Source organism: Hylobates moloch, unplaced genomic scaffold (assembly GCF_009828535.3).
Source record: "Hylobates moloch isolate HMO894 unplaced genomic scaffold, HMol_V3 SCAFFOLD_2, whole genome shotgun sequence".
In the NCBI taxonomy this organism is placed as follows: domain Eukaryota; kingdom Metazoa; phylum Chordata; class Mammalia; order Primates; family Hylobatidae; genus Hylobates; species Hylobates moloch.
In genome coordinates, this window is record NW_026652277.1 from 147,472,477 (window position 1) to 147,544,565 (window position 72,089).

General features: G+C 37.5%; 1 protein-coding gene across 1 annotated transcript; it reads right to left on the reverse strand.

Annotated features, from left to right (window-relative positions):
* Window positions 1–924: 924 nt before the first annotated feature.
* On the reverse strand, window positions 925–28,855 carry TMEM244 (transmembrane protein 244). The gene is made up of 5 exons (XM_032158919.1): window positions 28,696–28,855; window positions 15,741–15,826; window positions 13,220–13,293; window positions 3,132–3,257; window positions 925–1,067 (listed from the first exon to the last, which is right to left on the reverse strand). The coding sequence occupies exons 1-5, from the start codon at window positions 28,726–28,728 to the stop codon at window positions 1,000–1,002; spliced, it is 387 nt and encodes a 128-aa protein (XP_032014810.1). The 5' UTR covers window positions 28,729–28,855; the 3' UTR covers window positions 925–999.
* Window positions 28,856–72,089: the final 43,234 nt, after the last annotated feature.

The window sequence follows — 72,089 nt, forward strand, 5'->3', positions numbered from 1 at the left end:
ACCTGTAACTCATACTATTTCTGAGTCTACCCAGTTGGCCTGTTTTTACAGTAGAATCTTTGATGCACCTACAGGCATATAATCAAGTGTGTATGTAGACTCCATTAAATGTGCAAAATTTGTCCCTAAAACACTTTTTAAAGAAAGTTATATCTATCTGCTCTAGTTTTGCTCCTCATGGAAACTCAGTCCTTATCTCCTACTATAATGGAAAACTGAGAGGGCAAGAAAGGGAGAAAAAACTGGTACAGATCAGTCTTGGAGGCAAGCTAAGAAAATCCACGGCTTGTTGAAGACTTTGCCAGAATATAGAGTCTTTACTGACTTTCACTCCGGCTCCTTTATTATTGACATCAACATCTGTCATTCCTCTATAAGTTCCAATTTTACCAAAAGGAGAAGTAGAGTATGCTATACTTTTTTTTTGTTTTGTTTTTGAGATGGAGTCTGCTCTGTCTCTCCCTGGCTGGAGTGCAGGGGTGCAATCTCGACTCAATGCAACCTCCACCTCCCAGGTTCAAGCAGTTCTCCTGCCTCAGCCTCCCAAGTAGCTGGGATTACAGTTGCCCGCGACCACGCCATGGCTAATTTTTGTATTTTTAGTAGAGATGGAGTTTCACCATGTTGACTAGGCTGGTCTCGAACTCCTGACATCAAGTGATCTGCCCGCCTTGGCCTCCCAAAGTGCTGGGATTACAAGCATGAGCCACCGCACTCGGCCACTATACTTCTTATATTTCTATTTACCGGATGTATTTTTGTTTCTAAATACGTATTAAGATGGCAGCTTCTCTCCCGTGGATGGTATCTGGGTTGGCCTGAGAGTATATTTGGGCCAAAAGAGACAACCAGTGGAGTCCATCTTCAGTAAAACTGTGTGTTTTTTAAATTATCTTAGATATTATTATTATCTTAGAAAGACAATTATAAAATCTATGAGAAAATAAAATATATTTCCACAGTTATTCTATTTAACATTATTTCTGTGCATTAGATAATCTAAACAAGCAATTTTGATATACCTAAAGCAGCCCACCAATGTGATGTCAAGGGGAATTCCAACATAACTGCAATAGAAAAAAATGTTTAATTTCAAAACATGCATTTTTATATTTTACTCAAGAAGAAATACGTCTGTTTAGTCAAATTATATCCACCCAACAAGAGAAGGTTTATCCATGTTCATGAAATCATGTAGCCCCAAGTTGTACTTCAGTCCTGGTCAAAAAGGTCATTTGTTAAGTCAAACCTTTACAACTCTTCTCCTAGAAATAATGCTGTGAATTGTGAGGTTCTCAGGTCAGCTCCCAAAGTTGATTTTAAGTGATGATCCTCAGGCTGTCCTGAATCCTCAATGCCTAGTTCCCTCAGGAATTCCAAACCACTTCACTCTGAAGTCACTTCTGTCCAGTAGTCATTTGTTAACATTTTCTAAGTGCCACATGTTAGATCATTAACTCACAACTTTTCTAGGTCCAGAACCTATAGCTCATTTCAACCCTGAGGATTGAACCACCTATACTCCAAGCCCTTTTACAAATATCAGTGGCTGTCTTGCAGAGAAAATTAACCCCAAGGTAAAATAGAGCACTTCAGAAGCAGAGTGATGGGGGCGGGGTGTCCAGTGATTCTTTGAGTTACTGAGGGAGGGTTTGTGTCTGTGGAAACTAATACTAGGCGATGAATATACGGGCATTCTCTAATAGCAGTGAAGCTGGGAAGTTGTAGTTGATTTGGAAATTGTGTGTTCTTCAGTTGGAGACAGATTGTACTTTTTTTTTTCTGAGACAGAGTCTCGCTCTGTTGCCCAGGCTGGAGTGCAATGGTGCGATCTCGGCTTACTGCAACCTCCGCCTCCTGGGTTCAAGCGATTCTCCCTGTCTCAGCCTCCTGAGTAGCTGGGATTACAGATGCCCACCACCATGCCTGGCTAATTTTTGTATTTTTAGTACAGATGGGGTTTCACCGTGTTGGCCAGGCTGGTCTTCAACTCCTGACCTCAGGTGATCTGCCCACCTCAGCCTCCCAAAGTGCTGGGATTACAGGCGTGAGCCACTGTGCCTGGCAGAGACAGATTATACTATCAATAGATCAGGGCACTGAAAATATGACAGTGATTTAAGTTGGTCATAAATAATAATAAACTTTGAATTATAACCTGTGGTTGGTTATCACTCATATTTTGACTGATATGCTTTAAAAAAATAAGGCAGTATAGTAAGGGAGAAAAAAAATAGGGTGGATGAGTAAATTTTGAGTGGATAGGTGAACAAATGGATGAAATATTCATTTACTGAGTAATTATTATCTGCTAGACACATGTCAGACAATTTCTCATTATCTAATTGAAACCTCATCAGGTTTCCCCCATTTTGTAGAGAAGGAAACTGATGTAAGAGATGTGACTTGTCCACAACTACCCACCTAGTAAAAGGTAGGATTGGAATTTGTATCCATTTTCTTCTCACTCCAAAAAGCACGGGTAGAAATAAAAACCACTTAATCCAAGAACTGGTATTTATTTTAAAATAACTATTGTTGGACAGGTGTCTGTGAATCCCCCCAGTCTTTGATCAGTTTCTGCCCTCAGGGAAGGATTTTGGAGGAAAAATATGTCTTACAGGGCAAACCTTGCCCAGTTGGTGATAAGTTGAATGTGAAAGGGAAGCATCTCTATTTCAGTTTAGTTCTGAATCAGATTGGATCTTGAGAAAGAAAAATGATGCAGGGTAAACCAGGGTAATACAAATAAAGTTTAGCTAATAATAGTATTATACCAATGTTAATTTATTAGTTTTGACAATTGTACTATGGTTATATGAAACGCTAACATTAGGGGAAGCTAGGTGAAGGGTACATGGGAACTCTCAGTTATATTTTTGTAACTTTTCTGTAACTCTAAAATTATTTCAAAGTAAAACGCCTTTAAAAAAGTTAAAAAAAACCTCCCTGAGAAGAGTGGTAGAAAAAAATTTGGCTGGAAAGAGGGATGAAGACCTTTCATCTTCAGTTTTTATCATTTAGCTATCATACAAGAATATGCAGACAACAAAGTTCTACTCAGGAAGTGGTTTACGTCCAACATCTGTTTTAATACATTTTCCTTGTTTCTGTTATTTTATTCTGCTTACCAGTTGAAGTGATGGCAACATGAAGAATAGTTACTGAAATAGCATAATCCCAAACCCATTCTTCCACAACTGGAACAAAAAGCAATCCACAAACAAAGTAGGTGACCTCTGTTGAAACTAAAATAACTGCAAATACAAGGAAGAATATAATTATTGAGGACTAGAGCAATGAACATTCTGAAATACAACTAGTAACAAGACCAGGAAAGCTTACTTTGAGAAGAAATTTTGCTAAGAATTTTTTAAATGTTCCATTTCCTAACAATCCTCAAATTTGGATAAAACAATTAACATATTTTATCTTTTAACAGTTTTAAGATTTGTAGAAAACTACAATATATCATTTCTGTTTCACATTCTTTGTGTTTAACATTTTAGAAGTGAAATACAATAAAGAAGTTACAATATAACCAATATGTGCAAATCTGTAATTGGATTGCAAATCTCATTTTAAGATATGTTAAAAACTAATGAAAAAATCCAGTTCTGAGTTTTAAGAAATGAAAAAACATTAAACCAAATGTAAGAGTTTATTGAACTACAACATTTGTCTGATACCAAGCACTGCCTAACTTGGAAATGAGTTCCTTTGTGTTTTTGTAATAAAATGCTTCGTTCAGATTGTCACTTGGGAAACATAACTGATAACCATGGATGAAAGAAAGTCTCATAAATGACAGGTATGGATGGAGACACTCTTCTAAATCCACTGGTTGTGACAGAGTATTTTACCTGAACATGTATAAAGAGCTAGATATTTACAGGTGAGAACCACAAATCTCTAAGAGCCCTGAACACGTGATGGGTCAATCTTTTGCCTCTTGTCTTTGATATGGATCTTTAAGACTATCATGTTTTCAAAAGAGAGAGCCATCAGACTTTAAAGTGACAAATATATGTGATATACCACCAAGGTCCCTTTGTAAATGATACCACTTTCCATAAAAATTACCTTTCTTTCCTCTTAAAACACAGAAAATAAGTGATATGTTCATATAATTCAGGAATAAATAAATCTAAGCAGACAAACTATATTTTTCAAAGCAAAAAATAAAATAATCACCTTATGTCCTACTGTGCAGAAGTAATTTATTATCCAGCAAGCCAGTGATTGCAGTCAGTGAGCGAGGCACCAAGGAAGCAAGCCCCAGGTGCAATCTTTTTAAAGGCCTCACACATATTCCTCTTCAATTCTATTTAACTTAACAGGTTTCAAAAGTTAAATTCAGAATTCATACTAACTCCTTTTCTATTGCACAGGAATTCCTTTGATCAGTGGAAATCAGTTCAGCATGCCCTGCCACCTAATATCCAGGAAAGAACTGTCCTGTTGTGTCATATTGACAACATCTCTTTCCATCACATTTCATTCCTCCCTCCCCTACTGGTTTATAGAATCACTACATTATTGTAGGGAAAGAGAGATGCCTCTTTTGTTAGCATTTAGAGATTTTATAGGTTAACTTGAAGGTGCTTGGAGATAGTGATTTTAGTCTTGTACAAGCTGTATTCATGTATATTAATAGAGAATACTTATGCTTTGTTTATGATAGGAAAGAAAGCATGACTTAAAGGAAGTAATACAAAATTTGAAGTCAAGATAACAGCATTCTAGTCTCGCTTTTACAGCTTAAGAGTCATAAGACCTTGTCGGGGCACGGTGGTTCACACCTGTAATTCCAGCACTTTGGGAGGCCAAGATGGGAGCATCACTTGAAGCTAGGAGTTTGAGGCCACCCTGGGCAACATAGCAAGACTCTGTCTCTAAAAGAAATTGAAAAAAACTTAGCCTGGCATAATAGTGTGCCCCATAGTCCTAGCTACTCAGGAGGTAGAGATGGGAGGATCTCTTGAGTGCAGGAGTTTGAGGTTACAATGAGCTATGATCATGCCACTGCACTGCACTCAAGACTGGGTGACAGAGTGAATCTCTGTCTCTTAAAAAAAAAAAAAGAGTTGTGGAGTCACTTCCAAGATGGCTGAATAGGAACAGCTCTGGTCTGCAGCTCCCAGCGAGATCGACGCAGAAGATGGGTGATTTCTGCATTTCCAACTAAGGTACCTGATTCATCTCATTGGGACTGGTTGGACAGTGGGTGCAGCTGAGCTGAAGCAGGGCAGGGTGTCGCCTCACCCGGGAAGCACAAGGGGTTGGGCAATTTCCCTTTCCTAGCTAAGGGAAGCCATGACAGACTGTATCTGGAGAAACGGTGCACTCCTGACAAAATACTGCACTATTCCCACAGTCTTAGCAACCGGCAGACCAGGAGATACCCTCCCATGCCTGGCTCGGCGGGTCCCACACCCACGGAGCCTTGCTCACTGCTAGTGCAGCAGTCTGAGATAGACCTGTGATGCTGCATCTTGATGTGGAGAGGGGCATCTGCCATTGCTGAGGCTTGAGTAGCTCACAGTGTAAACAAAGAGGCCTGGAAGCACAAACCAGGCGGAGCCCACCACAGCTCAGCAAGGCCTACTGCCTCTATAGATTCCACCTCTGGGGGCAGGGCATAGTAGAACAAAAGGCAGCAGTCAGCTTCTGCAGACTTAAACGTCCCTGTCTGACAGCTCTGAAGAGAGCAGTTGTTCTCTCAGCACGGCGTTCGAGCTCCAAGAACAGACAGGCTGCCTCCTCAAATGAGTTCCTGACCCCTGTGTAGCCTGACTGGGAAACACCTCCCAGTAGGGGCCAACAGATACCTCAAACAGGTGGGTGCCCCTCTGGGACGAAGCTTCCAGAGGAAGGATCAGGCAGCAATATTTGCTGTTCTGCAGCCTCCACTGGTGATACCCAGGCAAACAGGGTCTGGAGTGGACCTCCAGCAAACTCCAACAGATCTGCAGCAGAGGGGTCTGACTGTTAGAAGGAAAACTAACAAACAGAAAAAAATAGCATCAAGATCAACAAAAAGGACATACACACCAAAACCCCATCTGTAGGTCACCAACATCAAAGACGAAAGGTAGATAAAACCACAAAGATGGGGAGAAACAAGAGCAGAAAAGCTGAAAATTTTAAAAAACAGAGTGCCTCTTCTCCTCCAAAGGATCACAGCTCCTCACCAGCGAGGGAACAAAACTGGATGGAGAATGAGTTTGATGAGTTTGATGAGTAGGCTTCAGAAGGTTGGTAATAACAAACTTCTCCGAGCTAAAGGAGCATCTTCTAACCCATTGCAACGAAGCTAAAAACCTTGAAAAAAGATCAGATGAATGGCTAACTAGAATAAACAGTGTGGAGATGATGTTAAATGACCTGACGGAGCTGAAAACCATAGAATGAGAACTTTGTGATGCATGCACAAGCTTCAATAGGTAATTCCATCAAGTGAAAGAAAGGACATCAGTGACTGAAGATCAAATTAATGAAATAAAGTGAGAAGACAAGATTACAGAAAAAAGAGTGGAAATAAATGAACAAAGCCTCCAAGAAATATGGGACTATGTGAAAAGACCAAATATACATTTGATGGGTGTACCTGAAAGTGACGGGAGAATGGAACCAAGTTAGAAAACACTCTTCAGGATATCATCCAGGAGAACTTCCCTAACCTAGCAAGGCAGGCCAACATTCAAATTCAGAAAATAGAAAGACACCACAAAGATACTCTTCGAGAAGAGCAATTCAAAGACACATAATTGTCAGATTCGCCAAGGCTGAAATGAGGGAAAAAATGTTAAGGGCAGCCAGAGAGAAAGGTTGGGTTACTCACAAAGGGAAGCCCATCAGACTAACAGTGGATCTCTTGGCAGAAACCCTACAAACCAGAAGAGAGTGGGGGCCAATATTCAACATTCTTAAAGAAAAGAATTTCCAACCCAGAATTTCATATCCAGTCAAACTTCATAAGTGAAGGAGAAATAAAATCCTTTACAGACAAGCAAATGCTGAGAGATTTTGTCACCACCAGGCCTGCCTTACAAGAGCTGCTGAAGGAAGCACTAAACATGGAAAGGATCAACAGGTACAAGCCACTGCAAAAACATGCCAAATGGTAAAGACTATAGATGCTATGAAGAAACTGCATCAATTAACGGGCAAAATAACTGCTAACATCATAGTGACAGGATTAAATTCAAACATAACAGTATTAACCTTAAATGTAAATGGGCTAAATGCCTCAATTAAAAGATACAGACTGGCAAATTGGATAAAGAGTCAAGACCCATCAGTGTGCTGTATTCAAGAGACCCATCTCATGTGCAAAGATGCACATAGGCTCAAAATAAAGGGATGGAGGAAGATCTACCAAGCAAATGGGAAGCAAAAAAAAGCAGGGGTTACAATCTGTCTCTGATAAAACAGACTTTAAACCAACAAAGATCAAAAGAGACAAAGAAGGCCACTACATAATGCTAAAGGGATCAATTCAACAAGAAGAGCTAACCATCCTAAATATATATGCACCCAATATAGGAGCATCCAGATTCATAAAGCAAGTCCTTAGGGACCTAGAAAGAGACTTAGACTCCCACACAATAATAATGGGAGACTTTAACACCCCACTGTCAATATTAGACAGATCAACAAGACAGAAGGTTAACAAGGATATCCAGGATTTGAACTCAGCTCTGCACCAGCGGACCTAATAGACATCTACAGAATTCTACACCCCAAATCAATGGAATATACATTCTTCTCAGCACCACATTGTACTTATTCTAAAATTGACCACATAATTTTAAATTATATAAAATTTAATTTAAAATTAAATTTTAAATTAAAAACACTCCTCAGCAAATGTAAAAGAACAGAAATCACAACAAACTGTCTCTCAGACTGATCTCTCAGATCACAGTGCAATCAAATTAGAACTAAGGATTAAGAAACTCACTCAAAACCACACAACTACATGGAAACTGAACAACCTGCTCCTGAGTAACTACTGGGTACATAACGAAATGAAGGCAGAAATAAAGATGTTCTTTGAAACCAATAAGAACAAAGACACAATGTATCAGAATCTCTGGGACACATTTACAGCAGTATGTAGAGGGAAATTTATAGCACTAAATGCCCACAAGAGAAAGCAGGAAAGAGCTAAAATTGACACCCTAACATCACAATTAAAACTAGAGAAGCAGGAGCAAAGAAATTCAAAAGCTAGCAGAAGGCAAGACATAACTAAGATCAGAGCAGAACTGAAGGAGATAGAGACAAAAACCCTTCAAAAAAAAATCAATAAATCCAGGAGCTGGTTTTTTGAGAAGATCAACAAAATAGACCACTAGCAAGACTAATAAAGAAGAAAAGACAGAAGAATCAAATACATGCAATAAAAAATGATAAAGGGGATATCACCACCAATCACACAGAAATACACACTACCATCAGAGAATATTATAAACACCTCTATGCAAATAAACTAGAAAATCTAGAAGAAATGGATAAATTCCTGGACACATATACCCTCCCAAGACTAAATCAGGAAGAAGTTGAATCTCTGAATAGACTAATAACAGGTTCTGAAATTGAGGAAATAATTAATGGCCTATCAACCAAAAAAAGTCCAAGACCAGATGGATTCACAGCCGAATTCTACCAGAGGTACAAGGAGGAGCTGGTACCATTCCTTCTGAAAGTATTCCAATCAATAGCAAAGAGAGAATCCTCCCTAACTCATTTCATGCTAGGATCATCCTGATACCAAAGCCTGGTAGAGACACAACAAAAAAGGAGAACTTCAAGCCAATATTTCTGATGAACATCAACGCAAAAATCCTCAGTAAAATACTGTCAAACTGAATCCAGCAGCACATAAAAAAGTTTATCCACCAGGAACAAGTTGGCTTCATCCCTGGGATGCAAGGCTGGTTCTACATACTCAGATCAATAAAAGTAATCCATCATGTAAACAGAACCAATGACAAAAACTACATGATTGTCTCAATAGATGCAGAAAAGGCCTTCAACAAAATTCAACAGCCCTTCATGCTAAAAACTCTCAATAAACTAGGTATTGATGGAACGTATGTCAAAATAAAAAGAGCTACTTATGACAAACCCACAGCCAATGTCATACTGAATGGGCAAAAACTGGAAGCATTCCCTTTGAAAACTGGCACAAGAAAAGGATGCCCTCTCTCAGCACTCCTATGCAACATAATGTTGGAAGTTCTGGCCAGGGCAATCAGGCAAGATAAAGGGTATTCGATTAGGAAAAGAGGAAGTCGAATTATCTCTGTTTGCAGATGACATGATTGTATATTTAGAAAACCCCATCGTCTCAGCCCAAAGTCTCCTTAAGCTGATAAGCAACTTCAGCAAAGTCTCAGGATACAAAATCAACATGCAAAAATCACAAGCATTCCTATACACAAGTAATAGACAAACAGAGAGCCAAAACATGAGTGAATTCCCATTCATAATTGCTACAAAGATAATAAAATACCTAGGAATCCAACTTACAAGGAATGTGAAGGACCTCTTCAAGGAGAACTACAAACCACTGCTGAACGAAATAAAAGAGGACACAAACAAATGGAAGAACATTCCATGCTCATGAACAGGAAGAATCAGTATCGTGAAAATGGCCATACTGCCCAAGGTAATTTATAGATGGAATGCCATCCCCATCAAGCTACCAATGACTTTCTTCACAGAATTGGAAAAAACTACTCTAAAGTTCACATGGAACCAAAAAAGAGCCCATATAGCCAAGACAATCCTAAGCAAAAAGAACAAAGCTGGAGGCATCACGCTACCTGACTTCAAACTATACTACACAGCTACAGTAACCAAAACAGCATGGTACTGATATCAAAACAGCATGGTACTGATACCAAAACAGATACATAGACCAATGGAACAGAACAGAGGCCTTAAGAATAACACCACACATCTACAACCATGTGATCTTTGACAAACCTGACAAAAACAAGAAATGGGGAAAGGATTCCCTATTTAATAAATGGTGCTGGGAAAACTGGCTAGCCATATGCAGAAAGCTGAAACTGGATGCCTTCCTTACACCATAGACAAAAATTAACTCAAGATGGATAAAGACTTAAATGTAAGACCTAACACCATAAAAACTCTAGAAGAAAACCTAGGCAATATCATTTAGGACATAGTCATGGGCAAAGACTTCATGACTAAAACCCCAAAAGCAATGGCAACAAAAGCTGAAATAGACAAATGGGATCTAATTAAACTAAAGAGCTTCTGCACAGCAAAAGAAACTATCATCAGAGTGAACAGGCAACCTACAGAAGGGGAGAAAATTTTTGCAATCTATCCATCTGACAAGGCAAATATCCAGAATCTACAAAGAACTTAAACAAATTTACAAGAAAAAAACAACCCCATCAAAAAACGGACAAAGTGTATGAACAGACACTTCTCAAAAGAAGACATTTATGCCACCAACAGACACATGAAAAAAGGCTTATCATCACTGGTCATCAGATAAATGCAAATCAAAACCACAATGAGATACCATCTCATGCCAGTTAGAATGGCGATTATTAAAAAGTCAGGAAACAACAGATGCTGGAGAGGATGTGGAGAAATAGGAACACTTTTACACACTGTTGGTGGGAGTGTAAATTAGTTCAACCATTGTGGAAGACTGTGTGGTGATCCCTCAAGGATCTAGCACGAGAAATACCATTTGACCCACCAATCCCATTACTGGGCATATACCCAAAGAATTATAAATCTTTCTATGATATAGACACATGCACATGTATGTTCACTGAGGCACTATTCACATAGCAAAGACTTGGAACCAACCCAAATGTCCATCGATAATAGACTGGATTAAGAAAATGTGGCACATATACACCATGGAACTCTATGCATCCATAAAAAAGGATGAGTTCATGCCCTTTGCAGGGACATGGATGAAGCTGGAAACCATCATTCTAAGCAAACTAACACAGGAACCGAAAACCAAACACTCCATGTTCTCACTCATAGGTGGGAGTTGAACAAAGAACACTTGGACACAGGGTGAGGAACATCACACACTGGGTCCAGTCAGGGGGTGGGGGCCTGGGGGTGGATAGCATTAGGAGAAATACCTAATGTAAATGACGAGTTGATGGGTGCAGCAAACCAACATGGCACAGGTATACCTATTTAACAAGCCTGCACATTGTGCCCACGTACCCTAGAACTTAAAATATAATAATAATAAAAAAGAGTTATAAGGTGTTGAGCAAGATTTTAACTTTTAGGTCAGTCTGTTTTCTTCTCCATAAATTGGAATATGGAGTTTTATTTATCTCAAAAAAATTGTTGGGAGGATTTTAATGTAAAATGAAAGGAATTTGCAAACTTTTCTCTGCAATGCAAAGGAAAGATATTAGTAATTGGAGTGTTTTAACTGGACTCACACTTTCCAGTGTCCTTGCTAAAACTGATCTCCTGGGTGACAAAATTATTGAAACCTACACAAAACCTGACCATAATAAATACATGCCAAAGTCTCTGAGATTACTCTTATATTTTATTAATATCTCTGAGATTAGACAGGTATAGATTCTCACAGCAACAACTTTGAAGAGTTATGACATTTATCTCCCCAAACCCAAAATTAAAGATCTAATACGCTAAGGATTTATTGATATCTTTGTACAAATGTTTGTGTTTCATGAGAGGAAAGGACGACTGTAAACTCTGCCAGGCATTTTGGAGATCTTCACTAATCCCTGCTATGTAAAAGTTCATCACTAATCTCTGCTATGAAAAAACACAGCCTTCTTCCATAAGCCTGTGATATTGCCCTTTCTTTATTGACTGACCCAAAGACTAGAATTAAATAATGACAGTTGAGTGTTCAATCTCTCCCTCTACCCAAAACACACACATGGCCCATACTTGACTCTTTACTGGGACTGTTTTCTTTTTAATCATTTGTGGATAGTGTTGGTAAAAACTAGGGAAGGGCCTGAAAGAAAGTTAAGATAAAGTCTTAGACCTCTTGTATCTCAGAATCGAAGTATCTTGTTCTCACATATGCTTTGCTATCCAAAATTGAATCAATAATGGCACCAAACAAGGCTGTACTAAAGCTTTTTATTTGAATTCAGTAACTCTAACTGACCAAGTTTCCTATACAAATTATAGTAGAAATCCCGTTTCATTGGCCTCCAGCAATTTTTCTATATTTGCATATTTGTACCCCAAAAATATTCTCCAGTGGTTTTCTAATGAATTGTATTGTTGAGGGAATTGACAGTACATTAAAAAACAAGAATAGGGAAAATTTTCACAAAATATTAAGAGTAATTACTGTCTACAGAATGTAAGTATGCGATTTATTTTATTTTTCTCCTTTCTGCTTGTAGATATTTTCTAAGCTTTCATTAATTAATATGTTTTATGATAGAAAACATTAAAATTTTACTTTTCTGAAGATGGGGCAAACTCACCATGAAGCTCCCCCAAACAAGAATGTTTTACATATATTCAAGGTACATAGGTGTGAAGGTTTACAAACACACCAGATATTAATTAATAACTATTCAAAAAAATGCCAAATTTAAAAGAGAAATTTTGCCTTAGTGTATTCTTTCTTACTGTTTATCTTCTGCAACAAGTTCTATACTATTTTGGGAAGAAAAATAAAACCAAGCAGAAATGTACAAAGTAGAGAATGAAAGTTCTCTGTCATCCCAGATGGGAGATAACAGTTTGTTGCATAATTCTCCAGACTTCTTATCACTGACACCATGTATTTTACTTTATGCTACAAAAATGAAATTGTATTATATGAACTCTTTTTCTGTATTTAATTTTCTATTTTATATCTCACAAATATTTTTCTACATCAGCACATTAAGTCATTATTCTTCCTTTTCTTTAAAAATAATGAACAAAAATTTACCCCCAATACAATGAAATGAAAATTTATATAGGAATTCTCATTCTTCTCCTCCACTTATTCCATATTACTCCACCTCCAAGGAATAGCAACTTTAAAATATTTGATGGCACTTTTCCTAATTTTTGAAGTCAGATAAAATACATAGATGACTGCGAGACAGGCCTGATATTTAAAATTTTAATTAAAAAATAAAAAATTTATTTTTAGTGGCATTTAGTTCACTAATTGATAAGAATTTAAAATTAAAACAATTACCTTTATAGTTTATGTTGAGCCATGAGGGATTTGTTTTGAAATCAAATGGTGCCAGGACATTCAACTCATGCACCCTAAAGATATTATAAATGAAAACAGTTTACTCTGAATGAGGCAGTTCATAACTGCACATCAAAGTGATGCACATTACTATTCCCATGCAAGGATAAGTCATGCGATTTACCCACGTTGTGGCACATTTCAAAACTGGCTGAAATGGGAAGGAATCAGCAATGAAGATAATAATCTCTATAGAATCTTTTTCTGACTCAAACATCTCACTCTTCTTGCTAGAATTACAAGTTGTGGTAACAGTTACAGCAAAATTTCAGATCGATCATTAGGTGAGAGGGTAAAAAGGTAACAAGAGACAAGGCAATGTCTAGTTATGAAATGTAAACTCACTTGAGGACCAAACCAGTAGTTCTTCAGATGTAAAATAGGTTCACCTAAATGGTACTATAGCATATTTTTTTTAACATTAAGTGAGCTACTGTAGCAGTTAGAATAAATTAATTCAATGCTAAATACATCTCATCATGGACATATTTTTGAAATGTAATGTTGAAAAAAGTTATAAAATGACACCTATTATATGATACCATTTATATAAAAAAAACTTGCTAAGCAGAAAAAAATGAAGTGAGCTAAAAAGAGTTTTTAAAAACTGGCTGACTTGGATGACAGCCAAATAACATTTTGTCTATATTGTCTTCTTTGTCCAATTAAGTTCCACTTTGTCCACCAAGTGGACTTAATTTTATTTGATGTCTCAGCTAGAATCTTGGTAGTTCCTGCCATCAAACATGGAAGGAGAACGTAATACTATGGAGACAGCAGAGGCTTGAAAAACAACAAGATACAGGTTCTAATCCTGGTGGTGCTATAACCGTGCACTTGGGCAAGTCACCTAACCTCTCTGGGCTCAAATTTCCTATCTATAAATTGAAGAGATTAATCTCTGAGTCCCCTCCCTGTTCTAAAATCTGAGTCTATAAAGCATACAGCTGGACTTTATACTACACCCAAGTTTGTAGTTTTGTGCAGCTGGCCAACCAGTTAGCTACCTCCTGAAGCTTTAAGGTCTAATTACTTCAAATTCCTCACCTCTGACTCATGTTAACTACAAACCCTTGAAATCCCACGCTCAGAGAATCCTACAGAGTCTTGCCTTCTCCTTGCCCCAGGCATAGCCTCACCATCTCCAGTCCCAGGGAAGAGGCTGGGGCTGCATGTGAGCACCAGATACTTCCTCCCTGGGCTTGCCTGCAAGCATGCCGAATAACATTCTTTCCATTGCAAACACTGGTATCATTATTTTTTGATAGTTGCATATTGGTATTAATTTGCATATTGAAATAGAATTCCTTGCTTGCACAATAAAATTAAATTGTGTAAGCACTCAATTTCTAAGAAATCATTTGTAAATATACATAATGTATCTCAAGGCAACCAATATATTGGCAGCCAGAATCTGTAGAGACAAAATTCAACCATAGCAAGACAAAAAATTACCTGAAAAATAATGTTTTACACTTACATAAAAATGATACCATTAAAATACATGTATTATCCCATTTTGTCCTCATGATAACTTTTTTGGATGATTCCATTTGACAAATGAAGGCATTGAAATAGGAGATACACTGTGGTTTGGTCAAGATGATTCAGAAAGTCAGTAAGAACTTGGTTCAGAATGTAGGTCTCTTGCCTCCCAAAAGCTATTTCCAATATAACAGAAATTATTTAAATTGGATGTGAATGATCTTTAAGCTCCTTTCTTGTTCAAACCTTCTCTGATTCAATACCAGACCAGGGAGTAATGGGTTCACTTTCTTTCCATGAGCATCCTCCAAAGAGGTAAGAGAAACAGTCCTAACTGATTCTATCCGCCTTAAGATTGTTACTTTTATCATTTTCAGAGATAGAACATTTGCCTATTTTTACTTAAATAACGCAAGTAGGCTGGATGCAGTGGCTCATGCCTGTAATCCTAGCATTTTGCGAGACCAAGGCAGGAGGATCATTCGAGGCCAGGGGTTCAAGACCAGCCTCTTATCTCTAACAAAAATAAAAAATAAATAAAAGTAAGAAACCAAGTCTTTTTTTTTTTTTTTTTTTTTTTTTGAGAGGGAGTCTTGCTCTTTCACCCAGGCTGGAGTGCAGTGGCGCGATTTCGGCTCACTGCAGGCTCCGCCCCCCGGTGTTCACACCATTCTCCTGCCTCAGCCTCCCCCGTAGCTGGGACTACAGGCGCCTGCCATTTCGCCCGGCTAATTTTTGGTATTTTTAGTAGAGACAGGGTTTCACCGTGTTAGCCAGGATGGTCTCGATCTCCTGACCTTGTGATCCGCCCGCCTCGGCCTCCCAAAGTGCTGGGATTGCAGGCGTGCGAAGAAATTATGTCTTTAAAAAAATCTACATCCTCTAATCCATAAAGACATGTGAAATGTTAAATATAAACGTCTTTCCTATTCAATGTTAGCTTTTTAATTCTGTTTGAAGACAATGTGCTACTTACTCAGACATCACGCAGCCCATGCTCAGGGACACGTAGTACACAGTGTAGAACAGAATGACACATAGAAGAAACTTCTGCAAAACAACCTGTGGAGAAAACAGGCAGGAGGTGCAAGAGCCTGGGATTTTTCACATGGTCTTTGGTAACTAGTTTGACAAAAGATGATGAATCATTACTAGATAGTGTTGGCTAGCCTTGTATTGCTTAAGGACCCATGGGATGGGAATGACTTCAAAGTGCCCATCTTGGAGCTTCTTTAGTGGTGTAATTTTCTTAAGAGTCATGTGTCTTTGCGTTTGGTTTATTCTTCCTACCATGTATTGAAATCAATTAGTTTTTCTTTAATTTGAGCATTAATAGCCTCTAGATATTTCTAGATGATTGCTTTCATTTTGATCCAAAATAAGATGAATAATATATAGACTCTATACTAACATGTATTTTCAACCATGAAACTATTCTTATCTCTGTTAATATTAAAATTTAAATAACATTTTAATTTTTTAATGCATTAACTTACTATAAAATTTTACTTGTATAATCCAAACATGAGGATTGTACTACATGCCCAGAAAACCTACAAATACTAAATTTGTGTAAGACATTTGGAACCATTTTTAAATTATAATTTGCGAGACAATATATTTGTTGACAAACTTTTTTTTTCTTTTTTTTTTGAGACGGAGTCTTGCTCTGTCGCCCAGGCTGGAGTGCAGTGGTGCAGTCTCGCCTCACTGCAAGCTCCGCCTCCCGGGTTCACGCCATTCTCCTGCCTCAGCCTCCCGAGTAGCTGGGACTACAGGCGCCTGCCACTACGCCCGGCTAATTTTTTGTATTTTTTAGTAGAGATGAGGTTTCACGGCGTTAGCCAGGATGGTCTTGATCTCCTGACTTTGTGATCCATCCGCCTCGGCCTCCCAAAGTGCTGGGATTACAGGCGTGAGCCACCACGCCCGGCCTGACAAACTTTACATAGAGATACACTTACTTTTCCTGACAAATTTATAAAACACTAAATATAAAATAATATCAAAATAATATATTTAAAAATCATTTGTAGGAAATATTTGGAAAAGCAAGGCATAATTTTTGTAAATAATTAATTTTTCTACCTGAATTATAAATCTAGATTTTCAAATAATACTTTTCTCATAAGCAAATTCATTTGCTTTTAGTATTTTCTTCCTCAAATCTACACCCTACAGAGCCTATGGAACGTAACAATTTTCTAAAAGACAATCAGACCGTCACTTCCTCTGCTTGATATCCTTTTATGCCCTCACATCATTATCAGGATTTATTCCTCCATTTTTTTCATTGACAAATAGTTACTGGGCAGGGTGGCAATGCAAGGTAAATTGGATGTGGTCCAAGCCGTAGAGATGCAGTTGAGCTGTTGTTCTCAAATGTGCAAGCATCAGACTCACATTAAGTTCCTGTTAAAACACAGATTGCAGGGCCCCAGTCCCAGAGTTTCTGATTTGGTAATTCTGGGATGGGCTCCAGGAATTTGTGTTCATAACAAGTTCCCAGCTGATGCTGGGTCACTTGTACCTATTACCACACTTTGGGAACTACTGATCTAGAGGCAAGAATGAATCAAGAAATGGCTACAATACAAAGAGAAGAGGTATTATTGAGGAGGGTACGGAGTGCTATGTAAGCCCAAGCGAGACACCAGTAGAGAATGGGTGGGTTATGTGTGTGTGTATGTGTGCCTCCATGCACGTGTGTGATGGGGGCATGAACATTCCCCGGAAAATCCTTGACAACATTTACTGTAGGTTTTCTTGAGTTAAGGCATCACATCTGCATTACCTCATTTAATCCTTATAAAACTTCTGAGTGGTAGAATCCTTTTTTAGAGAGAAGAAAAATGAGGCTCAGAGAGGTCTTATAACTTTCTGAACATTTAACAATAAATTGTGGAGCTGAGACTCAAGCCCTGCTCTGACTCAACGCTTATGCTACTTACGATGAGCTGGGGCAGTGGCAGGGGTTGCCATAGGCACAAGAAGCACTTGCAAAGACCTAGGTGAAGCCAAACCTTGATGGAGAGGGGTTTTGGTGGGAGAGGTTTAAAGAGCTGGAGTCAGACGTGAAGGGAAGTTTATGCCTTAATGAGGAATTTTGCATGTCTCTGAAGGCCCTGGGGAGACTGAAAGATTTAAGGAGTAGTATAGACTAGAGAGGGGCCATCAGGTCGGGAAAGCATTTAAATGGATTTGCAATGGAAATGGAGAGGAGGACAAGTATGTGAACTATTAAGAAAACAGAATGGATAACTCGTGGGGGTTAAGGGAGAGGAAACTGTTGACTCTATCTCCCAATTTTCCAAACCAATTTTATTGACTAGATGGACAATAAGAGGAGCAGGATCAGTTCTAAATGATTAGAATGGCAATGATGATCTAGCCCAGTGCTGTCCGGCAGAAACACAATGCAAGCCACATATGTAATTTTAAATTTTTTAATAGCCACATTTATAAAAATTTTGAAAGGGTAAAATTAATTCTAATAATATTTATTTAACACAATGTATCCAACATATTAAGATTTTGACATAAATGAATCATTAAAAATAGAGATATTTTATGTTGTTTCTTCACACTACGTCTTAGAAGTACAAAGGTAATTTATTTACAAGACATCTCAATTCAGACTAGCTATATTTCAAACGCTAAACGGTCATGTGTGGCCAGTGGCTGCCACAGTGGACAAGACAGTTCTCACCTCTGCCCGTCCTCCAGCCTCATCTCCTCATCCTCTGCCCCAGTTGATAGCCTAACTATATTGACTCTTTATTGAAGGATTCCTATGTGACAATCACTGTATTCATATTTTCTCATTGTATTCACCCTTCCCTGTACCCCACCACTATATGCATACAGGAAAAACTTTCTGGGTTTGGTTGTCTTTCATTTGCATTTCACAGATTTGGAAACTGAGACAAAGAGAGATTAAGGAAGTAATCCCAGCTCATGTGGCCTATATGTGGCAGGGCTCCAGGCCAGACCTGCTGGATGTTTCCTCTCAACCCTGTGCTGTCCTGCCTCCCACCCAGAAGTTCACAATGAAAGCATGCTGAATAATCTTTATTTATTTATTTTGAGATGGAGTCTTGCTTTGTCGCCTGGGCTGGAGTGCCATGGCTTGATCTTGGCTCACTGCAACCTCCACCTCCCAGGCTCAAGCAATTCTCCTGCCTCAGCCTCCCAAGTAGCTGGGATTACAGGCGTCCGCCACCATGCCCAGCAAATTTTTTGTATTTTTAGTAGAGACGGGGTTTCACCATGTTGGCCAGGGTGGTCTCAAACTCCTGACTTCAAGTGATCTGCCCGCCTTAGCCTCCCAGAGTGCTGGGATTACAGGTATGAGTCACTGCGCCTGGCCTGAATAATCAATTTTAGTTCAACACTCTCTTTTTAAACGTATGAAAACTGTGACTTAGACAAGTTGAGTGAATAGCCCAAGGACACACCTTTATTTAGTGGCCAAGTTGAGATTAGGAAAATAACTATATTGAATTAACAAAGTAAAAGCACTTAATAATGCTGTCCAAATGAGGGAACATTATTTTATTATGATACAATATTATTGCTGCACTCTAGGAAAAGCCAATATATGAGACTCAGAATTTGTAGCTGTCTAGGTATTTGGCTACTGCCAAACTTTTTATTATGTTTTTAAATGTATTTGGATCCTGAATCAAATAAACTGTAAAAAATTATGACATTTATGAGACATTTTGGCTATTTAAACTTCACTGGATGTTTAATAATGTTAAAAAATTATTGTTACGTTTTTAAGGTAAGATAATGGTATGGTGTTTTTTTTTTTTAAGTCCTTATCTTTAAAGATGCATAAGGACATATTTGCAGTTGAAATAGTATAATGTTTGGGTTAGCTTCAAAATAAAAAGGTAAGAGAATAGCTGGAAATCAAGATGAAACAAGATTGAATAGGAGCTGATAATTTTGAAGCTAGGTGAGGGATAAATGGGATTCATTATACCATTTTATTTAAATTTGCATATGTTTACTTTTTTGGTAATAATTTTTTTTCAATAAATTTATTCAACCCATGAGCATCTTCACAAACTTTTAAAGCATGCTTTGATTAATACAATTTTGAGGAATATCCCTAGGGGATGTGGTAAGGGGTAACCTTTGCTTAATACCTGTATGTGCAAGACGCCAAGCAAGCCGCTTTGCAAACCTTATCTCCTTTAATCCTCACAACAACACTGCCAGACAGGAAGTATGATTCATCCTTATCATTGGAGCACAGAAGCTGGCGCTTTGCCTTCTTTGTTCCTCTGGGGTCAAGGACACACAGTTTCAGGGGGTTTACAAGTACTCTGGCCCATTGAGATGGTGCTGGCATGAAGAGAAGAGGATCACTGAGCAAGTTCATGGACTCAGCAAAGTCCTAGGGACCAGAGGATGGGTTGTTCTGCTGGACTATACAAGGGCAATGAAGAGGCAGGTAGCTACACCTACTAGCAAGGAGAAACACACGTTCCCCCATTAACAGCAGGTTAACAGGGCTCTACTAGGGTTTTGCCTGCAACCAGTGCCTCACCTTCCTTTTAGCTCCCTGGTGCCAGCCACAAACCATTCTAGGTAGTCTTCTCCTGCCTTCTCCAGCTCTTCTCCATACACGTCCCAAAACTTGCAGTCCAGTCTCAGCCTCTCCCCCAGCCACCTCCTCACCATCTCCCTCTTTTCTCCCTCAAGACCTGGTGTTCCTCAGGTAGATCCCTGCAGAGGCTATTCAAGCTCTCTCTGGGATTCTCTTTCCAGTCTATTGATGGAGCTCATTTTGGAAGTTGAGAAAACAAACGAGCACCCACAGCATTCAATGTTCCTCTTCATTGCTTTCCTGCTACGCCAAATCTAATTATCTGGCACAACATCACCTCCAATGGAGGAACTGGTAGAAAAGGAAAACACAAGCACATTTCACGTATTATCTTGTGTATATAAGGTCACCCGTGGGTCCTGTTATTTCCTTTGCATTCACTCCCCTCTTTGATGCTCCAGCCATACTTAAGTACTTCCTATTTCTGGAAAAATTCAGTGCTGTTCCCCCTGTCTAGAATTAACGGCTCCTCTCTTTGGAAAACTAACTCCCACTCATCTTTTCAGGTCTAAACTGATACCTCACTTCCTCCAAGAAGTTCCCCTGACTTCTTATTCTCTACTGTATGCTCCCTAACACTCTCTTTTCTCCCGAAAATTCCTCATTAGTCTGAAGATTTACAATATTCAAACACAGATCATTATAAATGCAATTTCTTTATTAAAAAGCTTCCACCTTTTTTTTACAATCCTATTCTGAAAGTGAAATAAATGTGTACCAGTCTGCAAGTTGTGCACATTTATGATGTAATGAATGTTTTTCCAAGTTGCTTTCAGAAAACGGTCTGCTACAACTGGTCTTTACATGTTTGTCATCTTTTTTGATCAAAATATTTTGATATCAGCCTTCCTTCCACTGCCCTAAAAAATAAAGCAGTTTTAATAAGTTGAAATTAAGAAAAGACTATACCTATGTAAAAGAGGATAGAGGAAAGAGCTATTGATTTGCGCTTTTAGAATCTCCCAAAACCACGAGCACTATCTTTGCTAGGGCTAGGCTGGAACCTGGATAGAATATGAGCATGTGCAGGTGGCATCCCTAAGGATTCAGAGCTGAAGTGGAGCCTGAGTACTTCAGCAGTGTAACTCACTTAACTGACTTGACAATTTCTACACTGGCTTAATGGGGCATAATTCAAAACGGAAAAGCTCACGTTCATTCCACTCTCCTGGAGTTGAGAGCCACCTCTCTTCATTCAGCTCTCAAGTTTTTCTTGTTGTTGCATTTAACAACACCCTAGTGGGATGTCTTCTAGATATTATTTTACAGTTCTGCAAGTAATTGCTAAAAGATACAGGGTCTACTTTTTCTATGCTGCTTACCTCATTTTATTTAAGAAGGGACTGGGAGGAAGAGATGTGTCCATTTGGCTCACTAATATATGTGTAGTGTCTGGTGTGGTTCCTGGCACACAGTAGGTATTCAAAGAATATAAGTTGTTGGATGATTCATTACAGTTTTAGAATTAATAGAAGGCTGGCCCTACAGGACATTCTGATTATTTAAGTAGAATCAGTTATGATTGGTCAGAGTCCAGGCCACACTGAACAGTACCCCAGATAAAAGCAATCTTTGCTGTACAGTGAGAGAGTCACCAATTAGGAGATAATTATCAAGTGTTGACATTCTGCCCAAAACAGTTTCAGACTTCCTGGGGATAAAAAGGAAGAGGTAAGAAGAGACAAAATAATCACACAGAAAATAATTAGAACAAGCAAGTATACCCAACATTTATATGACTCTTCACTGTGTACTTGCCTGGATGAGCTCACTCATCCAAATAAACATGTGGGTTAGTCACCTCTTACAGATGAAAAAACAGAGGCCCAGAGAAATTAAGTGATTTTCACAAAGCTAGTCACTGAAAGAGTTACAACTGTATATAAAATTTATTGAATCCTGGTCAGAAAGTAAGCTTTGTGGTTCCGATTACAGCTGGTCCCTGACTTACAATGGTTCAATTTAATAATGTTTCAAATTTACAACAGGTTTATTGGGACATGATCCCATTGTAAGTCAAGGAGCATCCATAATTGCTAAAAGTAATTGCAAAACTACCTCAAAGAAAAGGGATAAGCTAGGTTTCATGAAGATCTAGGCTCTTAGGAACAATCATAATGGTCCATACTCTTCATATTCAATATCTGCCCGCATACATGGCCTTTAAGTGGTTCACAGAGGTTATTATTCTCAACCCTGGTAACTGCATTTTAACAAACCTCTCAGGTTAATACAATGCAAATAGCTACTGAGGATATAGGAACTGGTCTAGGTGACAAACAGAAACCTAGGCCTGTCCTAGAGTTTCCCCTCAGGCAGGATTTCCACATGGGACAGCCACAGGTCTGGGTTGCCGAGTAAAATGGGCAAGAGACAAATTTCCAATTAAAATGAGCGAATATAATCTTTTACTTCACTAACAATAAAGAAACACATAGCCAAACTTCATAGACACTATTGTTCTATCAAGTTAGCGAAGACACTTTTTCTTTTTTAAAAAATGAATTACTTGTTCTGGTGAATGAAATGCATACTCTTCTAGACAGCCTTGCTAAAGATGACGGGGTATAGTGTCAAGCTAATGTGACATTATAACACATTTATTTCTCAATGACAGAAAGTGAAGACAAAATTTCCAAAGAACTTAATAAGTATTTTTCCCAAATTCTCACAGGCAGGAACAAGGACATTCTCCTATAATTCAAAACTATTAGTACACACAATAAATCCTACATGGATATAAAATATTACTGATACAGAGTTTATATTCAGATTTCCTCTATTGTTCTGAAAATTTGAGAATTCTAGAATCAATCATATTTTCACATGTTACATTTGGTGGTCATGTCTCTTTAGTAACCTACTCTGAATTTGTTTGATGATTTCCTCATGATCAGATTCTTTGGGGAAGAATTCTACAAAGGTAATATTGTGCATTTCCCATTGCATCTTATGAGAAGATGCATGATATGACTTTCATTATTACTGATGATCAGTTTGATCACTTGGTAAAGGTGATATCTACTAGATCTATTTTCACTGCACTGTTTATCATTTGTAATTAATAAGTAATCTGTGGGTGACACTTGAGACTATATAAATATCCTGTTCCCCCAAAACATTTTAGCCATTCATTAACATATCTCATCTGAATTAATTATTTACATTGGTATTGTAAACCGATGGTTTTATTATTTTATTTTTTCTTCTACATTTCAGTAGATATTCTTCCATAAAGAGATTTCCTTTCTTACCCTTGAACTTACCTATTAATTTATGTATTTATTATTTATTCATTTATTTTTGATAACCTATGGTCTTTTTTATTTTCTGTATGCCATAATTAATTAACATCATGATTCCTGTTAATGCTCAAATTATCCCAAGTTTGACCAATTTGATCACCTACCAGATACCACCTGTGTTCTTTTTACATATCCCCATCATTTTTGTACTTCCTTGCTTTATGACATTCCAATGGGATACTGTCTTTTTCATTACTACATTTTCATATACACTTTGGTCTGTTTGTGAGCTTTCTATTCGCTTCCATTGAGCTATCTACTCATGAATCAATACCACACTGTTTTAATTATAGAAGCTTTATAGTATGTTTTAATATCTGGCAGGCATTTGTTAAAAGGATAGAGCTTGCGTTAAGTATTCTTACCACACACGCATGCACACACAGGAAACCATCAAAGGAACACAAGGAAACTTTATAATGTTTACAAGGAAACTTGTGGAGGTGATAAATATGTCTATTATCTTAATTATGGTGATGGTTTCACAGGTGTTGCAAATGTTCAAATGTATAAACTTGTATATATTAAATAAGTGCACTTTTTGTATATTAATTTATTCCTCAATAGAGCTACTTAAAAAATATCTAGTAAGGCTAGTCACCTCTCCTTTTTTTTTCCTTTAGGGTTCTCATAGCTATTTTTATTTTTTCATATAAACTTCAAAATCTACTTGACTAGCTCCATAAAAACAACTTAGTTATTTTTATTGAGATCATGCCACTTATTAAAATGGAAATAAATGATAGCTTTATTATGTTTACGAGTACCACTCAAAAATGAGAAAAATTTCCAAACTTATTCAAGTCCACTTTTGTATCTTTCAGGAGTATGTTAATTTTTTTCTCATATAGATTTTACACACTTCCTGTTAAGCTTATGATTAAATAAATTCTTTTTGCTACTAATACAACTGAAGTTTCCTCTTCCATTACATTATCTAACTAGCTGTTGTTTGTGTATAGAAAGGCTTCTGATTTTTGTATTTAAATAGTCTATTACCTTACTAATTTTTAAAATTGTTTGTGTTAGTGTTTTCATTGATTGTTTTGGATTTTCCAGATACACTACAATATCAACTGTAAATAGAGATAGTTTTACTTCTATTTTAATTCTCATGGCTCTTTTGTTTATTCTGATCTGATTGAATGGAATAGTGTCTCTAACATATATATTTTATATGTGTGGGTATATATACACACACACACATACACACATATATATATATATTTTATATATATATATATATTTTTTTTTGAGATGGAGTCTCACTCTGTCACCCAGACTGGAGTGCAATGGTGAGATCTCAGCTCACCACAACCTCCATCTCCTGGGTTTAAGCAATTCTCCTGCCTCAGCCTCCCAATAGCTGGGATTACAGGCACATGCCACCACGCCTGGCTAATTTTTTGTATTTTTAGTAGAGACGGAGTTTTGTCATGTTGGCCAGGCTGTCCTGGAACTCCTGACCTCAGGTGATCCACCCGCCTTGGCCTCCCAAAGTGTTGGGATAATAGGCGTGAGCCACTGCACCCAACCCTAACATATGTTTAGATAGTAGTGGAGTTAGTAGACATTCTTGCCTTGTTCTTGGCCTTTCTGTAAATGCCTCTAGTATTCTCCAGTAAGTAATATACCAGCTTTAGGATTGGAATGTGTGTGTGCACGTGTGGTTTTATATGTGTGTATATATATATACATATATATATACATACATATATATATATATATACACATACATATATATCTGATCAGACAAAATCATCAGTTCTTATTTTATTCAGTATTTTAATCAGGAATGGTTCAGAAACAGTTGCCAATTTTTGTCAAAGGCAGTTTTAGCGTCTATGAAGATGAGTGAAGATGATCATATGATTTTCTGCTTGGATTTATGAACATCTAAATTATGTTAGTAGATTACCTAATATTGAACCATCTGTACATTTTTGGAATAAATGTCACTTGGTCATCATGTTTTATTTTTATGAAGAGTTCTTCGGTTCTGTTTGCTAATATGTTTAGATTTTTCTGTATTCATAAGTGAGATTGATCTATAGTTTATTTTTTGTACTATATATGGTTTAGGTGACAACATATTTCTTGTTTCATAAAACTTTCTTGTGGCTTCTCTTGTTTTTCTATACTCAAAAATGATTTAAGTAGCATTGGGAGTATATGATCTTTGAAGACTTAGGAGAATTCTTTTGTGAAATCTAGGCCTAGTCCTTCTGTAATAGCCTTCTCCATTTATTCTGTGGAAACTGGAAGCCCTTGTGTGATTTTGCAAAGCAGAATGTTCCCATTGCCTACAGTAGCTTCACTCTTTACAGAGCAAGTAGCTATATTCTCTAGGTCTGGCTCATATATCATCTTCTCACTCCACCCCTCACTGCAGGACAGAATAAATCTCTATCTTATTTTATTGCTTCCATAATATTATATTTGTCTTATAGATCTGATCATGTTTGTATTGTAGCATACCTACTTTTGGAGGTATACATTTCTTTCTCCAGTCTCTAAAAGACAGACACTGATTTGACCACATTTAATTCTTCAGCTCCCAAAATATTGGTCAGGCTTTCATAGGTATTCAATAAATGTATTTTGAATAATAATCATGGAAGGAAGGAAAGAAATAATTGAAGACAAGACCACTATAGTAGGAACCATAGTCTTTTTTTTTTTGAAACAGAGTCTTGCTCTGTCACCCAGGCTGGAGTACAGTGACACAATCTCGGCTCACTGTAACCTCTGCCTCCCGGCTTCAAGGGATTCTCTTGCCTCAGCCTCCCTGAGTAGCTGGGACTACAGGTGTGCACCACCACACCCAGCTAATTTTTGTATTTTTAGTAGAGATGAGGTTTCACCATGTTTACCCGGCTGGTATCGAGCTCCTGACCTAAAGTGATCGTCTGGCTTGGCCTCCCAAGGTGCTGGGATTACAGGCATGAGCCACCACGCCTGGCCAGAACCATAGTCTATTAATAAAATATGTGGACTCTCAGTCAGATACACTGGAGTTTCTCCGCCAGTTCATCACCGACAAGTGTGTGACATTGGCTGGTTACTTTCTGAGTTTTGTTCTACTCATCTACAGGTAAAGTTTCATAAGGGATTTGTATTCTGAACATGTATACAATTCTTAACATTAAGTACTGTATGTGCCCAGTAGATAATACTTTCTCTCTTACTTCTCCCCATAGGAAAGCATGCCTTGTAGTTCTTTAGACAATTCCTGGAGAAATCATGAGATATGACTCTCTCACTTGTAGAATCACAGCAAAGTCTCCATCCTACTGATAAGTAGTTCCCTCTGAAATTGCCTGAATGAATGAAATTCTCCAGTTCAGGTGAACAATTCTGACGATATGCAGGAATGTGTTGTGCTTCTGAGATTTTTACATTTGTTTTACAGAGGAAAGTTTCCATTAGTTTAACATAGTTAGGAAACATGTCGTCTACTGGAGTAGAATACATTGTATTCTGAACAATTTAGCAGTCCTCATACTTGGGCTTTCTTCCCAGTTCTTGTGCTATTTTCCCAGACAGCAAATTAATTAAATGGCCTTTGGCCATGACTCTTTCCCTTGAGTCAGCTTTTCTCTCATTTAAAGTATAGAGATAGGGGGGATTTAATTAGCCCAATGCCTGGCACATTGCATGCACTCAATAAATGTTTGTTGAGTATTCGAGTTATCTCTAGATGAAGGTCACTTTTGCCATTACTATTAATTTATGAGCATATCAGTAATTCTTGTGCTGATAATATTGACAGTGAACAAGCACTTAAAAGAAAAGTTAACTCATAACTTATATGGATGTATCATGAGAATTTAGATAGTCAACAACCTGTCTATTTCGAACATATTCACTATTCTTTTAATGTTCTAAGGCTGTAATTCTACACATGAAGCTCAGATGATTCTAAGATAGTGAGGAACTGCAGCAACTATCTGGATATTTTCCCTGCAATGCGTGTGTGTGTGTGTGTGTGTGTGTGTGTGTGTCTGTCTGGTCTGTGTAAGCCCCGACTAAATATAGAGCCCCCATTCTTTGTGTAAGCTACTTAAGAGAAAGGATTTTATCTTCTAATTTTTATCTCTTCAGCAGAAGTTATTATTGCTAGTTCAATCCCAAATCTATACATAAATTATGAAGTTTAAAAACCCCTTAAAAATAAGTTTTTTAAAAATATTTTTCCTGAAATAATGTTTTACTGACCTTGAAAATTTTTCTTAGCTTTTGTCATGCTCAACATTTCTCACTGATGACATATGTGGTGATGATGGCAGTGTAAAGAAAAAGCTTGAGGAAATACACACGGTGCTGATATTTTACTAAAATGAATGTAGCACTCACTCGTAATTATAATTTAATTTTTAAGTAAAAATCTGATTTTCCACTATCATTCCCTTAAGGCTGGCTCGTTATAGGCCTAAAGCCTGTGTGAATTTACACAGCTGCTTTGAGGCTTTGCATATTTCCTTGTTTTAGATTCTTTGATTTTTTTTTTAAAGGGGTATTTTTGCACTGAAGTAAAACACAACTATTAACACTAGCCTCAGGGGAAAAAGAAACTAACAAACCTACAGCTTGAAATGTTTCAACACTTTGCCTTTAAAATTTTGCACACTCTTCAGAAGTTACAAAAATAAAAGCCACTCCCTGCAAAAAAAAAAGAAAAAAAGATTGAGAACAAACTGTCATGATTTCAGAAAACGATAGCAGACGTGCAGGTGTTAATACCAGAGAGCTTACCTCCCAATAAAATGGTGCCTTCTAAACAGCCACTATTTACATGTTTTACAATCCTTTCTTGGGCTTGGGTGCCTTTATATTGCCCTATTACCACAAGATGCAAGCCGTGCAGCAGAATGTTTTCTGTATGGTACCCAGCCAAAAGTGAAACAAGTTGCCCACTGACAGAGAGGCCATTTATAGAACATATTCATTTACACCAGTGCTAGGCAGCAACTGAAAGGCAATGCAAAGAAATAATTTCTCTTTACCTTGCTTGGAGCAACTCTGACCTGGAGAGCCATGTACACATCCTACGTCAGGGAGGTGATGAAAGCCCCACTCCTTATAGCGATGACATCTGGAAGAAGACACAATTGTCACTGTGAGCTTTTCAATTACTCCTGGAGACTAAGTGTGAGACGCAGTAGTGCAGGATGATTGGATTACGCAAAACGAGACAGATGCCATCTGTGAGCCATGCGTAAGCTGCTAAGTGCCAAAATGAACATCCTTATTAAACGACGGAGTTCTCATACCATTTGTAGTTTGGTCAGATTTGAAAGATGAGTTGATTGTTTTTAGATAGTGCTGCAAATAGGCAGGGACTTGGAATCCTCTCTGGCTGTATGAGTAATTACTGTCTCATACTTAAATTAGAAACATGGGTTTTCAGTTAGGTCTTGAGATTGTTTCCAAAGGATGCTGCTGCATTCATGTTGAAGCGTGGCCTGTCCTCTCTGTTTCACTCACAAGGGCCACAGAGTTCTGAGAAAGAAATCATCAGTTCCTTTCACATCATGGCAAAGAAATGTAAAACTTATGACTTTTTGTTAGGAAACAAAAGGGTTCCCATACTCTAAAATAATGGCCACAATACAGTGGGTGGAATGTTTTCATTGACTGCCAGGAGGCAGTATTGGAGCTCTGTGTCTGTCTGCGTCCTGAGGCTCCAGAACCAATCCTTCATTTGCAATTGATTCTCTCATCTTTTTACTGGCACCAACTCTATTAATATTTTTATTTTAATTTTTAATTGCTATGATTACTTAGTAATATAGTAATATACCTCAGAGTATTTATGGGGTATATGATATATTTTGATATAGGCATCTAATATGTAATGATCGCATCAAGGTAAGTGAGATTTCCATCACCTCAAGCATTTATTCTTTGTGTTACAAACAATCCAATGATACCCTTTTAGTTATTTTTAAATGTACAATTAAATTATTATTGACTATAGTCACTCTGTTGTGCTATCAAATACTAGATCTTATACATTCTCTCTCTTTTTTGTATGCATTAACCATCCCCACACTCCCCCTTTTCTCCCACTACCCTTCCCAGCTTCTGGTAACCATTCTTTTACTTTCCATCTCCATGAGTTCAATTGTTTTCATTTTTAGTTCCCACAAATAAGTAGGAACATATGAAATTTGTCTTTCTGTGCCTGGTTTATTTCACCCAACATAAGGACCTCCAGTTCCATCCATATTGTTGCAAATGACAGGATCTCATTCTTTCCTTTGGCTGAATTCTATTCTGTACATGTACCACATTTCTTTATCCACTTGTCTGTTGATGGACATTTAGGTTGTTTCTTAATCTTGGATATTGTGAAACATGCTGCAATATACATGGGCATGCAGATACCTCTTCGATAGAATGATTTCCATTCTTTGGTGTAGATGCCTAGCAGTGGGATTGCTGGATCATATGGCAGTCCTATTTTTGATCTTTTGAGGAACCTCCAAACTGTTCTCCATAGTGGCTATAGTAATTTACATTCCCACCAACAGTGTATGAGGGTTTCCTTTTCTTCACGTCCTCACCAGCATTTGTTATCGCCTGTTTTGGGATAAAAGCCATTTTAACTGGGGTGAAGTCGTATCTCTTTGTAGTTTTGATTTGCCTTTCTCTGATGATCGGTGATGTTGAGCACTTCTCACATACCCATTTGCCATTTGTATGTCTTCTTCTGAGAAATGTCTATTCAGCTATTTTGAGCATTTTAAAATCATATTATTAGATTTTTTCCTGTAGAGTTGTTTGAGCTCTTTATATATTCGGGTTGTTAGCCCCTTGTCAGATGGGTAGTGTTTGAGTATTTTTTTTCCCATTCTGCAGGTTGGTGTCTTCACTTTGTTGATTGATTCCTTTGCTGTGGCACCAACTTTAGATGGGAACTTAGCTGTGCCCTGTAATCCTTTTTCCATTACAGCATCTTCTTAACCTCTATAAAGAGCACATTCTGCAATATCTACCTGCATACCAAAAGCAAAGGTGAAAAGAGTGCCTTCAGCAAGTCTAGGCCTTGATAGTTTTCATCTGAATATGTTATTGAATTTGACATTCATAATGCATATCAATAACACTATCAATGCTCTTTTATTAATATACCTCAGATAATTCCTTTAATGTGTGGTTGCCCTGTTCTCTGCTTATATTGTGAGTTCTTGCAGAAACAGACTTTTCTGCCTGCTAGTAACATTGCAACAGCTCCCAGTGTTGTCTTCAGATTTCAGCACACGGTGGACCCTCAGTAAATGCTGATTGTCCAAATCCCATGCCCTGCCCTATTTGTAACAGTGATGACCCAGACTTTCTCCTTAAAGAGGGCAGGCGGAGGCCAGGTGTGGTGGTTCATGCCTGTAATCCTCGCACTTTGGGAGTCCGAGGCAGACGGATCACAAGGTCAGGATTTCGAGACCAGCCTGGCCAACATAGTGAAACCCTGTCTCTACTAAAAACACAAAAAATTAGCTGGGCATGGTGGTGGGCGCCTGTAATCCCAGCAATTCGGGAGGCTTAGGCAGGAGACTCGTTTAAACCAGAAGGCAGAGGTTGCAGCGAGCCGAGATCGCGCCATTGCACTCCAGCCCTGGCAACAATGAGGGATTCCGTCTCAAAAAAAAAAAAAGGGGGGGGGGGGCGCGGCAAGTGGAACTTCCTGGGAGTCACAGCACAGCATAAAGCAGAGAATTTGTGCCTGACTCACTCTACTCCCAACACAGGCTGCTTTGTGCACAACTCAGGTGCCTTCTGAGTTACTCAGGTAAACAATAACCACCCAAAAACTATCCTCTCAGGAAGTTGGCACCATACATTGGGAACTAATACTCCAGCAACTCTACTGGATAAAATACTGAAAAGTACTAATTTTCTATAGTTATATTGGAAAAAAATTTGATGACCAATAGTCTAATGAGTAGAGATTATGTGTGTATGGGTATTTACATCTATAATAAGCATCTTTTTTTTTCTTTTCATCAGAGACACCGCACTGGATTTAAGCATTATTTTTTGAACTGCTACTGTGATCTATTGCGAGAATAAGGCATGAGGCATACGCATACACATTTAGCAACTACAATTCTGATTTCCAAGTCTGTCATTAGGCTGACAAAATATTTACATGTGTACATTTTATATGTATATATGTGTGTATATATATATATTGTGTATACATGTATTCATTCAGCACATACTTATGATAAAGAACAAAATACATAAAACTCTTCACATTCTTTAGTTCTGAATTGTGCTCCTTGATATTTCATCATGTTTTAAATTATTTTCAGTCCCTTTGTATAATTTGTATCCAGAGTTCTCCTTTGTTTGTTAAAATTGGACTCAGCTACTTCCTTCATGATAGAGGCATTCAAAAACTTCAAGGTACTAAAGAAATATTTTCATGATTGTAGCACATAATTTAGAATTTCTCCTTAATAAAATCAAAGGAGAAAATGAGCTCAGATCCACAATTACTAATTGCAAATCGTTAGGGCCAGATAGGCTTCCAATTTCAGAAAATTTTGAATTTTATTTAAATAATAGGATCCATATAGTATATTATATCACATGTCCAAGTAGTCTAGAACTTCCCTCTGTATCCAAACATTGTTTGAGCAGCAAAATGTATAAATATTTGCCACAAGTGGGATGAATAAAAACTAAACAATTTTGTCAATTTGGTTTCATCACCAAATTCATTAAGGTCTGGTAATATTCTGTCACCCAAGGATAATAAACAATACAATAGTTTCCACAGATTTTTAGATTTTTGGATTCACAGAAGGAGTAGTGGACAAACACAGATTTAATTATAAGAATCTACAGATTGGCATTGATAATAGAACTCTTGCTAAATTAAATTAAATTTGGCCTAAAGCAGCCTCTGCACATAACAAACTGCAGCCTAACTTAAGAGCATATTCTTATAACAAGTTGCTGAGCCTCAGCCAATCACAGCAGCTGAGCTTTGGCCAATCACAGACTGCCAACCAATTAGAGCGTGTCTATATCAGGCAAATACTAAGCTGTAGCCAATCAAGCTGTTTCTGTATGTCATTTCCTTTTCCTATCTAATACTGCCTCCCCATGTTGGGTGGAGCTCTCTGAACCTCTCCTGGTTCTGAGGGTTGTCCAATACATGAATTATTCTTTCCACAAATAAACTCTGCTAAATTTAATTTGTCTAAAGTTTTTCATTTAAAACTGTAAATACAATTTTAAATGACGTGGTAAAAATAAAGATGCTGTGTTGACAAAGTCAATTTGTCCCCAAGAAATTAAAAAGTAAAATTTCTTTGCCCTGAGTGCCAGAATGAAATAAGAGATTTCCCCTGATGCTTTCTGCTCCGTTATAGCTGGCTTTGCTTTGGAAGTCTGATTGTGTTACATTTTTAGTTTTACTGATTCTCTCTATCCCATTTCTTCCCTTCAGGCCCTTCTACCACATCTATTGTTCACTGCCTTTTTGAAACTGAATTATTCTGTAGGATATCATGAAATCATAAAAATATTAAGAACAAGCAGACTCTTTTATTTCAGGGAGCCATGAAAATAATGGTCAAAATTGAGGTAATTTTTTTTTTCTGTTAATAGCCTTTATGGAATTTCCTTTAGGTTTAGGCCCACGTTAAGGCAAAGATACGTGTATACACATGAGCACACACTGATTTCACTGCTTCATATTTGTTGAATAGTAAACTGTGTCTTGAAAGATAAAGGCACAATAAGGAGCAGTGCCCTATATGGTAATGAATGGCACAGCATCATAAAACAGTTGGCATGGATGACTAGTTGTGAATATCCAAACTGTTATTAGATAGTAGTTTCCATACTCTCTCCATAAACCTAAACCAGGGTTATCAATGACTGCAAATGTGGACACTTGAGTTTTGGTATCTAATTTTACCTACTTTTAAGCCAGTTGACCATGTGCTGCATCTTATCATAGGTAGTACAGAGTAAAGGATCATCTTTAAGAGGATATAGAAAATATCTGGAGATATACATTGTATCAACTTGAATTAATATTGGGAAAGAAACATACAAGTTACAGCAATTCAATACGGTCATCACAGAGTAAAAATAAATGCAAAAGATAAAGTTAGAGCCCTAATTCAAAGAATATGAATTGTATCTTCAATAGGAAGAGAAAATAGAGTGGAAAGAAGGAGAGAGAGGGCATCCGGATAAGAGAAATACAAAGTACAAAGGAAGTGAGAACAAGTCAATGAGATCTGCTTTGCTAGAGAATGAGAAATAAGACTAATGCAGGGTTGGAATGTTGATTGGTGAAGGCCTCAAAGAACAAAAGGAGCATTGTATTTTGGTTCAAAATAAAACAGCACTGTTCTTGAGCAGCAGCATGAAAGACAAAATCAGCAGATGTGAAAAATTATTTTAACAGCAATATAGGAGAAGAAACTACAAAGTGGATATATATTGGCTTATTGAAAAGGCTTGAGGTTTGATTTTGGGGCCTAGAATAACTGAGAATAATTAGGTTTTTAAGAACACCTTGGAAATAACAGCCTTCTTGATGAGAAACTGAAGAAGGGGGAACAAAGAAGAACAAAAATAACGTCAGGATTTTAATGCCAACAAATTAGGGGGATTACAGTGCTATTGATAAGAATACGTTATGAAAACAGGAAATGAAAAGCAAACTGGGATTCAATACATTAACTTCTAGGGTCAGCTCATACGTCAGTGGGCATCAGAATCACCTGGAGGACTTGTTACAACACAGATAGAAGGGGCTCAAACCAGAGTTTCTAATTCAGTAGGTCTTGGGTGGACCTAGTGTTTGCACTTCTGAGTACCATATTTTGAGAAGCACTTGTTTAAATTATGTCCTCTAAGACAATTCATGATGGTTGAAGGTGAGGATGGAGGTCTGGGCCAATGACATAAGTACGAGAATTATCTATACCCAGGCTATTGTTGAAATTTTGTTGTGGAAATTTCTGACTTACAGCACTCTCTATGATTTTGATACCTTCCATCAACTGTTTCCTTAATTATATGCTCATATTGAAGTGAAATGAATGTTTATTCTCTGGCAGTTGGGAGTAAAAGGGACTGAAAGTTTAAGAAATAAAAACATTCTGAAAATAGACAATGAGTGTATAAGGGAAGATCAGAGCATAGCTTTTGAAGGATGCAGCAGAAAGAGAACCAGGAGGGAATTGCAATCAGGCATTATGTGATATTGGGAAAAAAAGACTAGGTACTTGACAATCTACTCTAGAAATTTCTTCTCACTCTCTGCCAAGATGCAAAAAGATGGAAATTTAAAAGGAAAAGTTAATAAGTCTACTTTGTATTTTAATTATTGTCAAGTACCCAGGTGCTTAAGTGAAGAGTTTCATGTACATATAAATTACTTCTGTGCCCTAGCATATTTGTAGAAATCTAAATGAGATGTTGTTCCATTTAAAATTTAAATAACTCCCTTGAGAAAATGCCAACCAGACTGCTTCAACTAGAAGCCAATGCATAAACATGTATTTGTTATTTACTTGTTAATGTGTTCAGTATCTTGTATTCTGGCCTTTTTTTTTTTTTTGCATGAAAACTAAAGTCCTGTGTAATATGATTTGATGACCCTAAAATGATGTTTGGAAAAGTAAACAAACAATATCGCGGTAGATGCAGAGTATACCATTTATACAAAGGCTCCCCTCAACCCTTCAGAAATAATGGTTACAAAGTGATACTACATTGTTCCCAAAGGGCTCAGACCTGTCTGAGCTTACACTTTTTACAAAATGGCAGGTTCAGATCCCTGAACTTAACTTTTTAAAGGATGACTCAGTGGAGGGGAGTTCGCCTGAGACTCCAGAGCACGGAAGGTGATTAAGGGGCAAACCTGGCTTTGTTTAGCAGGCTCAAGCTCATTGTATCAGCCTTGGTTCTGGTAAGGCAGCTGCTGGCAGAAATGTTCACCCATTTCACATTCTCTGTATCCTGATTGGAATTTACCTCTTACAAGAATGATTTGAAGTTAAAATGAAGTTGGGGGAAAGTTCAAGCAACCCTTAATACTTGAAAATGTACAGCTTCCAGGCTCCAACTGGGGAAAAATTTGACTAAAGCCAGATTATATGTATATATATATATGTGTGTGTATATATATATACATGCCCGTAGGGTTTCTTGGACATACAATTGTTTTTTGAAGACAACAATATGATGAGTTGAGTGAATGGATCAGAAACATACGGATTAAATTTTCCCTGAAATTTGCATGGATTTGGAAGTCATGGAGAAAAGGGCACTTGGCAAGATGCATTTGGGATTTAACTGAACCAAAAACATTTGAGAAATTATCTGAGGTTCCTGGGTGGATGCAAAACTGTGCCAAGTTTTTTTTCATTTTTACAAACTGCACTAAACTAAAAAAAGAAATAAAAGTCACCTAATTGTAATTTAATGAAGACATGGAATACTGCTTGTACAGCAACTACCAAGCTTCACAGATAAGCATTAGTTTTCTAAGGGATTGGGCTGAGGGCATTTAAGCACAAATATAAATCAAACATGGGCATTAGTTTCACAGACTACAAAGAAATGCTCAATGCGCAAAGATATAGCAGTAGTACAACCTGATGCTGTTGGGAGAATGTTTCATTTGCTGGCCATTTTTTTCCTCAACCTAAATGAAACTAAAATAAACAACAACAATAACTAAAACGTCACTTTAAGAAAAACACATAGTGATGCTTACGTGTATGCATTATTAGGCTTTTTTGTTTGTTTTAGTACACAGCATGTCTATGTCATATCACTCTTGGGGTGTGACCATGCAAGGGCCTTCTGGGACTTCTAGTATCAGGTAAGACAAAGCCAGGTTTATACTAATCTTGGTGCTTTAGCAAGTAAAAGTAAGCTTCAAGTAGCTTTATAAGCTTTTAAAAGGTTATTAACAAAATGATATATGAAGAAAACCTGTATTTTTAAAAAATCTCAGTTCTACTGTTTTTATTGTACTAAATATTGTTCAGCACTAGCAAAGATCTTAGTTTAACAGTTTTTCCCATGCCTTTTTTCTAGTGGATCAAAAACTAGTATCCTATTCATACAGGATCCTATTCAACAACTATATTCATGTAATAGCTTAGAAAGTAGTGATAAAGAGATTTTCTAAATAGTCACTTTTCAGTGTTTGGTTGAAAAGGAAGGCAGAGAACAGGAATGGAATGCATGGTGAGAGCTTTTATAGGGTTGTATATGTATGATAATCTTTGTAGTATTAATCCAGGGATCTAAAATTTAAACATACCATGGACATAAGCAAGAATATTAGAAACCTCAACTTACCCCGGATTTGCTCTTGATCCTGGGTAAGTGAATTCACTGTTTTTTACTTTGCAGGTGGGTTCTAGCTTCTCAAAAGGAAGGTTCATTTGAGCATAAAACCTATCATAAGCACTTCCAGCTAATAAGCTAATAATAGGAGCAGTTTTTAAGTGAAATCTGAGCTGAACTGGAGAGTCATTTATAGATCCTGTTAGGTGTGCACATTTTTACTTGGGCAAACTAAATTAGCTGTGTAAATAACATTTAAAATATTTGAAAGTCAGTCTCATGGACTTCTTACCTCTGGCATTATCCTATCACATGCAGGGAATGAGAACTTGGAGAGGGTAAACAGCCACGCGAAAGTGGATGGCTTTACTCAGAAGATGCTAAGACACCCAAGATACAGATGCTTGACTTCTATAAGTTTTTCTTTAGAGAAGATATCTTATCTCTCTGAAGGGGATAGGCCTTCATGTTGGCAGAAAGGAAGTCCAGATACCTCTGTGAATTTCCAAATTTGTGAATGCCACCATAAAACACTATTTTCCTACAAAACAAAAGCAAAACCACAAGTGAAGATCTATGCACCTCTTCAGACACATGGTGATTGATCTCTCTCACCTACAAGTACATTTTTACTGGCTCTGGTACTTGCTGTATCAATTTTTCAATCTGCTTTTACTTATTTCCATACAGAACACACAAGGAAGCTCAGCTGCCTCATAGAGCGGAGCTATTGTAAAACAATTCAATAGATCATAGATTTCTATTTTTATGGCTAAAAGCCATTAATTTATTATACTGGTTACTTCATCTTCACTTCCATCTTTGGCCTTAACAATTGTCTTTCTTTCCAGGGCCTGTTTTTTAAAATAAGAGCAATTTTGTCTCATTACCAGATTTACTGCCTGTGCCATATTACGGAGGGAAAAGAAGCTGCTCCAGGGTGTGGCTACTGAATGAATGAATGAATGACTGCACTCTCGCCTTAGTGAGGCAACGAGTTCTTATGGATGAGCTCCACAGCATACAGAGCTCAAACTTGAGCCTCAGCCTGAGACTCACTTCCTTCAGGGTGTTTTCCAATACTCTTCCCCACCCCAACACATTCGCCTTAGTTAGTGCATCTACCTGTGTGTTTCTATGGCACCTTGCACATTGCCCATCATAGCTCTGGTCACTTTCTACTGTGATTGCCTATTTATTTATCTTTATATCCACTAGACTATAAACCCTATGAAGGCAGGTATTGTGTCTGACCTGGTTTGTTAACTTCTGCAACCCAAGCACATAGAAAATGTCCAAGACACACACACACACACACGCACACACATTCATATATACATACATATATATATACACACATACACTCACACATCCATACATATATTAACAGATAAATAAATGGATCGTGGGCTACATTCAGGTATCTATAGTCCTTTAAGTGGAATATAGTACCTACTAAAGGACTATATACATTTGAAGTGTGAAAACATGAATAGTAGAATAGCAAAAGTGTGCAAAAGTTCAACAACAGACTTAAACATGATAGATTTCCAGACCAGAGAGATTTAAAAAACATTTTTAAGTGTGCTTTTTCTTAAAGAAACTATACATTCCCTCATTTTACACAACCTTCTGTTTTCTTTCATTCCTCAGCATTGAATACACTGTTGACTGCTTTAGATCTATTTAACAAACAGATAGAAGCTAAAAATTGTTCTTTTCAGCATGCCTAATGATATCCATCTTTGTCTTGAGATATCACATTTATGAAATCCATAGTTTTTATCATCAATACCAACGTTTTCATTTTTCCAATTTTTATTGTTTTACAAAATAAGAAGGGAAAGGGCCGTAAAGACTAAAATGAGTGTAGAAACAGAGCTGTGCCGGCCAGAAAGGTGACAGTGCCAAAAGAGCTGAGGTTTGGCAGACAGCTTCCCCACATGCAATCCATCAAGTTCCTCTGGATCTTCCTCCAAAGTGTACATTGCATATATCAGCTTCTCTCATTTTCTATTACTATCTCCATGGTCAAGCGGTCAAGCCACCATTATCCTTCCTTATACTACTATACTAATTCTCTGCGTCCTCACATGGTCTTTTCTCTGTGTGTGCACATCCCTGGTGGCTGTTTGTGTGTCCAAATTTCCTCTTCTTATAAGGACATCAGTCGGATTGGATTAGCGCCCACTCTAACAACTCTCTGCTTTTACCTTTGCCACCATATAATACCCATTTACCACAAAGCAGCCAGAAGCAGTTTAAAATATAAGTCAAATCACTGGCTTAAAATCTTCATTGGCTTCTTACTGACTTTTTTTTTTTTTTTTTTAAAGAAAAGATTCTAATTTTTTCTTCTATAGTAGAAAGGTCTCCCTACCTGGAATGGTTGAATTGTCTGACCTCATTTGACAAGTACACTCTTCTCCTGCCCATTGTACACTTTTGTACATTTTTCTGCCACCTATTTGCCTTTGTTGCATCCCAAGTACACCAAACTCTTTCCCACCTTGTGTGGCCTTTACTTTCTGCTCCTTCTGCCTGTGATACCCTTCCCTTCATCTTTGTCACTTCTTTCAAATCTCAGGTTATCTGTCCTCTAAAACAGCCACCCAGTGACTCTAGCATACCATTCTATTTTACATCTCTGCACAGAGCTTATTGCTGTTTAGTACTTTTCTTCTTTTTGTTTAGTGTCATTTTCTCTAAAAGAATGAAGACCTTAGAGAGCAGGGGTCTTGTGGCACTTGGAGGAAGTTGAAGCTCTCGATTAATGGGTAATTCTCAGATTTTTTTTACACAAATCAAAAGCTGATTACATCCTTCACAAGAAAATTATGTCAGGAAGATACCAAATGCTAACAAACTCCTTTTGTCCATGAGATTTCTTTTTTTCTGAATACACAGGCTAATCGGAAAGATCAAATGCGTGTGAGGTACTGCAAAACTCACTGCACACATAGAAGGGGTAATGTGGGTGGAAACACAGAGCATAATGTGTGAAAAGACTCAACACAGTCCCCAACACATAATAGGCACCAAAATCTGTTCATTGGTTTATATATTTATCACTTATTATTTGTTAATCCCTTAATTTATTCACTCACCAGGTCTAGCTCACCAATCCCAAGAGGAGCTGTAGATACCGACTATAAAATTTACTTCTTATCCCTGTCTGCATGTCTTCAGAGAGGGATAAGAAGTAAATCCACCAAAGCAGTTAAAGTCTAGAAAAGCTGGACCTGGAACTGGCTGCTTTGCAGCCTTCCAATGTTAAATAGTAACAAAACCAACAAGGAACTTAATGACTCAGAACTGAATACACTCAACATAGAAATTTTTCTAAGAGAAATTTGATAGATGATTGTTGGACAATTAAGCATGGGCTTGAACTTAGAATCACTATTGATTTTCAATTCTCTTAAAAGTGAGAATTAATTCATTAATTTGCTAACTATGAAGACCTTTAAATTATTCTAGTTATGGAAAACTTGATGGCATAAAGTAATGATTTTTTATGCCCATAAATTCTAGATCAGGAATTCAAGAAGGGCGCTGTTGGTGAGTTCTCACTTATAGCTCTCTTATAGTTACAGTCAGATTTTGATTGGGGTGACTGTCATCTGAAGGCTTTGGGGCTTCAGGATCCTCTTCCTAGGTGCCTTCCTTACTTACATGTGTGGGAAGTTGATCAGCTGCTCCAGTTTTCCTCTTCAAGGAGCCACTTTAATGCCCTCATAGTATGGTGACTATCTTCCCCCAGAGAGAGCAATCTAAGAGATCGGGGTGATAGATACAATACCTTTACACCCCCGAGAGCCATATACAATCACTTTTGTACTCTCTCTGTCACACAGGGCCAGCCTTGATTCATCGACTAAATCCACAGGGGGCTATATAAGAGTGTGGGTCATTGGGGGTCATTTTGGAGGCTAACACGAATATCATTAAATATTAATATCTTGGGTAGATAATATGATTAGAGGGTGCCTGAGGACCAAACAAGGATTTTTACATGACAAAAGTTAAGAGAAATGAATTGATTATAGCAATCAGTAATATGGGTATAGTTTTAAATAAAAATGCATAATTATAGCATATTCATAAGAAAACGTAAAATTATTTTAATCACTGAATGTTCTACATACCTTTGTAGACAGGATCGTTCACTGATTCATTTATTCAAACATTCATTTCACTAAAATGTATTGAATAACTGCTATATACAGAGTCTCGTGAAGAAACTTGTTGAAAAAGTATGAATTTTGACATCCTCTTTTCAAATGTAACAGAGGTCAATAAAGGCCTTAGTTGTTTGACCAATAAATTATAGAAAAAACAACTCTACATTGATTGCTGCCTTAAAAAAAATGCTAAAAAAAAGTTTTAGACTATTTAGACCCATTTCTTGATAGCTTTCCACTGTTCCTTCCAATGCAAACCCACAGTCAGCACCAAGGATGGGAGTAGGAACCTTAAAACTTGATTTGATTAATCATTAGTTTCAATGTATAGCTTGTCTTTTATTTAAAGGCATATATAAGCACACATGCACGTACACATGCGAACACATACATCCTACATGCATATGCCCATTAAAGTATTGATTTGGCAATAAGTTATGCAGCTGAATTTTGATCCTTAGTTTCTTCTCTCTGAAAATCAAGTCCAGATGATCTAAAACAAGCTGACAGTAAAAATGAGAGAACAGGTTTTACCAAATTTAGACCCACTCAAAACTTCATGGAATCTAAGTTTAGAATACACTGAATTTTCCAGCTCTTTCTGGGTTTTGCTTTGCCTAGCACTAGGGAGTGAATCTTTCCAGCAGTTTAAAAGAAGGAGGAGGAGGAGAAAGAGCAATAGCAGTTTGTGAAATAACTTCTGAAACGTTTAGAAAATAAAAAGGGTAGAGAAAATGACACCATGATAACTTGGTTGTTAACTTTGCATGTTTCTCTAGAATTCAGTTACCCCTAGGGCATGAATAGTTTCAAATGGATGGTAGGAAGGAGATGTTAGATGAAGGTCTTTTGAGTTTGAGCAAACCTGAAGTATTTGAGAAGTATCTGGAAATAAATGAGTCTAAACTACCACTGGACTTATAATAGATACTGTTACAATTTACCAGAACATTTAAAACTCAAGACAATTTCTTCCAGGTCCCTAAAAACAAAACAATCAATGGTCACTGATGAAAAATCATATTACTTATTCATTCACTGTTTTCTAGTATTTCAGTGTTTATTACTATCCAGCCTCATCTTGGTTATATTTTAAAAACCAAACATTTTCCTACAGCTGTGAATTAGCTTAAACAGTACAATGTAGTTACCATATTGTGCTTCAACTGCTAAATCTGTCATGTCACAGCACTAAAATGATTCATTTAAAAATCAAGATTTTTAAAATATATGTTGATTAAAATGTACCACTAGAAAGATATTACATGTCTTACAATGGAAGTGAAATGTATATAAGTATGGGTAAAAAGGCAAGTCACTAGTATGAGACTAAAACTAAAACTAAAACTAACATTTTCATGGTAAAATACCAGCATGTATGTACTTGTACTGTGTATACTTCTAAACACTGAAGGCTTGTAAAAGTAAATGTGTTAAATAGAAGTTTGATAGTTTATCATAAACCTATAGGGAAAAAAACAGACTTTGTGTTTTTGATATTTTGTGCATTGATATATTATTACAAACATGAAGATGTTTGTGAATGTTTGTTTTAGTCATTTTCTTTGAAGTCACAGCATTGTACCATCTTCATTACTGCATAGAGCTGCTTCAATCATAAGTCATCTAGACTTCCCCTGCCTATCTGGTTTTTATGTTTTTGTTTAAGACAGTAAAATAAGTGTTTTTCGAATCAAAAAAGAAGATACTGTTACAGAACTGAGCATATTGAACATTTATAAAAAGAACCATTCAATAATACTGTTGCAGACAACACAATGCAGACAGGTGTTCCAAAAATAAGTCCATAAGCTCTATATTTGCATTTCCAGCCCGATGTTCTTGTGAAACTCAATCATAATGACTCTTGAGCCTGGCGATTCAGCTAAGCATAATTGAATATGGGCAAATTTACATAGAAAGTTTTGTGCCAACAGAAAATGTATATGTTTGCGTATAGCAATGGCATTCTTGGACAATTTGAAGTTTTGCAGAAAAACCCCATGTGAGATAAGACCTGATACATTAATTAAATTATGCTAGCTTGCTCAAATTGCTATGATATAAACTTACATACTTTCTTCATCATGGGTTAAAAAAATAATGATCTATTACAGGAAGCGAAACCAAATTGCATGAAACCAAACCCACACAAAACTGAAGTTACTCAGATAAACAAAGTTTCCTCCAAGAAAGCTTTGCCTTGCCCTTTTCAAGACATTAACTGTTTAGATTATGTCGGATTTAAACTTACCAATCAGAAAATTACAGAATGAATATTTGTCTTATAAGAAGCTCTTTGTTCCTTCTCTTTTCAATTGCAAGGTCATGCATTTTTTTCTTCATGCCCCGTTACTTTGGGGAGCACATTTATTATGTAAGATAGAGACTTTGGAGAAAGTCTTATGATCATACACCTCACTCCCTTTGTCCATGTTTAAGTAAATGTTCATTCGCAAGCCTAGTTATCCCCAGGGCATTATTTATTCTAACATAAATAGCATCAGTAAAATTAATTAGAGAAAGATTCCTCCCATTTGTCAGTTACTCTAAAGTTTTGCTTTGAATAAATTAATCGCTCAGCTCACAGTGATGAGTAAGATGCTCAAGGATTACTGAAAGGAAAAAAAGATTCTTATCAGGGCTTCCCCTTGATCTTACCAACAGAACATTGATGGAACAAAGGCAAACAAAACCAAAACAAAACAGCCAAACTGATGCTGGGAAAGAGATGGATGTGTCACCATTGCTGAGGATAAATATAGTGGAAGCTGCACCTGGCCAAGGTGAGCATTCAGATAAGAAATACCCCAAATTTAATGGTAATCCAAAGTCAGTACTTACAAAGAGATCAGACCAGGAAATGTTCCAAGTTTGTTTAGGGAAAGTAGGGGAATATGGAAACTCACAAAGAAGAATAAGAAATAAACACATAATTCCATTCCTCAGATATAATCCTTGTTAAATTTTAGACTATTAATATAAATTTTTTTTTAAAAAATAGAGGTCATATTTAATTAACTTTTAATTGACATTTCCATGTGTCAATAACTATTATATATTTAAAATTGCTGTAGAATGAATACTGCACAGTATGGAAGTTATTTTATTTAACAAATCTCTTATTGCCAGACTTTTACCATACACAGGCTTGGTTGTAATTGTTGCTGTTGTTTTACTATTTTAAATGATGCTGTGATGTGAATTCTTTTACGATTGTGAATAAATATTTGAATAAAGTAAATTACTAGAAGTGGAATTGCTAGGTAATTTGCACATTTTCTAGGCATTTGTTGTGTATTGAAAATGCTCCTCTAGAAAGGTTATACTGATTGATAACCAACCATGTAGGAAAGGTGAGGTTCTTTTCAAGGCTTCCGTCTCAGCCCTTGCAATTTTGTCTCAGTAAGTCTTAAAAGCATGGGGCCCGAGGCCTGGAATTTGGGAGAGAGAGGGGAAAGCCCTGCTAAACATGTGTGCAAATGTGCTTCTTTGACTTCCTCTGCTTATTCCATGTAATCTTGTAAGTGAAACACATTACACATATAAGAATTGTTGGCCAGTGCTAAATGACAGAAAGCATGATAAAATTAAGCTTCATAATTTTTATCTTAAAAGTAAGAGAGACTTATTTTATTTTTTATTTTTATTTTAAATTCTGGGATTCATCTGCGGAAGTGCAGGTTTTTTACGTAGGTATACCTGTGCCATGGTGGTTTGCTGCACGTATTGACCTGTCCTCTAAATTCTCTTCCCTCACCCCCTAATCCCCCAACAGGCCCTGATGTATATTGTTCCCCTCCTTGTGTCCATGTGTTCTCACTGTTGGACTCCCGCTTATGAGTGAGAACATGCAGTGTTTGGTTTTCTGTTCCTGTGTTAGTTTGCTGAGGATGATGGCTTCCGGCTTCCAGCTTCATCCATGTCCCTGCAAAGGACATGATCTCATTCCTCTTTACGTCTGTATAGTATTCCATGGTATATATGTACCACATTTTCCTTATCCAGTCTATCACTGATGGGCATTTGGGTTGGTTCCATGACTTTGCTATTGTAAATAGTGCTGCAATAAACATATGTGTGCATGTGTCTTTATAGTAGAATGATTTATATTCCTTTGGGTATATACCCAGTAATGGGATTGCTGGGGCAAATGGTATTTCTGGTTCTAGATCCTTGAGGAATTGCCATACCGTCTTCCACAATGGTTGAACTAATTTACATTCCCATCAACAGGGTAAAAGCATTCCTATTTCTCCACAGCCTTGCCAGCATCTATTGTTTCTTGACTTTATAATAATTGCCATTCTGACTGGCATGAGATGGTATCTCATTGTGGTTTTGATTTGCATTTCTCTAGTGATAAGTGATGTTGAGCTTTTTTTCATATGTTTGTTGGCCATGTAAATGTCTTCTTTTGAGAAGTGTCTGTTCATATCCTTTGCCCACTTTTTGATGGGGTTGTTTTTTTCTTGTACATATGTTTAAGTTTCTTGTAAATTCTGGATATTAGACCTTTGTCAGATGGGTAGATTGCAAAAATTTTCTCCCGTTGTGTAGGTTGCCTATTCACTCTGATGATAGTTACTTTTGATGTGCAGAAGCTCTTTAATTTAATTAGATCCCATTTCTCATTTTGGATTTTGTTGCAATTACTTTTGGTGTTTTAGTCATGAAGTCTTTGCCCATGCCTATGTCTTGAATGGTATTGCCTAGCTTTTATTCCAGGGTTTTTATGGTTTGGGGTTTTACATGTAAATCTTTAATCCATCTTAATTTTTGTATAAGGTGTAAGGAAGGGGTCCAGTTTCAGTTTTCTGCATATGGCTAGTCAGTTTTCCCAGCATCATTTATTGAATAGGAGATTCTTTCCCCATTGCTTGTTTTTGTCAGGTTTGTCAAAGATCAGATGGTTGTAGATGTGTAGTATTATTTCTGAGGTCTCTGTACTGTACCATTGGTCTACATGTCTGTTGTGGTACCAGTGCCATGCTGTTTTGGTTACTGTAGCCTTGTAGTATAGTTTGAAGTCAGGTAGTGTGATGCCTCCAGCTTTATTCTTTTTAATTAGGATAGTCTTGGCCATACGAGGTCTACTTTGAGTCCATATAAAATTTAAAGTAGTTTATTCTAATTCTGTGAAGATGTCAATCATAGTTTGATGGGAATAGCATTGAATCTATAAATTACTTTGAACAGTATGGCCATCTTCAAGACATTGATTCTTCCTATCCATGAGCATGGAATGTTTTTCCATTTGTTTTTGTGTCCTCTCTTATTTCCTTGAGCAGTGGTTTGTAGTTCTTCTTGAAGAGGTCCTTCATATCCCTTGTTGCTGTATCCCTCAGTATTTTATTCTCTTTGTAGCAATTGTGAAAGGGAGTTCAATCATGATTTGGCTCTCTGCTTGTCTATTGTTGGTGTAAAGGAATGCTGGTGATTTTTGCACACTGATTTTGTATCCTGAGATTTTGCTGAAGTTGGTTATCAGGTTAAGGAGTTTTTGTGCTGAGATGATGGGATTTTCTAAATATAGAATTATGCAAACAGAAAAAAATTGACTTCCTCTCTTCCTATTTGAATATCCTTTATTTCTCTTGCCTGATTGCCCTGGCCAGAACTTCCAATACTATGTTGACTAGGAGTGGTGATAGAGGGCCTCTTTGTCTTATACTGGTTTTCAAAGGGAATGCTTCCAACTTTTGCCCATTTAATATGATATTCGGTGTGGGTTTGTCATAAATAGTTCTTATTATGTTCTATCAATACCTAGGTTATTGAGAGTTTTTAACATGAAGGAATATTGAATTTTGTCAAAGGCCTTTTCTTTGTCTTTGGCTCTGTTTTTTTGATGGATTATGTTTATTGATTTGCATATGTTGAACCAGCCTCACATCCCAGGGATGAAGCTGACTTGATCATGGTAGCTAAGTTGGTTTTTTGAGATGATTTCATTTTTGCCAGTCTGAGTGCAATGGGCAATCTCGGTTCTGTAACCTCTGCCTCCGTTCAAGCAATTCTCCTGCGGATTACAAGCATGCACCACTACACCCAGCTAATTTTTGTATATTTAGTAGAGACAGAGTTTCACCATGTTGGTCAGGCTGCTCTTGAACTCCTGACCTCAGGTGATCCATATGGTGGCTGTTTTTTGATGGGCTGCTGGATTCAGTTTGCCAGTATTTTATTGAGGATTTTTGCATTGATGTTCATCAGGGATATTGGCCTGAAGTTTTCTTTTTTTGTTGTGCCTCTGCCAGGTTTTGGTATCAGGATGATGCTGGCTTCATAAAACCAGTTAGGGAGAAATCTCTCCTTTTCAATTGTTTAGAATAGCTTCAGATGGAATGGTACCAGCTCCTCTTTGTAGCTTTGGTAGAACTCGGCTGTGAATCCGTCTGGTCCTGGGCCTTTTTTTGCTTGGTAGGCTATTAATTAGTGCCTCAATTTCAGAACTTGTTATTGGTCTGTTCAGGGATTTGACTTCTTCCTGGTTTAGTCTTGGGAGGGTGTATGTGTCCAGGAACTTATCCATTTCTTCTAGATTTTCTAGTTTATTTGTGTAGAGGTGTTTATAGTATTCTCTGGTGGTATTTTGTATTTCCACAGGGTCAGCGATGATATCCCCTTTATCATTTTTTATTGAGTCTATTTGATTCTTCTCTCTTTTCTTCTTAATTAGTGTAGCTAGTGGTCTATCTATTTTGTTAATTTTTTTTGAAAAACCAGCTCCTGGATTCATTGATTTTTCTGAAGGGTTTTTCGTATCTCTATCTCCTTCAAGTCTGCTCTCATCTTAATCATTTATTTTCTTCTGCTAGCTTCTGGATTAGTTTGCTTTTGCTTCTATAGCTCTTTTAATTGTGATGTTAGGTTGTCGATTTTAGATCTTTCCCACTTTCTGATGTGGGCATTTCATGCGATAAACTTCCCTCTTAACACTGCTTTAGCTGTGTCCCATAGATTCTGGTACATTGTCTCTTTGTTCTCATTGGATTCAAAGAATTTTCTGATTTCTGCCTTAATTTCATTATTTACCCAGGAGTCATTCAGGAGCAGGTTGTTCAATTTCCATGTAATTGTGTGGTTTTGAGTGAGTTTCTTAATCCTGAGTTCTGATTTGATTGCAGTGTAGTCCGAGAGACTGTTTGTTATGATTTCAGTTCTTTTGCATCTGCTGAGGAGTGTTTTACTTCCAAATATGTGATTGTTTTTAGAATAAGTGCCACGTGGCACTGAGAAGAATGTATATTCTGTTGATTTGGGGTGAAGAGTTCTGTAGATGTCTATTAGGTCCACTTGATCCAGAGCTGAGTTCAAGTCCTGAATATCCTTGTTAATTTACTGTCTTGTTGATCTGTCTAATATTGACAGTGGGGTGTTAAAGTCTTCCACTGTTATTGTGTGGGAGTCTAAGTCTCTTAGTAGGTCTCTAAGAGCCTGTTTTATGAATCTGACTGCTCCTGTATTAGGTGCATATATATTTAGGATAGTTAGCTCTTCTTGTTGAATTGATCCCTTTACCATTATGTAATGCCCTTTTTTGTCTTTTTTGATCTTTGTTGGTTTAAAGTCTGTTTTGTCAGAAAGTGGGATTGCAACCCCTGCTTTTTTTTTTCTTTTGCTTTCCATTTGCTTGGTAAATTTTCCTCCATCCCTTTATTTTGAGCCTATGTGTGTCTTTCTACATGAAATGGGTCTCCTGAATACAGCCCACTGATGGGTCTTGACTCTTTATCTAACTTGCTTGTCCTCATGATGCTATCTGGTTATTTTGCACATTCGTTGATGCAGTTTCTTCATGGTGTCGTTGGACTTTATATTTTGGGTTGTTTTGCAGTGACAGGTACCCTTTCCAGTTTGCTCTTGCAAGGCAGGCCTGGTGGTGACAAAATCCCTCAGCATTTGCTTTCCTGGAAAGGATTTTATTTCTCCTTCACTTATGAAGCTTAGTTTGACTGGATATGGAATTCTGTGTTGAAAATTCTTTTCTTTAAGAATTTTGAATATTGGCCCTCAATCTCTTCTGGCTTGTAGGGTTTCTGCTGAGAGGTCAGCTGTTAGTCTGATGGGCTTCCCTTTGTAGGTGGCCTGGCGTTTCTCTCTGGCTGCCTTTAACATTTTTTCCCTTCATTTCGACCTTGGAGAATCTGATGATTATGTGTCTTGTGGTTAATCTTCTCTGGGAGTATCTTAGAGGTGTTCCCTCTATTTCCTGAATTTGCACATTGGCCTGTTTGCTAGGTTGGGGAAGTTCTCCTGGATAATGTCCTGAAGTGTGTTTTCCAGCCTTTTTCCATTCTCCCAGTGTGCATTAGGTATTCCAGTCAATTGTAGGTTCAGTCTTTTTACATAGTCCCATATTTCTCAGAGGCTTTGTTCATTCCTTTTCATTATTTTTTCTCTAATCTTGTCTGCATGCCTTATTTCAGAAAGGTGGTCTTCAAACTTTGATATCTTTTCTTCCGCTTGGTCGATTTGGCTATTGATACTTGTGTATGCTTCATGAAGTTCTCGTGCTGTGTTTTTCAGCTCCATCAGGTCATTCATATTCCTCTCTAAACTGGTTATTCTAGTTAGCAGCTACTCTAACCTTTTATCAATGTTCTTAGCTTCTTTGCATTGGGTTAAAATATGCTCCTTTTGCTCAGTAGAGTTTCTTATTACCCATCTTCTGAAGTCTACTTCTGTCAATTTGTCCATCTCATCCTCTGGCCAGTTCTGCACCCTTGCTGGAGAGTCATCGTGATCATCTGGAGGAGAAGAGGCACTCTGACCTTTCGGGTTTTCAGTGTTTTTTTGTTGATTCTTTCAAATCTTCTTGAGTTTGTCTAGTTTCAATCTTTGAGGCTGCTGATCCTTGGATGGGGTTTTTGTGGGGACTTTTTGTTGTTGATGTTGCCGTTGTTGTTGCTTTCTGTTTGTCTTTCCTTCAATGGTCAGTTCCTCTTCTGTAGGGCTGCTGTGGTTTGCTGGGGGTTCACTTCAGGGCCTGTCCATCTGGTTCGCTCCTGTGCCTGGAGATGTCACTCAAGGAGGCTGGAGAGCGGCAAAGATGGGTGCCTGCTTTTTCTTCTGGGACCTCTGACCTCGAGGGGCACCAACTGCCTCCCTTGGCTGGGAGCGGGGCTCCCCTGCCCCGTTTTGGCTCTCAGGCGGGCCACGTAACCGCACTGCTCTTCCTTCCTCTCCGTGGATCACTGGAGAGATTTATTGACTTTCTGAAGGTTATATAAGCAACTCAAGGCATGACCTAAGAATAAAATGCAAGCTAGTGACTATTCTGATAATTACCAAACCAATTTTTCATCCTCATAAAAGTAATTCAGTTTAATTTCTAGGTTAATTTAAAATTAATAAAAGATGTCAGATGAATAGCTCAGAAAGCTCCTACCTTCTTAATCTACAATCCAAACAATAACATGCTTTTAATAACATCATTTACAAATGAGCTAAAACTGTGCCATCTCCATGGCTGTAACTCAGGACACTGGCAGAATTATATATGTCTAAGAAATTCAGTCAGATCAATTTATTGAGGCTGCTTAAAATGCTATGATGAATAGAAAACTTTGAGTGGGAGTTGTGGGGCGGCACCTAGACAGGCTATGTAAATCGAAATGATTAAATCACTTTGGTCATGTTTCATTATTCTGTGGTCATTTTGCCACAGACTCTATTTCTAATTTTACTTTCTGGTTTTCTTAACGTATTATATAACTGGGAGGCAGCAGTTTGGAGGGCCACATTGGACAGGGAAACCAGGATTCATTCTTGGCTTTCCTACTAACTGAATGACTTGGGATCGTTTCTTTAAACTTTCTGATCTGCAGTTACTTCATTGGTCATGTAATCACTTATCTTGATGATAAGCAAATCCTACTATCAAAATATAGATATGACCCAGTTGAGTTGATGTGGTGGTTAAGATATTTGACTCTGGAGCCTGATTATAGATTCAAATCCCAGCTACTTACTACTTAATAATCACATAACTTTGGGAGATTTGCTTAACTTCTCTGTATGTATCAGTCCCTTCATCTTCAAAACATGAATAATAATAGCAACTACCTCTGAGAGCTCATGTGAGAACTCAGTAATACAGTTTTTGCCTAACATATGGTAAGTACCCACTAAATCTTAGCTGCCAATAGTATAACACTCATTATAAGTGCAATAGAAATGTATTATATGAGATCCTTCAGTTCATCTAATCTAGGAAACCTTGGGATTAATGTTTTCATTGAATTTATTTGAGCACTATTTAGCTCAGTATCTTCACTGGCAGCAATGACTTATTCTCATGATGAAATTTGCTTCATTTTCTAAATAAGTTTTTTGTACTTACAAAGGCCTTCATTTTATCTTTATCTTCTTGTTTCAAACCTGCTTTCAGAAAAACACTGAAAGAGTTGCTAATATTGTTATGATTATATTCGATTGGCTTTCAACATATGCTTCAAGTTTTATGAGATCCTAAAATTTGTACATTAGCTTTTTAAAAAGTTATTTTGAATCACACCAGTCATTCTGTTAAATAAAAATTTTGACTACACGACCAAAGACAGTGTTGGAATTTGGCATTGTGTGGCTCTGTCTTGGTCTGCCAAGGGAGGTCAATTATCAGAAAAGCAGAAAATCCTCAGTGCAACATGATTCACCCTAAGGAGGTCCTTCAGCTGTTTCCAGAGGGCAACTGGAATAATAAGCAAGCCTTTAGTATAAAAAGAATTTTTATTAATGTAAAAAAATTTTTTTATTAGTATCCAAAATTTAATATCACATCTTAAATTACTTCAGTTCCCATATGACAAAGGTAAAATTAAATAAGATTTCAACATAAATGCAGATATGGCCCTGCACAGGTTATAATAATTTGACAATGAAATAGTCTTTCAAGTCAAGAGGAAATATGTTAAAACAATACAAGGCATAAAAATATTTCTTTATTCGAGTTGATGAAAGAGTGGCAAGTACCGATGCAAAAGAGATCTATATAATTATACCAGAGATAAAAAGATAAACCTGTCAATATCTCAAATTTGTGATATTTTAGGAAGCTGTAGTCTTTCCTGAATTTAAATAAACAAGATAAAAAAAAAAACCTGACAACTCTTGGAAAAATCAATCCTTCCAGACCACACTTTGTTAGGGAAGAATAGATTTTTAAAAAATATTGAAATGCTAATTTTTGAGACGGGTTACTAAAGTAGTTGAAATTTATGATTATTATCTTATGTAGCCCTAATATAAAAGGGGAATGATTTTGTGTATCTTTAATTACCTTTTCATCATACCTAAGTAAGCTTAGGATTTATTTTAAGTTTCTGATTTAAAACACACATTGCAGGGAAATCAGAGCAATAACTGGATTTTAACATCAAACATTCTGATGAAGAAAGCACCTCATCGATTTGAAGTGTTTTCCAAAAATGCAAAGTGATTGGAAGACACAAGTTAAAGGAGCATTTCAACCCCAATTTTTGACATAAAGCATTTCTGAATTCCATGCAATAAAAGGATCTTAGCTTTAATGTTTTCTCATAAAGCCTTATATAATTTGAAGTATCTAACTAATTTTGTCCAAACTAAACATAAAAATAAATTACATATGAAATTCATGTATTGACAGCTAAAGATGAAAAGGAATATGTTTGTGGCATTGGATCAAACCAGTTAGTGCAATTTAAATTTCCAAATGTGTCACATGTGAGTATAGAAAAGAAATTAGAAAATATGATCTGTGTTCTCAAGATAATCCATCCATACGTGAAATGTATGGTTTAAGCCAATATCTCAGTAAGAGTAGAAATATGCAAATAATACTGTGGGCCTGTCATCGGGTGCGGGGGGGGAGGGTTAGCATTAGGAGAAATACCTAATGTAGACAACGAGTTAATGGGTGCAGCAAACCAACATACTACATGTATACCTATGTAACAAACCTGCACGTTGTGCACATGTACCCTAGAACTTGAAGTATAATAAAAAAATATGCAAAGCACCTAGCTCAGTGTGTGGCATGTACTGAGTGCTAATAAATGTTGGCTAACATTAGCCATCTTATTTCTTTAGACAGTGCATGTTATTGAGTAACAGGAATGCACCATAAATTGTTTAGTAATTCACCTACATGTGTGTATTGAGACTGTTTCCTCTACGGGTTGCTTTGTTTGATTGGTTGGTTTACTTGGTAATACAAGCAACACATATTGTGTACTACACAAATATGACTACTTCAAAAGGATAGAGTGCTATAAGTAGAACCATTGGAGAAAGAGATGCAGATTTCCAGCTCTGATACAGACTACCAAAAGGCCTACACTGATTTACACTTTCAGTATATGTGAAGGTCTATTTTCCTTTGGATATGATCCCAAAAAATGTAGTGCCAATCTGATAACTTATTTTTATTTGTGGGTTACAAAGAAGTTTAGGCTTTTTTCCCCCCAAATATTCTAATTGTCAGAAATAGCATGTATTTTATAGTCCATTCTTTTTCCATTGCTATGAAATAAATCTTTATTATATGTTAGGTTTAATGTAGATGATGATCTAAATATTGGCATATAGACATACAAAAAAAAGTGTGTTTCTTTGAAGGAAAACAATGTCTCCATTTCAGTATTCTAATTCTAATCATGTGTGATCATCCAAAGCTATGTACTGGGGCCATGTTGTTTTATTGCCCCATGAAATTGTCTTAACTGGGCTTTATTATTACCTTGCTTTTCACTGAGAGAACTTTCAAGAAATGCCCACGTGGGCATGGTGGCATGCACACGTAATCCCAGCTACTCAGGAGGCTGAGATAGGAGGATAGGTTGAGCCCAGGAGTTCAGGATTGTAGTGACCTATGATTGCACCAGCCTGGGTGACAGAGACTTCATCATAAGAAAGAAAGAAAAGAAAAAGGAAGAAGGAAGAAGGAAGGAAGGAAGGAAAGAAGGAAGGAAGGAAGGAAGGAAGGAAGGAAGGAAGGAAGGAAGGAAGAAGGAAGGAAGGAAGGAAGGAAGGAAGGAAGGAAGGAAGGAAGGAAGGAAGGAAGGAAGGAAATGCTTACATGAACTGCCATATCTGAAAATCCTACGTCACAATGTTCACTTGGCTGATACAGACTTCCTCCAACCTGGGAAAATAGATATGCACGACATATGACAGACAAAAGCTAACATCCCTAAAAAACGAAAAGCACTTGGTAATCAATTTTTTTAACTTACCAGACAAAGTGGCAAAGGATAAAAAGCATGAAAGGCAGCTCTTAGAAGACAAAATATAATTGTCCAATAAACACATAAATGTATGCCCAATCTTACTCTTAATTTTAAAAATGCAAATAGAAATAATGAGAGACCAATCTCAGATTCCTCCCTCCCCTGTTGGTAAGTTGGCAAGAAAAAGCTTCTGGGCGTGAAAGAAATAAGCACACTTATAGGCTGCTAATAAGAGAAAAATTGGTGCAAATTTTTGTGGAATAATTTGGCATTACTTATCAAATGTTTAAATGATTTTTATTTTGCAATTCCACTACTAAGCATTTATCCTGAGTCTATCTGGTGTATTTACACAGAGACAGATAAATGCAATAACATCTATAGTAATAATTTTTGTAATTATAAAAAAATTGAAAGCAATCTGTTTTATAAATAGGAGATTAGATTGATAGATTGTGGCCATTCATACGAGGGAATATCACTCAGCTGTTAAGAAGGGTGACATCTATTTATCCACCAAGATTTATATATACTATGTATGCAAACCAGCAGCTCAGCTTAGTGAGTAGATTCTGAAGGCTCAGTGCAGACTCTGGAATCATACCTGGGTTTGAAACTTGGCACCACCATTTATAGCTGGGGTTATCTATAGCAAATATCATAATATCCATATGTCTCACTTTGCTTGTCTGTGAAATGGACACAAGAATAGGACTTCTTGCTATGAAGTTGCTATGAAGATAAAATGATACATTTGCAAGGCACTTAGACAAGGGTCTGGCACATAGAAAGCACTATATAAATTTTTGTGAAATATAATAAATACATGGAAAGTCGTTTAGAAGTAGACTTCTAAAGTAGAAAGTAAACTGGTGCAGAAGAGTGTATCCATATATGGAAATGAAATGATAGAGGTGAGATACATACTTCCATATGAATAAAACATTTCTGGAAGCCACAATAAGAAATGAAGAGTTTACCTCTAGGATATGGCAAGGAGTTACATGATCTTAAGGCCCTTTTATTTTCGCCCTTCAGTATCGTTTGAAGTTCTTTTATTTTTATTTCATAGGGAAGAGGAAGGAGACACAGCAGCAGCAGCAACAGCTCCTGGAAGATTTCACGGCAGGTGAGAGGCTGTTTCACCCTGAGCCCACAGGTAACCTCTGCAGCGTCGTAGGTTTCATGCTGCAAGCAGCTGGGCTCACATCATCTTGTCTCTGACTTGACCAAAATACTGTCTCCTATCTCTGTGTGTGTGTGTGTGTGTGTGTGTGTGTGTGTCGCACACACACATATCCATGTTAAAAAGTTAGGATCATGTGGTAAGTACAACTTTTATTTCTATTATTATTAGTAGTAGTATTTGAGATGGGGTCTCATTATATCACCCAGGCTGGTCTTGAACACATGAAATCAAGTGATCTCCTGCCTCACCCTCTCAAGTAGCTGGGATTACAGGTGTGTGCCACTATGCCCAGCCCTATTATTTTTAGTTAATGATTCATTAGGGATGTTTTCCCATTTTCTTCAAAAATATGATTTTAATAACTGCATGATGTTCTATTATGTACATACACTACAGCCTTTTCTGAACAGAACTAAATGGGCCAAGTGGAGCAGAGAATCAAGTTCATGTCCTGTGAGGTCAGCCTACACAATGTATTCACAGTCTTCATTTTTTACTGCTGTATGGCATTCCTCCTCATTGTTATAAAACGTGGGAGGCAAGGATCTGGCAAGCTAATTCACTTTAAGATACAAATTACTGATATGGGGAAGATTGATACTGATACTGATATGGGGAGAAAACACTCTGCATTTTAAGAAGAAGCAGACCATTAATCCAAAGGTTTAATTTCTAATGGTAGATTTTCACTTATTAGCAAGACGAGTAAGGGAAACGTTGCGGATCAAGAAACATTTAAATGTAGCCTTTGCAGATGAGACTGGGTAGATGTTGGCTGAATTGAAATATTCGGAAGCTGGCACAAATAGGCCTTCAATATGTCATCTTTTTTATTGTTACAAATTGCTACAGCATAGGAACCATAGCCACTCAAACGAGTCACAATAGTAACAAGAGACCACAGAGACCCCTGGAATATAAAATACAAGTTTTCCAATTTTGCCCACTCATGGTTTCTGGTTTTGCTATTACCTTGTGTAAGTTTACTCGACTTTTCTGTGTCTCACTTTTATCAACTACACAATATGGTCTACCCTAGAAAGATTGTGAGAAGTAAATGCTCAAAATATTCAATTCCATACTTCTTACTTTCATCCTTCCCTTGCCTCTCTTCCCAGAGAGAATGTTACAGTAGATGGAACACAACACCTTTGACAAAAAACATGAATGCAAGCCTTGCCTCAAACGCTTACCATCTAGGCAGGCAACTAATATTAGCTCACTTTGCTAATCGATAAAAATAGGCTAAAATATATAAAGGTATGCTTTAACTTAAACGAATGTTAATGTCTGTTTTGCCTATTACCTGACATTTTTATTGCCATTAGGAGAAGCAGCAGGAGGATAAAAATACATTTAACATTTTTGAGAACATAATACGAGTTAGCTTTTTCTCTTGCTTACCTTCTTTAATCCTCAAAGTAGCTGTCTAAGGTAGATACTTTACACAGAGAGAGATGAAAGCTTAGAGTTTACCCCAACGCACACACTTCAGAAGCAGTGGAGCTAGAATTAAAATTCTAAGGCCTCTATCTGCTGCTTCACACTGCCTATGTGATCTTTAGAGGTCTGTAGAGGCACATGGAATTCAAGAGTTACTATTATCATATTACTAAATGGTTATAAAACCAAAATGGCATGAGTCACCAAAGTGGGAGTGACTCACCAACATCTCTATTGTGAGAACTTTTTGTTCTGCAAATCTTTCCTCAATATGGAAGGAACTAATTTATGATGAAGTGTTTCATAAAATAAAAGCATGATATGTCAATGCCCATAAGTGTATATCCCAATGATAGCTGGATTTTTAGGTACAGATGACTAAGCTTCTTACACATGTATAAAGTATATAGATATTTATATAGATATCACATATATAAGAAAAAATTATGTATGTGTGTATATACATATATGATAGATATATATGTGTGTATATGTATATGTAAAGAATATATGGTTGGACTCTTACTTTATACCTGAATGATAGACAGGGAAAATTGAGTAAAACATTTGAAAAATAGGTAAATTCAATTCCTTTTCTTTCCCTTTGTAAAGTGAGCCACACACCTTCTAGCTACATTCCTGGTGAATCATCTTAACATCATGTCCACTCACATTATTTTGTCTTTCTCATTCATGTCATTCTCACGGAAACCAAGAAAGTGAATCTTACACACCTGTCTTCTCTTTTTCCTTAACTGTGGCCAAATGTCTCACCCTCCATGCAATAAACATGTCTGAGTTCCTGTTCTCATGCCAGTGTCTGTTCCAGGCAGAGCAACACGAGGCACTGCATGTGCAAAGACAGGAAGTCACTATTTCTGCTCTCCAGGAGCTCACAATTGAATGAGAAGAAGCTCAGTTTGGGTGGTGGAGCCGGTGAGGCTGACTTGGACATGGAGGAGGCTGGAGGAGGGAAAGTCCTCCTCCAAATGCAGAGTGAGCAGGGAGAGTCAGGGATGATTTTTTTGACAAAGTGTGAGAAAGCTGGTCAGAAAATGTAGCAAAGGCACCAGGACAATGTAAATTTAAAAGATGTCAAGCCACATGGTTTTGGGACATTATTCAGCTGGCTTCAGAAGGAAAGAGATGAGAAAACATCTAAATTCAGGAAAAGAACAGAGCATTGCGGCATTTTCCTTACCTTGTCATTGACACCTTCCCTACCTCCTATGCTACTAAAAATATTGGTCATCTTGGGAAAACGGCTTGTCCTGAGTCATGTGGTCACGCCAGGCCCCTACATACGAGTCATCATAGCCTCTCTCACCTAGTGTGTACCCTGGACAGTGAGCTGCAGTGATAAGTGAGGCTTGACTGTTCAAGTCAGACACATGGCCCTGAGGTTTGCTAGGCTTCTCATCTCTGCTAGTGTGCTTGAATTTCCTAATCTTTGATTTCCTCATAGGTATAATGGAGATAATAATATCTCCCTCGAAAGATTTTGTTTTAGTGACCATTTAAAAAAATAGTAAAGTACTTATTCTAGTGCCTGGTATATGGTAAATATTCAAAAATCGTACTGAATATTGTTTTGCTTTAGACACATGTCATTTTCCTGCCTGGTGTGTTCTTTTTTTTTTTTCTTTTGTGATGGAGTTTCACTCTGTCACCCAGGCTGGAGTGCAATGGCACGATCTCAGCTTACTGCAACCTCCGCCTCCCAGGTTCAAGCAATTCTCCTGCCTCAGCCTCCCGAGTAGCTGGGATTACAAGCAAGTGCCACCACTCCTGGCTAATTTTGTATTTTTAGTAGAGATGGGGTTTCTCCACGTTGGCCGGGATGGTCTTGATCTTCTGACCTCGTGAACTGCCCGCGCCTCAGCCTCCCAAAGAGCTGGGATTACAGGCGTGAGCCACCGAGCCCAGCCTTGCCTGGTCTATTCTTAACTTCCATGGTTGCTCATTTTATCTCCTGCCTTAGCCTCATTCCTCTCATGTTTAAAATGATTCATGACTCCCTCACACTGCCCAGGGCCACAGGCTCCTTCGCCTGTTGCCACATTCTCCTGGGTCCCTACTCCAATGGGGTGTCTGCGTGGGCTGGGTGTGTCCTGTTCCTCAATCCTTCTTCTAAACCTGCCCGCAGATCTCATGTTCATCCCTACGCTGGAATACTCTGTGGCTGGTCAGAAAAAAAAAAAAAAATCACAAGTTAAATGATGTGACTATACTGACGAGGGATGTCTAAGGTGTATTATTGAATGAAGAAGGGGAAGTATAGCTTGGGAGGTGTGCTACGATCTCATTTCTCAAATAAAATGTGTTACTTAAAAATCCCTATGGTCTAAAATTTTTCAATAAACATATATATTTGGGACATATGTGCTCCTGATTCTCCGACTCAGAACAGGACTTATACCATTGCCTGCTCAGCACCCCAACCCCGGTTCTAGACTCAGACTGGGACACTGGCTCCCCTTGTCTGGTTCTTGGGCTGTTGGGTTTGGACCGGAAGTACACCACTGGCTTGCAGGTCGCAGATCCTGGGATTTCTCAGCCTCCATTATCACGTGAGCCAACTTCTTATAATAAATTTCTTCCTATATGTCTCTTTCTCTCTATAAGGTATATCCTATTGGTCCCATTTCTCAAGAATATGCTATTTTTACTATTGTGTGTGAGTGTTTTCAAGGAAATTCGTATAGTTACAGGCGTCACAAAGAATCCTGTGAAATGAAAAATGGAGATTAACACAAAAGGATAGAAGAGGGGAGTCTGCCTAAACTAGTGTTTTGCGAAACGGCCATGAAAGGCTAAGTTTGCAAAACTCAGGATGTTAACGGCTTTTACAGGAACAAACATCATTTGGTCAAATAAGTCTAAGAAATACGAAGTTCGGTGAAGTCAAGCAGGCTAATTTATTTAATGCAGGGCATCTCTGAGGCTTTAATGTGCTCAGGCTCTCTGTGAGTTTACAAAATGGAGAGAGTAGTCCCTACAACACCATCTTTTCCCATGGAGCAATGCCGGACATTTTTTTTGTTTTTTTACGAGGGGGGAAACAGCCAACATTTGAGAAATGCTGACCCAAACCAAGTGGGCCAGCTATTTCTCTCCTTAAATATCTCTGGGGTTTTTGTTATGGTTGTTGTTAAATCCTGTTCTCTTTTATTCTATTTCTACCAAGTGTTTGTATCAGACAGTTACCTTTCAGTTCAAAACTTTGTCCGTTTAATAACCGTATATTCAAAATCTCAAGACCTGGTGAACTTGAAATATAAATAACCTCAGGCTGTTTATAATGATCCCAAACCCCAAATCATCCAACTAAAACAAGTATCTCCTGTACTTCAGAGAAATACCTCCTTTGCTTAAAAGGGAAAATTTTGTTTTTGAAAAAATACTTTTAAATTTGATTCCTAAATGTAAAACCACCCTCATTATTTTTTGGACCTCACATTTAGAGATTTAGTTGATCTTCATCATCATTGAGTTTTCAGTTCAAGACACATTATCCTCTAAGCCCCTTTTTGAACTCCTAACCTTAGGTGATCCATCCACCTTGGCCTCCCAAAGTGTTGGGATTACAGGTGAGAGCCACCGTGCCCTGCCTCTAAGCTCCTTTCTGTTAGCTTAGTCATTAATTCATTCCTTCACTTGTTCCCTTTTATATCCACTTCCTGATTCCATGTCTCTTTCCTCCTACCATTCTAATATATTCAAATACATTAAATACAGAAGTTTGGGATTTTATGTTTTTGTAAAACGTGGAATGTTGTTTTTATATTATTTGTGGGAATTATTTCAGTCCTGCTGCCCAGGCTCTTATGAGATTTTGACTAGATAACTTTTAATAAAATGTTAACAATTAAAACATTACTACTAACTGATTAACTCTTAAGTTACATAGGTCAACATATGCATGAGATAAGTCAATGAATTTAGTAGCTATGTGTATATATTTTGCCAAGCAATAGTGAATGCAACACAGAAAACCAACACATCCAAAGAACATCCTAGTATTATTTGCTAAAAATTGAAACGTTCATTTTATCATTCTGTACATTCTTCTTGCAACAGGAAATGACTTCTGAATACACTGCCTCATCTGTCATTGTCAAGGATTAAATATGAACCAAATTTGCAAGGTACTTTTTTAAAAGTTTGCTACAGCAGAATAATGTCATTGTCAACACTTTTAAACATTTTACGACTTTGGAATTTTTCCTTAAAAAAAAAAAAAAGCACATTGCCAAACTAATTAGAATTGGTCATGAATATTAATGTTTGAGTTGAAAACAACTGCCACTAGGTGGCAAACAATCTACACATAGACTTAAACAAAAGAGAAAATTACAAATGCACTATATCATATATGAATATTAAATGAGACAGTGCAAAATAAATGGTTAATGCAGTATCTTCTGCATATTGTTAATAATATCACTACTTGGAAACAAGCCTAACAGTACAGTGCCAAATGTACTTTTTGAGGAGTTAAGCTTTCTTTTGTCTTAAGTAAGATTTAAAAGAAAAGAAAAAACAGAATGAGAATAGCACATATTGACCTTAAATTCTAACATTTGTCATTATTTGGAACTGGAGCATGGACATTTATTAATTATCTCATCTGTGCTCTCCAAGTTAGGCATCTCTCTATGGTTGAAAAGACACTGATGATGAAACTCTATAGCCCTGAGAGACCTTGAACTTCTTGTCCGTGGGCTTCTTGTCTGGTTTCATGGATTCTATATAGTCATCAATTTTTATACCATGTTGGATATAGGAGAGAGAAAGCACTGCTGGGATTTTTCTTTCTCCATCTGATGCAACCTTCTTGGGAATAGGAGAGATGATGCTATGTGAATAGACTTCAGTCCTGAACTGCTAGGCTTGAATATTAGCATAATTTCTCGCAAGTTGTGTGCTGTGATTTTAATGTGTCCCCCAAAGTTCATGTGTTGGAAGCAACAGCCTTAAGAGGTGGGACCTTTAAGAAGTGATTAGGGCTGGGTGTGGTGGTCCATGCCTTAATCCCAGCACTTTGGGAGGCCAAGGCAGGTGGATCACTTGAGGTTAGGAGCTCAAGACCAGCCTCGGCAATGGTGAAACCTCGTCTCTACTACAAATAAAAAAATAAAAAAATTACCTGGATGTGGGGGCGTACACTTGTAATCCCAGCTACTCAGAAGGCTGAGGCAGGAGAATCGCTTCAACTTGGGAGGCGGAGGTTGCAGTGAGCCGATATTGTGCCACTGCACTCCAACCTGGGTGACAGAGTAAGACCCCATCTCAAATAAATAAATAAATAAATAAATAAATAAATAAATAAATAGTGATTATGTCACAAGGGCTCTGCAGTTATGAGTGGATTAACACCATTATTACAGGAGTAGGTTCCTGATAAAATAAGTTCAGTCCCTTCTCCCCCACTCTCCAACTTTCTCTCATGCACATTCCCTCTTTCCCTTCTGCATTCCATCATAGGATGATGCAGAAGACAATTCTCACCAGATGTGGGCCCCTTGACCTTGAACTTCCTAGTTCCAGGACTTTCAGAAATAAATCTCTGTACTGTAGAGATTACCCAATCTCAAGTATTCTGTTATAGCAGAACAAAAGGGACAAAAAAAGATAGTGTAACTGTGACAGACTATTATTGCTCCCAAATAATCATTTCTCCTTCTTCTAAGGGGATGATACTTCTTTGTTCTATTGACCTTGGTCTTGGCCATGAGTGTGCTCTGGCCAGTGGTATGTGAGTAAACATGATGTATACTGTATCTAGCAAGCAGCTTCAAGAGCTGCAGTGGGTTTCCACCATCTCTCTTGCTTTTACCCTCTTCCAAGGAAATGATGTGTCCCTCAGAAGAGCTGGCTACTCCTTCAGCCTGGGGCCTGGAATGAGAAGACCCACAGGGAGGAGCTAAGGAAAGTGAGGTGCAGCCACCAAAATAATATATGTGAGAAATAAGTATTTATTGTTAAAAGCTATTGGAATTTTGAAGCTGTTTCTTATTACAGCATTACCTAGTGAAAACTGACTATGGCCCTCAGTTTATTAACCTGTCAAATGTAGCTAATAATATTATTCATCTCACAGGACTTGGATTGAATGAGTTAATACACAGGAAGAATGTAGAATAGTACATAACATTATGGAGGCTAGATATTATTATTAAAATAGTCTAAATGCATATGCCATAAAAGATTACATGTATTGAATGACTAATAGAGACCAGGAATATGTTACTCGTGATTTTATTTAATTATACAGTATCTTTCTAAAGTATTGACATTCTTGTTTCATAGAACAGAAAACAGAGACTCAAAGTCTTAGTTCAGTGAGACTTTCAGTTCCTAGTTCAGTGTGGCTAACTTCCAGTTTTTTTGTGTATGTTTTTTACTCTGAATCAGTCATGAACTAATAGTTTTAGAAAATACGAATAAAATTGAGTTATTAAAAAATAAATAAAATGAACAAATTTTAAAAGACATATAATATATAATTCCAATTTTTTATTATTAGACCCCATAGACATAAAATTATATTTTAATTAATGCCATTGGAACAAATGTTAAAAATGAAAGAATTACAAAAATTATCCATATTATTCAGTGAAAATATGTATGTAGACAACTAATACAGAAAAATCACTGTTTTGCCAATAAGTTTTTGTCATTTCATAATTGTAACTAATCAAAAATATGAATGAAAAGCAACTTCCCAACTTAAACACTATTTACATACATTAAACTACCCACATACAGTTTTTAATGGACCAGTAAGCTTGCTTCTTACTTGTTAACATATCTAATCTACTTTAATTTCTTTTTTCTCTTTTCTTTTTTTTTTTTTTGAGACTGGGTCTCACTCTGTTGCCCAGACTGGAGTGCAATGATGCGATCATGGCTCACTGAAGCTTTGACCTCCTGGGCTCAAGTGATCCTCCCACCTCAGACCCCAAGTAGTTGGGACTACAGACATGTACCACCACACCCCACTAACATTTTTTTTGTAGAGATGAGGGTCTCGGGGGTCTCACTATGTTGCCCAGGTTGGTCTCAAAATCCTGGGCTCAAGCTATCCTCTGGTCTCGTATGGCTGGGACCACAGGTGTGTGCCACCATGTCTGGCTTTTTTTTTTTTTTTTTTTTTTCGGAGAGGCAGAGATCTCACTTTGTTGCTTCGGCTGGTCTTGAACTCCTGGCCTCAAATGATGCACCATCCTCGACTTCACAAAGTGCTGGAATTGCAGGCATGCGCCACAATGCCAGGCCTACTTTAATTTTAACAACTGATAGTAGAGAAACAAGTCTCACAAAGCTATGTTAATTGGAATGAAACAAAAGATTTTAAGGCAGTTTTAGCAATCTCAGGATATTCATTTTAAATTTTTATCCAAAATGAAGCTGTATATTCAGAATTTCTATTTTTATCAGAAGCCAAATTCAATAATTTACTCTGTAAAGTTACAGTTAAGTTCAAATTATTTCTTAATGAAGGAAATACATTCTAGATTGAGCACTTTTGGGTTATCATTGGCAAACTAACTTTAAGACATTGTGTTGTAAAGGTTCTGCTGCAGACAATTAGTAGGCATCTTTGAGTCCATGTAGCGTGAGTCCGTGTCAAACTCATCATGTGATTTCAAGAACACCTAAACTGTTCTATATCTGCTAAGATGAGTTAACTGCTCCTCGTTGAATGTTTCAGCAAGCAAGTGGTAGAAACAAATTTGTTTGCTGGTCTCCTCCGTTGTGTAAGGTTCTTCCTCTATTGGAGGTCGTTACCCTGTAAGCAGATCACCTGAAATATGAATTATATTTGTTCTACTACCTATAGTGTCTAGCAGGACCAGTGGCTAACCATACCCTGAAGCCAGCCTTAGCGAGGATAATTGGCTTAATAAAAACATACAGTTGACCCCTGAACAACTTGGGGGCAAGGAGCACTAATGCCCTGCAGTTGAAAACCCTCAGATAACTTTTGACTCCCCCCAAAATTTAACTACGAATAGCCTATTCTTGACCAGAAGCCTTAGCAAAAACATAGTCTATTAACAGATATTTTGCATATTATATGTGTTACATGCAGTATTCTTAAAGCAAAGTGAGCTAGAGAGAAGAAAAGGTTATTAGTTATTAAGAAAATCATAAGGAAGAGGAAATACATTTACTATTCATTAATTGGAAGTGGATCATCATAAAGGTCTTCATCTTTGTTATCTTCATGTTGAGTAGGCTGAGAAGGAGAAGGAAAAGGAGGGGTTGGTCTTGCTCTCTGAGGACTGGCAGAGGCAGAAGTGGAGGAGGTGAAAGGGGAGGCAGGAGAGGCAGGCGCACTTTAGGTAACTTTCATTGAAAAAAATTCGCATATAAGTGGACCTGCATGGTAGTTTAAACCTGTGTTGTGCAAGGGTCACGTGTGCACACACACACACACAGTTATATATGCATACACATACATATGTTTCTATATCACATATACATATGTGTTGTGCATACTTATTGGTTAAAGTGTGTATTGTACTAAATATTGCTGTCTGCATTTCAAACTCAAATAATGACCTTTAGACCTCACTTCTTTGAATTGTAAGTACAGTTGCCATGCTGTATTGTAGGCACTTTGATGACAGAAATAAAATTTGAAATGTTTCTGGAAATCTGTGTTCATCTATAATTGATTGACTGGTCAATTGGCTGGCTCGTTAGTTGCCTTGGTTACAGCATTCAAATATTTATTGGCTATCTGGTCTAAATAAGATCAAATTACAACTTAATTTCCAGTATGAGAAAAGAAAAGATGGTTTTTCCATAAAAAATTGGACAACCATGAGATTCTAGGGATCAGCCTGTAAGCACAGGCAGAGGAATTTGGATAGAACCAAAAGATATAAACCTTAGTTCCTTACTCACAGTAAGAAATAGGGCATTGTTTTAAGTGCCTCAGTTCTGGCCAGACATGGTGGGTGGCTCATGCCTATAATCCCAGCACTTTGGGAGGCCAAGGCTGGAGGATCACTTGAGCCTGGGAGTTCGAGATCAGCCTGGGCAACAAAGGGAGATGCGCCCATCCCTTCTATATAAAATACTTTTCTTAAAAACTAGCTGGATGTGTTGGTGTACACCTGTGGAGCCAGCTACTCAGAAGGATAAGAGAGGATTGCTTCGGTCCAAGAGGTTGAGGCTGCAGTGAGCTGTGTTCACACCACTGCATTCTAGCCTGGGTGACAGACTAAGACTTGTCTAAAAATAAAATAAAATAAAATGAATAATAAAAATAAAAATGTAGAATATGTCATATCCATATGTTTAAAACACCAGCATTTAAAAATAAAGCAATAACTTCAGTTTTTAAATTATATCCAATCAAACATTTTGTTACCATAACAGTTTTACCTATCTATGGAAATGCAAATATATAATAAGCTTTTCCTTGACTCTTTCTACACATACTTCTAATCCATGCCTTCATGAGAATTTTACCTATATATTTATGATACATTTTTATGCTTAAAAGTCTTTTATTAGCCTATAACACTTTGAGTATAGTATTTGAAATTTAAAAATTTTGTGAACATAAGGCTGTAAGCATTAAAAAAATTCAATCTGGATTGAGTTATCATTGTTATTAGTGCACAATTGATCCAAACATTTATTAAAATTTTGATAAATATGTGTTGAATAAAATTTATTGGCAATGCATCTTTTAATGAAATAAATGGGGCTGTATCTATGTATGAACATTACTCATTACTAAAATGAGAAATGGCATTTCCGTTTTTCGTTTTTATAAATGTATGCCCTGAGAAACACAGTTAACCTAAATAAGTAGACGGAACTGGATGGAGTTTGTTGTGGCTCTGTTATTCAATTCTTTGAACTCCTTTTGAGACATATAACAAAAATTCCATAGTGATTTATCATCAAAAATTAGTTTTTAATAATCTATTGGTTAAGAACTCTATTAGATCCTTACTGGATTTTGATGAAAATAATTGAAAAGGGAAACTCTCACCAAAAAATTTGCTAACCAATCATTTGTGTTATTCACTTCCTCAATACTGATACCCATACTTGGAACTGCTCCTTGCCCCACCTCCCTTTTATTGGTGCCTCAGAAGTTTTTTCAAACATTAAGAATACGATAAAGTAAAATTCAATTCAGGAAAGGTGAGTTGTTGACTTTTATAAAGTTTGAGAAGAGGGATTATAAATGGAGATGTGGAAATTAGGAAAGCACAGAAGACAATTTTAGTAGTTTTCTGAGAGTATACATACGGAAGTTGAAGATCTGGAAGTTGATTTCCTTAAAATCATGGTCCTAGGTAGGCCTTGGAAAGGTTCCTGGTGCTCCCAGGTGTACATAAACCCCAATTTGAAGGTACTACTCTATTGTCAGGAGAGTAATTCTTTTCTGGGGTGAAGGGGGTTTTGCTTTACAAGTTTATTCACAATCTACTTCCCAGTCAATAGACCTAATAATATTATCTTACAAGTTACTCTTTTAAGACAGGTGGACAACTCTTCATTTGTTATTGTGTGTAAAAAGAAAGCTCTTGGCTAAATTAAGTAATATAAATGATTATGTTCTTGCCAAAAGACTGAACCATCTTTAGTTCTAAAATTACTTTTCTCAGTACCCAGTTTAATCAGAGAAAATTCTTTTCTAGACTCTAGGGATTTTGAACTGTACAGGACCTGGTGAAAAGGTACTGAGAAAGCATTTTATGAAATATCAGGCTTGGCAAAGTTTCGCTCTTCTGGGCAACCATAATTCTCTCTGCAGATCTTCATCTAACAAGAATACATTAAAATTATTTTCTTATTATCTGTCTTCTTCGCCACACTATGAAGTCTTTCAGGTGAAAGTATCATGTCATACTCATTTTTGAACCCCCACTCCCCAAAACTCCTACACAATACTTGATATATAGAGGTGCTCAATAAATATGTACAGAAATGAACTCTACAGAATGAAGTGAAAAAATTCTATTTGCATGGTGTGATGTGAAAGATTAGAGAGAAAACTCTTTTGCCCTGAAATATTAACTTTCAAAGTCATTCTTAATTTATTTGATAGAGTCATTTGCATCTCTTAGAATCCTAATATTAAAAAATGAAATATGACTAAGATTTAGCTGGGAAAATAATAATAGAGAGGAGAGAAATTGTTCCCTACGGTGGGAACAATCTCTGCAACAACACTGCAGACATTGCAGGAACATGGCAAGGAGTGGAGCTTCAAGGGAGACAATGATCTAGGAGAAGGTGAATGAAAAGTTTGATCATCAGGGTCAGGTGTATGACTTAGGATTTGATCAGAAGCATAATAAGTAGCCATAGAGAGTATTAAGCAAAATACTGCCATGATTTTATTTGGTTATTACAAGAAACTCTTAGAGACTTCTTTCTCTAATAAAGTTAGCCTGGGTTAATTACACCAGTCCTTATACTAAAAGCAATAAAAACTTCTAGAAAAATAATTTTTAAAATATATTTAAAGCATCGAAAAATCAAAAGTGAATAAGGAACTTCCCGGCCGAAATCAAATAGAAAATAGGAACCCCAACAGATCCAAGAAACCAAATGAATTCTAAGCAGGGTAAATCAAAAGAAGCCCACAGTTCGATATATCAGAGTGAAGCTGTGGAACATGAAAAACAAAGAATTTGCAATCAGCAAAATAAAAGATAACGTTTTCATTTCCTAGAGCTGCCATAACAAATGGCCACAAACTGGGTGCCCCAAAACAACAGAAACTTATTCTCGTACAGTTATGGAGGATGGAAGTCTAAGATTGAAAAAAAAATTTTTTTTGAGAGAGATAGGTTGTAGATACCTCCTTCCAATCTCTGCCTTTGACTTCACGTGGTGTTCTGCTGGGTATGATCCATCCTGGGACAAAATTCCTCTCCATCTGTGCATCTATAAACTAGAAAACAAATTATCTGCTTTCCAAATTCAATGATGAGACAGGCATAGGATAAACATTGCCATCCCAAAAGGGAGAAAGTGAAAAAAAAAATGGGGTCACTGGTTCGGAGCAAGCTTCCAGCAGGGAAAACTCCATCTGTCTTCAAAGCCTGAGAGTGAACCTGTGTGGATCAATCCACTCTCTGGGCCTGCAGAGGCCTCAGGGCCCACTTCTTTAGTCTCTATCTCTGCATCCACAGCTCTGCTTTTGGAGTCATTCTTTTTTCTTAAAGGGTAGCAGATGTTTGTAGTTCAGCAGTTCTATCAGCCTATTTTTTGTGTGTAGAATCTCAGAAATCCAACAGCTTTCCTTCATTTTATTGAGTCTCTTTCTCAGTCTAAGCTGGCATTGTTTTTCTGCTATACCATTTTCAAAAACCTTATTGGTCACTTATATATCTCAAGGAGGTCCACACCTCCTTGAGACATGAGTATTCTCCACAGATTCTGCCTGAATAACCTCATCTCTATTTCTGGTTTCTGCTGAGATAGTTGGCTGGATCTATGAGTCATAAACCTAATCTCTCCAGCAAAAGGTTGCCAGCCACACCTTTGGTGTTCTATTTAGCACATGCTTCAGCATTTTTTGAAGTATAGATAGGCTGAGAATGTTCCAAATCACAATGTTCTGGTTCCTTTTTGCTTAACACTTCTTTCTTCAATTTACCTCTTTCATGTCACATTTTACAGTAAGCAACAATAAAAACTCAGGCTGCACTTTCCACACTTTGTTGGGAAAGCTCCTCAGCTAAATATCCAAATTCATCACTTATAAGTTCTGTTTTCTACCTAGCCACAGAATACAATTCAGCCACATTTTCCGCACTTTATAACAAGCATTACTTTTCCTCCAGTTTCTAGTAACATATCCTCATTTCCTTCTAAGACCTCATGAGAAGCATCTCTAACATTCATATTTCTACCTCTCCAAAGTAGTCTACCTTTTTTTCTATTAAGCACCTTAAAATTCTTCCAGTCTCCACCCATTAACAGATTCTAAAGCCACTCTTCATTGTTAGATACTTATTTACAGTATTTTAGTAAATGTTTAGGTACCTGTTACAGCAGCACCTTGATTCCCAGTAACAAAATCTGTATTAGCTTCCAGGGTTGCTGTAACAAATTGCCACAAACTGTGCCACTTAAACAACAAACATTTTTTCTTACATTTCTAAAAGCTTAAAGTCTGAAATCATGGTGTTGTCAGGGTTTGTTCTTTCTGGAGGCAATGAGGGAGGCTCTATGTCATGCCTCTTCCCTAGCTTCTATTGGTTGCTGGCAATCCTGGGCATTCCCTAACTTAAAACTGCATTTCTCAAATCTCTGCCTCCGGCTTTATATGGCATCCTCCCCCAGGTGACTCTGTCTGTCCTCTCTCCTTCTTATAAGGACAAAAGTCATTAGTTTAGGACCCACCCTGAATCCAGGGTGATTTTGTCTTGAGATCTTTAATTAACTACATCTGAAAATACCCTATTTTCAAATAGGGTCACATTTTGAGTTCTGGATGGATATGAATTTTGGGGGAACATCATTGAACCCAATACAGGTCCAGCAGAAGAGCAACAGCAGACTGGTTTTCAGTAGTGATAATAGAAGCTAAAAAACAGTGAAGGCTACTTTCAGCATACTGAGAGAGAAAGTGACTTCTAACCTAGTGAAAACATATTTTTAAAACAGACCCAAGATAAGGTCATTTTCAGATAGTTACAGAGTAAGCTTGCAACCAGTAGATATTCACTAAAGAAAATTCGAGGTGGAGCCAAGATGGCCGAATAGGAACAGCTCCTGTCTACAGCTCCCAGCATGAGCGATGCAGAAGATGGGTGATTTCTGCATTTCCATCTGAGGTACCAGGTTCATCTCACTAGGGAGTGCCAAACAGTGGGTGCAGGATAGTCGGTGCAGCGCACCGTGCGCAAGCCGAAGCAGGGCAAGGCATTCCCTCACTAGGGAAGTGCAAGGGGTCAGGGAGTTCCCTTTCCTAGTCAAAGAAAGGGGTGACAGATGGCACCTGGAAAATCAGGTCACTCCCATGCTAATACTGCGCTTTTCCAATGGGCTTGGAAAACGGCACACCAGGAGATTGTGTCCTGCACCTGGCTCAGAGGGTCCTACGCCCATAGAGTCTCGCTGATTGCTAGCACAGCAGTCTGAGATCAAACTGCAAGGTGGCAGCAAGGCTGGGGGAGGGATGCCTGCCATTGCCCAGGCTTGCTTAGGTAAACAAAGCAGCCAGGAAGCTCAAACCGGGTGGAGCCCACCACAGCTCAAGGAGGCCTGCCTGCCTCTGTAGGCTCCACCTCTGGGGGCAGGGCACAGACAAATAAAAAGTCAGCAGTAACCTCTGCAGACTTAAATGTCCCTGTCTGATAGCTTCGAAGGAGTAGTGGTTCTCCCAGCATGCAGCTGGAGATCTGAGAACAGGCAGACTGCCTCCTAAAGTGGGTCCCTCACCCCCAAGCAGCCTAACTGGGAGGCACCCCCCCAGTAGGGACAGACTGACACCTCACTCGGCCGGGTACTCCTCTGAGACAAAACTTCCAGAGGAACGATCAGACAGCTGAATTTGCAGTTCATGAAAATCCGCTGTTCTGCAGCTACCGCTGCTGACACCCAGCCAAACAGGGTCTGGAGTGGACCTCTAGCAAACTCCAACAGACCTGCAGCTGAGGGTCCTGTCTGGTGGAAGGAAAACTAACAAACAGAAAGGACACCCACACCAAAAACCCATCTGTACATCACCATCATCAAAGACCAAAAGTAGAAAAAACTACAAAGATGGGGAGAAAACAGAGCAGAAAAACTGGAAACTCTAAAAAGCAGAGCGCCTCTCCTCCTCCAAAGGAACGCAGTTCTTCACCAGCAACAGAACAAAGCTGGATGGAGAATGACTTTGACGAGTTGAGAGAAGAAGGCTTCGGATGATGAAACTACTCTGAGCTACAGGAGGAAATTCAAACCAATGGCAAAGAAGTTAAAAACTTTGAAAAAAAATCAGACGACTGTTTAACTAAAATAACCAATGCAGAGAAGTGCTTAAAGGAGCTGAT

What these genes read in the sequence shown, in the direction of transcription:
- TMEM244 (XM_032158919.1), bottom strand. Translation starts at nt 28,728, where the DNA reads ATGGCTCTCCAGGTCAGAGTTGCTCCAAGCAAG. An exon ending in ATGGGCTGCGTGATGTCTGA is followed by an intron (nt 13,294 to 15,740) that starts GTAAGTAGCACA and finishes TAATATCTTTAG; the next exon opens with GGTGCATGAGTTGAATGTCC. An exon ending in TGTTGCCATCACTTCAACTG is followed by an intron (nt 1,068 to 3,131) that starts GTAAGCAGAATA and finishes TTTCTATTGCAG; the next exon opens with TTATGTTGGAATTCCCCTTG.